Source organism: Ochotona curzoniae, unplaced genomic scaffold (genome assembly GCF_017591425.1).
Source record: "Ochotona curzoniae isolate NIBS_2020 unplaced genomic scaffold, NIBS_Ocur_1.0 contig_1014, whole genome shotgun sequence".
Taxonomy (NCBI): Eukaryota; Metazoa; Chordata; class Mammalia; order Lagomorpha; family Ochotonidae; genus Ochotona; species Ochotona curzoniae.
In genome coordinates, this window is record NW_024464920.1 from 3659831 (window position 1) to 3720778 (window position 60948).

Consider the following 60948-nt stretch of genomic DNA (forward strand, 5'->3'; position numbering starts at 1 on the left):
TGACTACTTGGAAATGAAATGGTTGCAGTAAAGGATAAATGTAGGTGTGTATTCCAAAGTAATTGCTACTTAGAGAGAGAAAGAGAAACAGTGTGTTTTAGAGTCATTTCAGGTGTGTGGTAGAACTGAGCACAAGGGGCAGAGTTCTCACACACCTCCTGCTCCCCTCTACTCATGATCTCCCTCACGGTCAACGTTCCCCATCAAGGGGGTGCAGTTGCTAACATCAGGGATGCTACATCCAAAGCCCATAATACTCATCAGGATTCACTTCCGGTGGAGTGTGTCCATCCCGTGTGCTGTCACAAGGATAATGGCATGGATTGAGATTACAGCCTCATCAGAATGGTGTCACTGCCCTCCTCAAGGTCCTTTGCGCCCCAGCTGCCAATCAGCTCCTCCTCCAGAACCTCTGAAGGCCACCCGTCTTCACAGTTTTGCATTTCACATAGCATCACATAGTTGGAATCACACAGCATGTGGCCTTTTCAGATTGGGTTCTTCCACCTAACCATTGGCATGAATGTTACCCAAGTCATTTTCATGGCTTGAGAGCTATTTTTTTTTTTATTATAAAGTAAGATATACAGAGAGAGGAGGAGAGACAGAGAGGAAGATCTCCTGTGTGATGATTCATTGTCCAAGGGACTGCAATAGTTGAAGCTGCACCAATTCGAAACCAGGAGCCAGGAACTTCCTTCCAGGTCTCCCATACGGGTGCAGGGTCCCAATGTTTTGGGCCATCCTCAACTGCTTTCCCAGACCACAAGCAGGGAGCTGGATGGGAATCAGGGCTGCCGGAATTAGAACTGGCACCCATATGGGATCCTGTCACATGCAAGGAGAGGACTTTAGCTGCTAGGCCACTGCGCTGGGCCGAGAGTTTATTTGTTTTTAGTGTCAACCAACAAAGAATGGGATTGCTGTCTCATGAAGCTGCCCGACTCACTTCAGAAGCGTCTGGACCATTAAGTGTTCCCGCCAGCAGCGGAGCAGTGCTCCTGCCATCCCACACTCTTGGCAGTCTGTAGTTACCGGTTTTCTGGACTGTGGCCATTCTGACGGGTAGAGTCATAGTTCAGGGTTTGCGTTTGCATTCTGCTGATGACTTGCGCTGGGATGTATCTTTTCCTTTGCCATTTGGACATCTTCAGGGAGATGCCTGCTATGGATGTTGGCTCCTTTTTATAATCCAGTTGTTCTTTTTTTTTTTCTGTGAGTTCTTTATATCATTTGGGTAGCAGCCCACGTTCTTTACCAAGTGTGTCCTTGTCAGTGTGTTCTCCCCATCTATAGCTTCACTCCTCGTTCTGGCTTCTTGTTCTCTTGACAAGGTGTTTCAACCAAGCAGAAGTGCTCATCTGCATTAAGTCCAGCTTATCTGTTTCTGACCACACCTTTGGTATTGTATCTAAAAAATTCATCAGGAAGTATCATGTTATCTTTTAGGATATGTGTAATTATGCTATCCTAAAAGCTAACATAGTTACACATTGTACACGTAGAGCTGTGATCATTCTTAGTTATTTTTTAAAGATTAATTTATTCAAAAGGCAAAATGATTTATATATGGAGAAAAATCTTTTATTTATTGATTCACTCTCCGGGTAACATAGCCAGGCTGAAGCCTGGAGTCTGGAACTCAGGCTGGGCCTCCCACATGGGTGCTAGGTAACCTAGTACTTGAGTAGTCATCTGTTGCCTTCTCAGACACATTAGCAGGTTGCTGCATTGGAAGCCACGTACCTGGAACTCAAACCAGCACGTCACTGTGGAAAGCAGGTGTCCCAGCTAGCAGCTTCACCTGCTGTGCCCAAACCCCAACTGCCCTGTCTAATGCTCTGCAGTGACTGTAAGATACAGGTTTAAATTAAAAATTATTTTTGCATCTGAATGTTCAGGTATTCTAGCACCATGGGTTGAAAAGACTGCCTTGGCTTTATTGCATTGCCTTTGTCCCTTTGTTGAGCTGTAGGTTCATGTGTCCGAGGGTCAGACTCTGGGTTCTGTATTGCATTTGTCTGAACTACCTGTCTATTCTTACATGAATACCACACTCTTCTGATCATTGTTAGTTGGAAAGTCAGCTCCTGACCTTCCTCTGCTTCTGTTCTTCTCCTTTACTATCCTAAAATTCCAAGGCCTTTTATTTAATTTTAAAAATCAGTTTATCAAAACATAACTTGCTGATCTTACGGTGAGTGTATCAGATCTGCAGATCATTAAGACAAATGGACATCTTGACAACAGCGATGCATCCGGACCATTTCTCATTTGTTTAGTTGTCCTTGAATTTTTTTCTTCAGAGTTTTGCAGTTTTTCTTATAAAACCTGCACCTGCTAAGTGTGCATAGAGGACTCATTTTGGAAGGTGCTAATGTAAGCGGCATCGTGTTTCAAGACTTATTTTTTCTTAATTGGAAAACAGATCAGGTATACAGAGAGAAGGAGATACAAAGAAAAAGGTCTTCCATCCACTGGTTCACTCTCCAAAAGGCCACAATGGCAGGACATGAGCTGATCCAAAGCCAGGATCCACGTGCCAAAAGTTTCTTCCAGGTCTCCCACGCGGGTTCAGGGTCCCTAGGCTTTGGGACATCCTCTACTGCTTTCTCAGGGCACAAGCAGGGAGCTGGATGGGAAGTTGAGTAGCAGGGACACAAACCAGTGCCCATATGGGATCTCGGTGCATGTAAGGTGAAGATTTGTCCACTAAGCCATCATGCCAGGCCCCTTTCTGCTACTTTTCCCAGGCTGTTACGATGGAGCTGGATTGGAAGTGAAATAGCCAGAATTGGAATTGGCAACCACAAAGGTGACTGCATTTTGAGTGACAGCTTTCCCTAGTGTGACACAGTGCTGGCCCCTCTTGATTTTTATTCTTGTTTATTTTCCTTTACTCTGGTTGACTGGATTTGGGCAAATGGCAGTTGGCCAGGCTTTGGTTAAACAGCTTTTCTGGGTTTCTTTTTTACTCCCCCTGCTGGAAGCATACTGACTTTTCTACAACAATCTGTAGACCTCTTACAGCCCCTAGAGGTAAAACTAAAGAAAGCTCTTAAAACTGGAGTTTCCAATTACCCATCAACCCTTATGGAGGCTGCAGCTGTTTCTCGGAGTTCAGGTTTTCCTGCCTAGCTACTGGTTGCTGCAGGGCATTCTGCGTGTTGGTTACTGTGCTCCTACTTGGCCATCTTTCTCAGTAAGTTTAGGAGCAGCAACTTACCCTATGACCTCCATGCTCCAAAGACTTAAAATGAGTTGTTTTTCATCTGTTTAGAATCATTCTTGTGGTTGGGATATAACAATGACCTTCAGCCTTCCTACACGCTGGACTCCAAGCCAAATGTGCCCTCTGACCTCTTGGGCTTGCTGATTGAGAGGAAGCTGGGTTCTCTCTGCCTGCGCTTGCTCTGCCTTTCCTCACCATCCATGTCAATAATCAGCCTACGCAGACGTGCAGGATTCCTCCTCTTGATGTTTCCATGGGGATACCAGATACATACATCTGCCCTCATCCCAGCCAGCCAATGCCACTTCCCTTCTGAGTTGGGAGTCTGCCTGGGTCCTGCTGCTGAGCCAGAAGCCCTTTCCAATGAGGCTGCCCTCAGCGGTGCCCAGTGGATGTGTGGAACCAGGGCAGCGTCCCTGGCTGCTGTCCGGCACCACACTCTGATACAGAGGCTGCATCCTGCGGAGTTTTCTCTCCTGTCATGGCTTCTATCTTTTCCAGGAAAGAAAACTTTCAATACAAAAATGTGGTGTTAGAGTGTCTTGCTGACCACGTGTGCCCCCACTAGCTGGTCCTCCTCTTGCCGACTTTCTCTCACTCCTACTAGCAATGCCCCAATCTTCCTACCCTGCTTTCAGTTGTGATAGAAACACCAGCCATCTGCCACACGGAGCCTCATCCTACAACTAAAAATATCAAAGGCATTGGTGGGGGCACAGGTGTGTTCTGAGAGGCTGCGATGTGGATGAAGATGGGTTCTGCTGAGGGTGTCTCAGCTCCTCACTCTGGGTTCCTGCTCACACAGATCCTGGGGGGCAGCAGTGATGCCTCGAGAAGTGGGGTGCCTGCTGTCCACAAGGGATGGAGTCCTCAGTTTCCAGCTTCAGCCCATCCTGTCCCAGCCAAAGGAAGTAGCTGTTGGGTAGATGAGAGCTCACTTGCTCTCTCTCTTTCTCTCTCTCTCTCTCTCTCACATACCCCTCAAATAAATACAAAACAAAATAGAAAATAATAACAAGCCTTAAAGGCATCAAGGAAGAGAAAGAAGTTGACCCTGAAATCTGGATCAGCTTAGCTGGATGACAGTTTGTTTGGTTTTTCTCTTTCAATACCATTGTCTGGGGGCTTGGCTTCACCCTGGCCTCTGAGATGCTCTCAGGAATCCCGATCCCCCATATAACCCCAGCATTCCCTCCACTTTCACCCAGGGAAGTGGCCCTAGACCCCAGTGCAGGGTGTGTAGCTACCTAAGCCTTCAGGAGTCAGGGAGCTCAGAGACTGCTGATTTCAACAGAGGTACCCCTCTGGGCATGGGCTGGTTCAATTTGGCAGCGCTGAGCTCCTTATCACAGAGAAAGTGGCCCTGGAAAACTCAATGCAATACAACCCATCAACCCTCCCAACCCAACTACTGGCCAAAGATCTTGTGTACCGAGTTATGCTGTTTCTTGGGGTTAGAGGGCAGCACCGCGCTGGGAGGGGCAGAGTTCCTCACCTGTATGCTTGTCCGGATCCTGATGGGAAGAAGCAGGGATGGAGTGGCGTTTAGACGCACCCAGGTGGCAGTATCAAGGTGATTGTTGCCATGTAGGGGCAGAAACACGCTCTCTGCCTCATGGGCCACATTGCGGGAGCTTGCTCTGGGTTCTACTCTTTGCTGGGGGTAGGGAGTTCCTAGGTCAAAAGTTACTCCCAGGCCTCCCTCACCCCCACGGCGTGCAGGCCACTGGGTCACACTGTTGTACAGCGGCCAGCTGGACACCCCTGGTTCAAACCTTAGAGCCAACTCAGCTTCCCCAGTCATCCCTGCAGAGGTACCCAGGTACCCATATGTGTAGTGAGACTGTGTCCTTCCCAGTCTCAAACATTTGCTGTCAAGAACAATAATCTCTTAGAATACTAGGTATTCTTAGATACCCGGTTAGATATTCTTAGATATTCTCAGTAAAAGGTTAGTTTGTTTCTGATTTCTGGTGACCATTTGATTCCTCCCCATTTATTCCATTGTTGATTTTGGTAGCAAATGGTCACTCCCACATTAGATACCTGACTGATAGCTTCGAAGCCCTGCACCTGCTCCTTTCTGTATCGTTCAGATCTGGGGGAGAATTGCTAAGAAAATTCAGGGGCTCCTTTCTTTGACACTGGTGGGAACCTCAAATCACAGGCAGAGCCCACCTCACTCCCAACCACTATGAAAACCTGATGCTTCTCCTCTTTGCCTGCTCTCTTGAGCCACTTGGACCTAACTCGGAGGCCTGGTGTGGTGTCCTCAGATGTGTGTGTGTACCTGTTACTAATTTCAATAATTGAACCACATTTTGGGTGGGGGGCCATGCTGCCTCCACAAGGTGATCAACACAATATAATGTCTGCATGATCCTCATTGCTGCTGGGGGGCTTTCTTTCCCTGCTTTGGCTCCCTCTCTGGCTCTGCAGGTGAGCTGGGACTTTGAGCTGCTGTGTGCTGGTTCATGGGCTCTTTGCACTGCTGGGTTTGCACCTGCAGCTGTGTTGCTTGGTGACATGTTTGCCGAGTTCCACTGAGCCCATGCTACAGATTTAGCTCCCCTAGTGAGGAACTTCTAAAAACGGATACTTAGGACAAGAATCACAGGGTTGGCATATTTCCTCAAAAGGTCCTGGATCCTGTATCTCAACCCAGATCAGTCGCTGTGTCTCATCTGAGTTGCGATTGTCAATTCCATCAAACACTGAGACCGGGCTTCGCTCTTACCCTGGGACTAGTGGTCCTACGGCTCAAACAGGTGCTCATGGAACAGCTCCACACCCGTGTGGCTTATGGGCCATCAGGTGGCCCCTGATGCAGAGGAAGGTCAGCTACTGTGCGGCAGGCTGAAGTCACACTCCTGAACACAGAAGGTTTACAACCTTGGCTGCTAGGAGCTGCCGATGCCTGGCTTGCCCAAGAGAATCCTCATCCTCAGGGCTGTAGGGAGAGACACCGATGCTCCCTTTGTGGCAGGGCCAATGGATTCAATCAATAACTTCCACGAGGGAGTCCCCTGTCCTTGGTGAACCTGATCTGATGCTGTCTAGAGAAAGGAACTTGGAAATGCGAGCAGGGAAGGAGTCTCCTCTTGCCCAAGCATACATAGAAGCCTACAGAAAAGAAGGCAAGGAGATACGAACAAGTTCATAATTGCAAGTGATTAGAAATTGGAAGCTTCCTGAGGAGTGGAGATGTCACAGAGGTGTGATGGGGAGCACATTGATCTTCCACTACAGTATCTGGAGTTTTCTTTCCTTTCCTCTTATTTTTCTATTCTTTTCTTTTCAGTGATTTGTTTATTCGGAAAACAGGGAGAGAATCTTTTATTGCAAGTTCATTCCCCACATGGCTTCAATGACTGGAGCTGGGTTGGTGTGAAGCCAGGAGCCAGGAGCCAGGAGCCAGGAGCCAGGAATTTCTTCCAGATCTCCTACATGGCTGCAGGGGCCTAAGGACTCAGGCCATCCTCTGTTGCATTCCCAGGAGCCTTAGCAGGGAGCTGGATGGGAAGTGAAGTAGTTGGGACTAGAACTGGTGCCCATATAGGATGCCAGTGCTGGAGGTTGTGACTTTACCCACTAATCCACAGTGACAGGCCCTGAAATGATTTCCAATCTGCTGAAACCCAACACCCAACAGGATTCATAGTCTCTATTCATGCTGAGTTCATGGAAACCTAGGATCTAATTGTATAAATAATATGCCCTTGTGTTTGAGGCAGTGAGAAGAGTTGTCAAACACAGAATAGAAAATCAACTGGTACATCTTACTTTAATCATTGAAATTATTGATTTGCTTAAATGTCTCCATGGTCACAAAAGCCTCTAGATATCTCAGAGTAAGCCTAGACACTCTGATTCAATGGGTAATAAATTGAAATTGAGTCTTTGGCATCTACAATTGCTTAACCAAAAGGGACTGTGTAGACTTGCCCGTCAGCCAAAATAGCTCCTGTGTCCCAATGGGAATTATAGTGCAAGACTCTCAGGAGTAAAATCTACCATCCAGGAACCATGAGTATTTAGAGGCAGGGCTAGCGTACTCATGGTTTCTTCAGTCAATAATTCTATTTGGTCTTGAAAAGAATGACAATTGGGATCAGCGAGATGGCTCAACTAGATAATCTTTCATTTCCAAGCATTGTAGCCCATCCCATATTGGCACCAGTTCATGTCCCAACCGCTCCACTTTCCATCCAACTCCCTGCTTGTGTCTTGGGAAAGCAGTAGAGGACAGCACAAAGCCTTGGGACCCTGCATCCATGTGGGAGATCCAGAAGTTCATGGCTCCTGACTTTAAATTGGCTCAGCTCCAGTGATTGCGACCATTTGAGGCTTGAACCAGGGATGCAAGACTTTACTTTCTGTCTTTCCTTCTCTCTGTAAAATTTGTGTTTCTAATAAAAATAAATAATTTTTTTAAGAAGAGAGAAAAGAATGACTGCTTTCTTATAATGGATGACACTAACCTCAAGGCTATGGACATGCTTCTTAAGGCCCCACATCCGCTATTATTGTCATTGCTGGCATATCTTAACAGCAGCTGGCAAATATTGTCCTCTGATCTTCTGTTCAGTCCCTATTTCCATGGAGACCAGACAGCCACAAAGGACCTCCACTGCCCTGCTGCTGAATGAGGTCTTTGCACCTGAAATGCACCTGTCTTCTTCCAGAAGCACATATCCAACCTACGTGGATGAATTCTCGTCCAAAGCCATTCACTTGACACACCCACTCAGGTCATGCCAACACTTCATGGGAAACTCCTCCTACCACCTGGATTCAATTCATGAAACTTGGTAAACCGAGGGCTATTCCATCCCCTGTGACCCTATCAGATCCCACAATATTAGAGGAGGCTCAGTGTCTTAGGTCTTTTGCAATCTGCAGGCGACTCACTCTTCATTTACAATTGTTGCTGAAGTTCTATCTGCAGATCTGCCTGCCTTCAAGGGACCCCTATTTCACAATTCCCCTCAAAATCCAACCACAGTGCAATCTGATGAACCCCACCCCATTAATGTCCCCCAAGACCACTCTTCAGAGGCACTGCCAACTCTTGAGGTCTCTGCACACCCATGGATGGCCCCTCTACATGGCCCTTGGATGGCCCTTTTTCAGGTCCTCCCCAGGCCCTCCACATGTCATACAAGGAGTCCTGTGGGGCTGGCTGAAGACCCAGATGAATCAATTGTGCACAGCAGCTTATATTAGAAAAGCACTTTATTGAACACATTCTGGAGGTGATGGGAGGAGCCAGGACTGGGGACTGGGCTGGAGACTTGGATGTGATGGCAGAAAAACAGGGCAACTTGGGATGCTTGTGGCCTTGAAGATCAGGCTGTAGGAACCTGAAGGCCAAAGTGAAGCAGAATGCAGACCCGTGACAGGGAAGAGAGCAGGGGATCCGGGAGCTGGCCCCTCCTGGATATCCCCAAATGCTGTTCTGAAGGAGGCTGGGCCTATCTAGACTATTCTCCAGGAAAAGAAAACATGACCTGGGTGATTGCCTACAAGAGGCAGCCTCTGGGAGCCAGCAACTGCCAGGGGAGGCTGAGACTGGCAGCTGGATCCCCTTAGCTCTTGAAGCTCCTTCGGGAGGAAGATGTGGTAGACACAAACTTGACACTGGAGCTACTGCCCCCACCGCTGCCGAAGCCCATGCCTCGGCCGCTGCTGGCACTGAAGCCTCCGCCGCCCACACTAAGCCCGCTGCTCAGACCACCCCCACTGCTGCTGGAGTAAAAGCTGCTGCCGCCTCCGCCGCCAAGACCACCACCCAGGCCGCCGCCAAAACCGCTGCCACCGCCAAAACCACTGCCACCGCCAAAACTACTGCCGCCATAGCCAGAGGAGACGCTGTTTGTGACGACAGCTGTAGGAAAGGGAGAGAGAACCGGGTGAGAAGTGTTGGGTACATTGGGTTCCCACACAGCCACCTGGTCAAATCTTGCTGTCGTAGGTCACTGAATGAAATCCAACCCCCACCAAGAGAAACCCAGTGGATACAAGGCGAAGCTTGGGGAGTGGGGCAGGGTCTGACATATGTGGACAACCTCCCCTGTAAGAGCTAAGACGTGAGCCCCTTTACTTTTTGTCTTAGCGGGGGCTATGGCCCCACTAAGTACATTGCCTTAGTGCTCCTGCCTTTAAGTGCATTGAAAACCCATGTTTTAGGATGGGACTTCCTGGTAACTTGAAACAGCCAGACTCCAGCCTGGTGCTAAACATCCCATGTTATCACTATTGTGAATGTGTATTCAAAGTGACTTACAGATGTTGACTGGTCCAACTCCTTCTCCACTCAGTCTGCAAGAAGAAAATGGAAATGAGTTTACAAAAAACTCCTCTCCACAAGCATTAGTCTCTACATGGATGCTGAGAGCCCACGTGGTCAGCTGGGAGTCCATGGGCCTGTCCACCTGCTAACATGAGAACAGAGAACAGAGAGGGACTTCCCAAAAAAGAACTAGACCTAGATCTAGATCCAGAGTGGAGGGTGGGAGGGTCAGAGGAAGGTTATAGTTCCCATTGTCTTCCACTTATTCTCTGGGAAGCATGAATAAGAAGTTGTGGGAAATAGAAATACATATAGGGCAATTTTGGCCTTGAACATAGCACTGGCAGAAAGGCAATGAGTTCTGTCAGAAGGTTGAGGAAGCTGGAATCATCATGAGAAGCTTCCTGGAGGCAAAAGCAATGATGAGTGGGGAGGCCAAGGGAGAGAATGGCATGGACATGGAGGTCAGGAAGAGGAAGTGCAGCACCTGTGTCCAGCTGTTCCACGGCTTGGAGAAGAGGCTGTGCCCAGCCACACTTGGAGGTATGGAACGGGCCAGCAAAAGCAGCTGAGGCCACATGAATGCTGTGCATCTGAATAACACTGGATGGGCACTGTGCCGTTAGCTACAGCCATTGTGTGCATGCTGAATTTAGACTGTAGAGTGGGCTCCTGGGGTCCACGCACCTGCACTCCTCCCCTTCCAGCAGCTTCCTGTAGGTGGCAATCTCCACATCCAGGGCCAACTTGGTGTTCATGAGCTCCTGGTACTCCCGCAGCAGCCTGGCCATGTCCTGCTTGGCCTTCTGCAGGGCCTCCTCCAGCTCAGTTAGCTTGTTCCGAGCATCCTTGAGGGCCAGCTCGCCGCGCTGCTCGGCGTCGGCGATGGCATTCTGCAGGTTGGCGCACTACAGCGGGAAAGGAAGGAAAAGCAAGACATGATGGAAGCTGGGTTCCAGGAGCGTGTGTCTCTTTCTGAGATTCTTCTGAGTTGGGCAAACTCCAGAGAAAATCGAGTCCTGCTAGCCCTGGGGCGGTGGAACACCAGGATGTGGGTATCAGCCCCACACTGCTCATATACACTGTGTGTGAATGAGAAAGTAAAGCCAAGCAGGAGGAGGTAGGTCTCTGGCCCAGCGCTCACCCCCGCTCTTCACCGTTTATTCAATATCACGCTACCTGCTTCTTGACGTTGTCGATCTCAGACCTCAGCCTCTGGATCATGCGGTTCATCTCAGAGATCTCATGCTTGGTGTTGCGCAGGTCGTCCCCGTGCCGGCCTGCCGTCTGCTGCAGCTCCTCGTACTGTGGCCCCCAGAAGAGAGAAGAGGTGTGGTTCCAGTGAAAGAGTGAAAGAAGCACTTTGCTCATATTCATAGGCAGGAGCCACCCAAAGGTGCACGGGAAGTTATTTGGGATTGAGTCTGGATGGCTCATGGTAGAGCTAGGCTGAAGCTATTTGTTCTTGTGCTCCTAGGCTCATTGGTATGAGGTTCAACATGCCAGCTGTCCCCAGGCCTTGATCTCAGAGGCAGTGAAGGCCCCTGCTGGTAGTGGGCACAGCCTGAATTCCCAGACATGCGTCCACGCCTGCTCTCCTTCCATTAGGGGACACCTGCTGGAGTACCCACCTTGGTCTGGTACCAGGACTCAGCTTCAGTCCTACTGCGGTTGGCGATCTCCTCGTACTGGGCCTTGACCTCAGAGATGATGCTATCCAAGTCCAGTGAGCGGTTGTTGTCCATGGAAAGCACCACAGATGTGTCAGAGACGTGGGTCTGCATCTGGGACAGCTCCTACATAGAGATTGTGATACCATGTTAGTAATAGTTTCAATCAATCAATGACGTGAAAGAAAGGGAGAAAAAGACATGATCACCACCAAGGTGAAAAATCTAGGTAAGTTTCTCACCGCATCGAAGAACATCTTCATGAAGTTGATCTCATCCATCAGCGCGTCGACTTTGGCCTCTAGCTCCACCTTGCTCATGTAGGCGGCGTCCACATCCTGGGGAGACATGGGGTGAGATGCCACTGCCTGGACTTCCACCCTGACCCCAAGGATGTTCGGGCCTCTGGCAAGCACAGTTGTGGGCCACAGGTTCTGTCTGACCCCCACTCACCTTCTTCAGCATCACAAACTCATTCTCAGCAGTGGTACGCTTATTGATTTCATCTTCATACCTGGGGGACAAAAGAATCACAATTGTTGATGGCAGAGGGACAGGAAAGGGGTCTTAATGTACAAAATCTCTTTGGAGCCCTACTTTGGCATGAGTAAGGAGGGGCTTTTATTTCCTAGGTAGAGTGGGAGGGGTCTCTGGGGATAAGAGCCCTAGGGCCAGTTCCTCACTCCTGAACCTCAACCCTGTAACTGTCTACCACCTGCCCCATGATAATCTTGCTCATATTATTCAACTGCTTCAAGACTCCTGCAGCAGGAAAGCAGGGTCCTGGCAGCTCCCAACTTCCTCTTGCATGTTTTTCCAGAGCTTTCTTCAACTTCCAGAACTTAAAAAAGAGCCAACAGAACAGTAACATAAAATAAAACAGCTACCCAGTTGCTGGTTCATGAGCCTAAAAAGAAAAATTCCTAGAGCCACTGTGCTAAGCTGTGTCACTAGTTAGTGACACAGCTTGGAAATAAATCTGTCAGGTACTCAGATGGGACTGGGAGGCAGGTGCCAAATGTAAGCACCAGAGGCAAGGATTATGGGAAGGCACGAGGCACCAGGCTAGTGCAAAGGGTGGGGCTTCTCCTGCTGGTGGCTAAGTGCCCTGCAGAGGGGCGGAGCCTGGGCCTAGAACTTCCTAAGCAAGGACCTGGGTTTTGATTTTTTTTTTTTTTAAGCACTGCAAGTGTGTCTGCAAGGGACTTCCCATCCTGGGGGAGACAAAAACAGAAGTCTGTTAGGAAGCCGTCTGGCGACACCACCGGTCGCCATGTCCGTCCCCTTACTCACTTGTTCTTGAAGTCCTCCACCAGGTCCTGCATGTTCCTGAGCTCCGAGTCCAGGCGGCCTCTCTCGCCCAGGATGCTGTCCAGCTGCCTGCGCAGGTTGTTGATGTACTGCTCAAACAGGGGCTCCAGGCTCTGTCTCACGGTCTTGGTGCCCTGCTCTTGCAGCAGCGTCCACTTGGTGTCCAGGACCTTGTTCTGTTGCTCCAGGAAGCGCACCTGCCAGGGGAGGGGATCCAGGATGGAAGCTGGAGACATTTGGATTTCCTGGGACCTGCATGGGTGCCTCCCATCCTCTGCCTCCTGCCCCTGCATCCTCCCTCGGGGCCCTGCTTGGCCTTGAGCATGGGAGGGGGAGCTCCAGGACAAAGGACTCAGCCTTACTCTGTCAGTGAGACTGGGCTGGACACTTATCCATTTATCAACTGGTGCCAGGAATGGCTGGCTTGAGTATGGGTAGTTGCAAAGGCCCTGGGACTGGGGCCCATGAACATGACCTCTTCCTAGGCCATCACCCACGTTACGTAAGATACAGAGTCTAGCTCTCTATTTGACAGTGACCGAGGGGCCCCATGGGGGACTCCTCGATGGGAAGAATAAGACTGTATGCCAAGCTGCCAATCCACAGCTCTAGGTCACGGGAACAACCGGAAATGCACACCTGCCAACTTCAAAGTGATTTGTATAGAGTTTAAAAGAAAAAGCACATGCACACACACAAAAACACTTCTCTCTTGACTGCTGTCTCCGGCAGTTACTAAGGGTGATCCTTAGTGGTTGCTCACCTTGTCGATGAAGGAGGCAAACTTGTTGTTGAGGGTCTTGATCTGCTCACGTTCCTCTGTCCTCACGCGCTGGATGGTGGGGTCGATTTGCAGGTTGAGGGGTGTCAGCAGACTCTGGTTGACGGTGACCTCTTGGATGCCTCCAGGGGGGCACACAGGAAAACCAGCGCCCCCAAAGCCGCCTCCAAAGCCGGCTCCGCCACCGAGCCCAAAGCCGCCACCAGCTCCACCGCCGAAACCAAATCCACTCCCAGCTCCACCTCCGAAGCCATAGCCGCCTCCAGAGCTAGCACCAAACTGGCTCCTGAAGCCACCACCACTGGTGCTGATAGAAATCCTCTTGGAGCCTCCCAAGTTGTAGAGGCTGCGGCTGCCAAAGCCGGCCGCTCCGGCTCCATAAGCCCCGCCGAGGCTGACCCTGCTCCCCCCACCGCCCCTGGACCGCGACACGGAGCTGAAGCTGGTGCGAGAAACAGAAGGGGTGACTGCAGAGGCTGCGCTGAAGGAGCGGCTGCCTCCGCTCCGGAAAGACACACTCGACTGGCGAGACATGACGGCTGGATTCCTGGGGGCGCAAGTGCCAGGTGCTAACGGGTCAGGAGGTGCCGGAGAGGACGGCGCGGGACAGGTTGCTGTGGGTGGCTCTGGTAGCCCAGGGAGCCTCGGCGCCCCCTTTTATCCCCTCTAAACAGGGCTGGGCGGGGAGCTGTCGAAGTGTGAGTGATGCCGTGGGCTGGGCATGCCCAGGGGGCAGCTGTGAGCTCACCCATCACACCTGCACAGGAGGGGGGCGGGGTGCAGACTCCATGCACTGGCAGGTTCTGCTCAAGTAACCTTGCCCGGCAGCACTGATCGCCTGGCAGCCACTCAGCGACAAGGCCCATGGGGGCTGGGGCTGGAATGGAGGTCAGGCCATGGCCAGCATCTCATTGGGACTCTCTGAGACCAAGGGTAGTGTCCACCTACCTAACACAGCACTTGCTGTCCCCCTCATTCCCTTACCCCTGTGTGGGAGCCAAAGCCAGGCCCTACCTGCTGCTGACACACTCCTGTAAGCCTTATTCTTAGATGAGAAGCAGTTGCTAGGATTTCACTGCCAGAGGGAAAAGTGGAGCTGCCTTCCTTTTTGTGTCTTTTGCTTTGGGCGGAGGCATCACCCCAGATCCCCCTTAGACACAGCCACCTGCAAGTTTGCAAGAGAAAGCTTCCCTTCTCCAGGGGCCCAGGTTCCAGGAACAGAATGCGAAAGAAACCCTTAATTTCACTCTGTACCATTCTGCTGCCTCCCATGCCAGGCCTGGCCCTCCTATTCAGCTTCTCCTAACGCTGCATTGTCTCGGTCTGAGTCCTTTTTCCGTGACCTGGGCAGGTCTTGGGGGCAGGGGGCAGGGGGCTGAGCAACTCCAGGGGCCCCATGCAGCCTCTGCCCCCTGTCCCTCTGCTCCTATGCTGCTCCCCTACCCCCACCGCTGTAGCTCCAACAAGCTCTCAGTTATTCCACTAGGCAGGAATGAGTCATCGGAGCTGTTGCTACAGGCTTGAGGCCGCCCCAAACACATACCTGCAGGAGCTTCTAATCTCATCAGGAACATGTCGGGAACCTGCAGGCCTGTCCTAACGGCAACCACGCCAGCACGAGCAGCGGGAACGGCTATGTGCCCTCTAAGCTCCAAGTCCAAGACCGCCTTCAGGCCAAGGAATTGGAAAACAAAATTCTGCGTTTGTGGAATATCCTGGTGGGGGAGAAGGGGGGCTGGACAGAGCAGTATTGTTGGGGTGGGTGTGGGGGAAAGCAGGCAGCTAACGCAACAACCTGCTCATTGCTTTATGGGGAGCCCCCTGGCATGCTCCCATAGAGCTGACAGGGTGGATTGAATATCAGGGAGTGGGAACGGTGTTCTGGTTAGGCCTCCAGAGATGTCTGTGCTTCACCACTCCCCGGCTTTTTGCCTGCACATCTGAGTACAGAGCCGTCACCCACCCCTGCCCCCCAAATAGAGGTTGTTATCTCAGGCAGGCAGGACAATGTTGAGGCCAGAGAAGAGCTGTGTGTCCTCCCCCTCTCACCCTGGCTGGAGCTGGTGGATGTAGGGGTGCACTGAGGATGACTCAAGCCTATGGGTTTAGGGCTGCATTCTCCAGCAAGAAGGATCAGACCAGGCTCAGAATCCTCCAGACAGGACCTGCCATTGACCGCAGGAAGCCAAGAGGGGTAGGAAGATGAGCTCTCAGAGCCATTGTTCACCCTAGGGCTGTGGTGGGAAAGTAGCTGGAAGAGACCGATGGTAAGAGTTGGCCAGCCATGCGGGGCTGGGGTATGGAGGATTTCCTTGCTTCCCCGCTTGCAGCATTTCTGGGACCCCTGAGATGATTTAGTGAGCTCGCATGTTGCTCACTGGGCTGCCTTTCAGAGAGCAGGTGTGAGTGAGGACTTAGAAACATGATGGCATCCCTGGCTCTTGATCCAACAGATCTCAGCTTGACACAAGTGTCTGGGGTGGTCCCTACCTCCACCAAAAGATCACAAACCTGCACCCCTCTTCCTAGACACACACATGACTCCAGGACAATGGGACATCTCTTCTCCTCATTCAGTTGTGTGTGGTGAAGAACGCCTAGGTAGGACAGGGATGCCCCTGACCAGTCAGAGAACAGTTACAACATGCCAAGGTCAGTGCCAGAAGCTGGGAGAGCACTGGGGTGTAATGGCGAGTGGTGTTCTAGTTGGTCTCAGGAGAAAGCAGTGGTCTCCTGCCCCGGCTTTGTGGGAAGCAGGCAGGCCTGGCTCTCATGAAGACACAAGCCTCGGGATGGGTGGATGTCCATCATGGAAACATGCCCCGTGGGGAGCCAGGTACCCAGGCCTGGGTGTGGGAGAGTCCCACCCTGGCCTGAGAATTTCCCTGCGGCAGGAAGAAGGGCAGGACGCTGAGCTGCCTGAGTTTTCTGCCAGGCACCGCCCTGCGGACAGTGACCACAGACTGGTGGGTTGTACCACTCAACTTCCCTGAGTATGGCTTCCCTTCCAGCCCAAGATGAGTGCAGGGCTAAATCATGTCTTGACGGCTGGTTCTGCTGGCTTCTGCAGGGACAAAGACTGCTCTGAGCTCGTTGTTGGATACACACAAGGAGCATAGACCCTGGGAGGTGTTTCTCACCCAGGAAAGCCCCACACGGACACCAGGTAGGGACAAACTCGGGCTCACAGGCAGAGATGAGGCAAACCAAGCCATACAATGCAAGCTTAGCCCTGGGACTCCCCATTCTGAGTTCCCACGCCCCAGTCTGCATGTCTTTTGCAGGAGATACTGTATTTAGTAGAACATAGTTTTGCTTGCGTGATTGGGCCCCCATTGCCCCTAACAATGTTGTCCTATAGCCCAGCCTTGTAAACTGGACATGTCCAACAAACATTCTTGGACTTGAATGGACAGAGGGACGTCTCCCTCTCAGTCCTCCCATCCCCCATCCCGCTGCCAGGTCTTGCCTTGTGGCTGAGTCCCAGGGCCCTGCCCACATGCTCTGTCTCAGATCTGTGACTATAACGCAAGTCTTTGTCTCCTTCTGGCTGGGCACCCTCTGAGGACAGAGGTCCCGACCTGTCATCTCTCAGACTTCCCTCTGTTCCTTTGTCTCTCCCCATGAGTGACCCTGTGCCCTGCCCCATCCCCCATGTTCCCCTGCTGCAGGAGAGAAAGAGAGCTGTGGTATCCATCCCATGTGTGCCCAGCACCCACTTCAGGGAGCCATAGTTGAGGCATGAGTCACTCTGTTCACTGGGCTAGGGGCTGGCAGCTCCATCTGGGAGCTGAGAGCCAGATCTGCAGGAAGGGGAAGGGCAGATGGAGCGATGGGCCCATCCCAGACAGCTCCCCACAAAGCCCTAGCCTCGGGCTGGAAGGGAAGGAGGGACGCTCTGCCTCCACCCAAAGTTAGCAGGAATCTTGCCCCCACCCCAGCTCTGGGTGCCTGCTTTGATCTCAGGAGGGCACAAAAAGGATTTGGGGCACTGACTGCATCCCTCCTCTCTTCAGCTGCCTTGTAATGCTGGGTAACCCCTGGTGTCAAGTAGGGCAACATACCCCTTACTTCTGCAAATAGGCAAGTGTTCAAAAGTCCAGTGCCCTCCCAGCCTTGGCTAAGGGCACCTGCTGCTGTTCTTGTGGCCATGGTAATGGAGCAGACTTGACCGTGGGGACAGAATTGTTCCTTACCCAGAACACCATTCACCATGGTGATGTACCATTGTGGATCACCAGACAGACCTAAAAGCTTAAGCTGCTTGACCATGTGTAGGTCCTAATCCAGTCCGTGAGTCATTCTGCAGTCTCTGCAGCCTCTATCTGTACTCCCTTCCCTCTGAGGCCACAGACTCACAAGAAAAGCGACTGGGCTGGCAGAGGGCTGGTTGGCATACTAGCTGCAACTTTAGTTTGGGGTTTACTCAGGTGAAGTGGGACCAGTGGGGCAAAGGAGCAGGGGCTGTAGGGAGCAGTCGTGCCCCCCTCATTTCCTCCACCCAGTCTTCCAGTTGAGTGCTTATAGAGCTGGAGCTGCACAGCAAAGCAAGCAGCTTCCTTCCAACAGGCCCCTGCAGGTCTCCGGAATGTTCTACCCTCACTTCAAGGTGTTTTGCCAATAGCATACCAAAGCCACTGAAAATCCCACCCCTACTCACCCCCACCCCCTTCTGCCCTGGGGTGGTTGAAACCATGGGGCTGGAAATCAACAAATACTTTAATTAGTCAGAGGGGCTGGAAGGCCAGAGCCTTGTGCAGCCAAAACTCCTGCAATTTCTTCTCTTGCAGACTAGAGAGAGGGTGGTTTTTGGTCTTAGGCAAAACCCCGTGCAAACTAACACTGCAGACTCTACACCTGTGGACCTTGAAGTATGGCCATGCCAAGGTGCCCCCTGGCTGTGTTCTCATCCTTGGCTATGGCTGCAAGCTGCAGACATGTGGAAGTGTGGGCAAGTGTTTTGTGTCCTTGTGGGGAAGAGGCATGGAAGCGAGAGAGACTGCCCCTTGCCTTTGCTCCTGCCACAATAAACTCAAAAAGGCACAAGAAGATGGGGGTGCTGAGTGGAGCTGCCCTTTCTCTGGGAATGTGGGAGGCTCCCAGCTTCCTTGTCCTAGGAGGCTGGGGCAAGACTAGGCACAGGGCAGTTTTCTTTTCATCTGGCTTTCCTTTTGGCATTGGGTGTGGAGGTGAGCCAGTACAAAGCCAGCATAGGGATCATCGGATGGGGACAAAAGGAACTGGACCAGAGCATTGTGGTTCTCAATGGTGCCTCTTGCAGGGTCATTCCCAGGAAGCACTTGGAGTGCACACCATCCCTGGGACACACAGATGCTTGGCTGGCCCCAGCCCCACCACCGCTCTTGTGTCTGCATTCCAGCTGTCTGCTCTTCCACCTTTGACCCTCATCTCTGTCTGTTTGGACAGAGGTTCACTGTCAAGTGTTACCTAAAGAGGCTAATGCTTCTTCCAAGAGAGACGCCATGTTCTGAGCAATGGAGACCAGAGAGATCTAAGTGCTATGGTCGAATCCTGCCTTCACTCATTGTGTGGGCTTTGAGCAGTTGTAGTGGTGTGCCTCGGGAACCAATCACATTCTGGGTGTCCTTCCCAATCTCCTAGGAAAGGCAGAGTGGTCCACACCTGCTGGACCAGAGACAGGGCCGCCATGCCAAGTCTGGGTCTGGGCATCCTAACAGACTTGGTTGCAGAAAACTGCAGTCTCCCCAGTGACACCTCCCATTCATATGATCCCAGAGTCCCCTGCAAGGTGTGGGCAATGGGGAGAGCCAGGATTAGGCCCTGATCTTCCCCCAACACCACCCACTACCCTGAGCTGCCTCTCCTGGGCCTCAGCCAAAGTTCCACTTGTCTCTGCCCCAATGCTGCAGTTTCCATTCCCTTCAGAGTATCACCTGGGTGGATGGAGTTAGACAAGGGCTGTCGTCTATGACGGCATCATTCACTCTGCTATCCACCACTCTCCTGCCCAGAGTCTTGCGAGTCTTGGACGCTGACCCAGATCTTCCCAAAGGAGACTGGCCTCTGACCCAGAGTCAGCACAAAACGGCCTTGACCCCATGCCAGGTCTCCAGATCTTTGCAATCTATGAATATGGACAACAGGTAGGAAGAGATGCAAGTGATGGATGTCATTGGCCACCCAACATTTCTATCTACCACCAACTGATGGTTGGACACAGTGGGGATTCACACCTGCCCCCACTGCCTGCATTCAGAACCCACGGTAGTGAGCACTCTCTCTCTCTCTCTCTCTCTCTCTCTCTTCCCCCAAGGCCCAGTCCCACTAGATAGCCTCTTCAACCTCTCTCAAGTGACGAGGTGTGTGTGGAACCTGCTGCACGGGCTGCCACCCTGACATTCTGCACTTTCCATCATCCCCAAGCAGCTGAAAACACGTGCAGGGCCAGTGCTTTGTAGTCTGATAGAGAGAGCAGCAGCTCATGCAGATAGCATGCATGCCACTCCTACGTGTCAGTCCATGCCAGCCCCATGGCTGCCTGCACTGGGTCTATTCATGCTGCTGCATTAGAGAGCAGGTGCACGAGATGTGGCAAGGATGCCACATCTGCCACCAACCACAAGGGAGACAGTCTGTGTCCTTGAGATGAGATGGAGGAGTGGGAGACCCTGGGAGTCCCCCTTTCTCTCTTCCTAGAATTCAGGCTGCAGTGAATGGGACCCCAGAGCAGGCCTGAAGAGACCTGGAATTGGCCTGTCTCTTGGCCCTGGCTTTGGAGATATCCTTTTGCTGCTCATGTCCCTACAGCGCTGGCACCTCACTGGGAGCAGAGGTCTAGGTGTGTCCTGGGGTAACTCCTTCCCAACAGCCCCAGAGGGTCACCTGAGATCTGGCAGTGGCTTCCTTTCCAGTGCCTGGCTCCACCTTCAGCTGTTGCTTGTACTTCTTTTTGCTTCCAATCCACAACAGCACTCCAGCTGGTCCCACAGGCTGGAGAGGTCATGAACAAGAGGTCAAGAATGGGATGGCCCAGCTTGTGGGTTCTGTGACATTTTTGAGCCACTCATGGGCTAAGTCACCTGGGCCTCTCAGAGAGATTGGCCAGCTCCTTGCATAAGACTAGCCCACTGAGAAAGGAGGATGACCCTGTGTGATGCAGAATCAGCAGCCTCACTGCTTTGGGCAACCCTGGGTCCCCTCCATTTCCTGCAGCCTTTCTATGACACTGGTGCCTATTTTTTAATATAAAGATTTATTTCTTTATTTGAAAGGCAGAGTTAAAGAGAGGGAGAGAAGAAGAGAGAGAGAGAAAGAACTCACATCTGCTGGTTCACTCTCCAAATGTTCCATAGCAACTGGTACTGGGCCAGGGCAAAGCCAGGAGCCAGGCGTTCCAGCTGGATTTTCTACATGGGTGCAAGGGCCCAAGCGTTTGGGTCATCTTCTGCTGCTTTCCCAGGCGCATTAGCAGGGAGCTGAATAGGAAGTGGAGCAGCCAGGACTTGAAGCATCACTCATATGGGATGCTGATATCACAGGCCTCAACTTAACCTGCTGCACCCCAACTCCAGTCCCAGTGGGTGCCTACTGAGTGCCTACCACATACCTGGCACTTCACTCAGACCCCTGCACTGCCGTGGTTCCTGTTCACATGACCTCCAGGCCAGTAGCCCAGTGATTGTCCCTTCTTCCTGGCCTCTGAAGGGAGCATGTCTTACCCCCAACCAGGGAATGTCAAGGTTAGAATTCAAGTCCAGGTCTGGACCCTCCCAGAGTCTGTCCTCACATCCCACATCATGGTGGTATCAAGGGAGGTTTGGGGTACCCAGCACCACCATGACCTTATTGGCAGCACACAGACCCAAAGCCCCTTAGCCCCTTTGGGGAGATGCCTGCCCAATAAAAACTGTGTGCTTTTGCAGTTCATCCTTGGGACAAACCAGCTGTGCCACTCCAAGCCAGGAAGAGACACCAAGGGTGCCCCTTAAACCAAACCCCAGGCCCCCAGGGTCCTGTCTCCTTTGGCAAACACATTCACTGCTTTGAGAAGGTTGTATGGTTGGGCCCGGCAAGGTTCAAATAGCCAGACTCAGAGTCATTTGCTGCTCCAAACACAGAAAACCCTGTTGACTAGTATTGTCTGGAAGGATTGGGCGGAGGTGGGGGGATTGCGGGAGGGCCGAATTCCAGGTCTGGGGCAGGAGGTAGCTACCACCTACATGCCAGACCAGCTGGCCATCATAAAAATTCCCCAAAGAACACGACATCACCAACCAATCCAAGAAAAGCCATGCCCACGGACCAACCAGGGGCTTTGGACATGAGCTCAACATGCACCTCTCAGCCCCAATTTCAATCTATACTAACCCTCACCCCTAACTCCCCTGGGGAATCTGAGGCTTAAGCAATGGCTGCCTGGCTCCTTGCTCTGTGCTTTGCACTCAATGTCTATGTTCCACCCCCAATGTCAGATCGGCTTTCTGTGCATCCGGGGACCAGACCGAGGGTTTGGAGGGATTGTTCTGTAGTGCCCGCCATGAGATAGAGCTGCCCCGCCCCAGGGATCTGTGAGGCCCCACAGTGCTCAGCATTCATCAGGCAGCTTTCCCAGGCAGGGGACACCTTGCCAAAGAGAAACAAAGGCCTCATTCATGATGACCGCCTCCACCCCTGCCTCACCGCCCTGCTTCCCCTATAGGTTGTCTGCCTGCCTTGTGTAGGGAAAAAGCCACCATTGGCTCTCAGGTTGCCCTGAGGGCTCATCCGTCGGTTTCCTCCCCTGCTGGGCCATCCTAGACTGGGCAGCCTGGGTGTCCAGGCAAGGGTGGCACTCTGGAGCTCTTGTCACCTGGAAGTCATGACCCTTGCCGCCTTGGGAGGCAGTCTCCAGCTGTGGACTGAACCAGGCATCCCTGAGGGTTGGGCCCCCTTGCTGGGGCGTCAGCCACGGCCTCCTGCAGGTTGGCACCTTGCCCTCCTCCTCCATGGAGAACAATGATACATTATGAGTTACAATGGACAAGAGCTCAGACCTAACCTGGTTCCATTGTTCAGAGCTGGAAAATGAACTCAGCCTGAGAACCGAGGTTAGCTGCAGTCCCCCAGCACAGCAGGACTCTCTTGCTCACGGTAGGAGCCTGTACTGTGGCACAGTGGGGAAAGCCACTGCCTGAGTCACAGCATCCTTTATACGCACTGGTTCGAGTTCTGGTTGCTCCAGGAAGAGAGCTCCCTATTAGTGTACCTGGGAAAGGCTCAAGTCTTTGGACCCCTACACCCACGTGGGAGACCCTGGTGAAGCTCCTGGCTCTAGGCTTCAGCCAGTCCCAACCCAGGGTGTTGTGGGCATTTGCAGAGTTAATCATGGGTTGGAGGATCTCTCTCTCTTTCTATGTTTTTCCTCTACCTTTCAAATAGATTGTTAAAAAAAAATTAATATGCGGCAGCTCCTAATTGACCTTATTCTCAACTCCTCATTTCCCAGGGCCCCTCCCTCACCATCTCTCCTTGTGCCTGTTGCGAAGGAAATGCTGCATTCAGATTCCTGAAAACTGTGCATATTGCTGTTACAATGCAGGGGGAACTTAAGGCAGCAGACAGAATTAAGGTCACTAGTCAGCTGATTTGTTGCTGTTTAAGATTATTTATTTATTTGAAAGAGTTATGGAGAGAGAAGAGACACACTGCAGATGAATGCAATGGCCAAGGCTGGGCCACAGGCTTGGAAACCAAGAGCCAGGAGCTTCATCTGAGTCTCCCACATGGGATGCAGGGGCCCAAGGACTTGGGCAATCTTCTACTGATGCCCCTGGACAAATTAGCAGGGAAGCTGGACTGGAAGCGGAGCAGCCTGGGACTTGAACCCGAGCCTGCCTGGGATGCTGGTGGTGGGTTTAATGACTCCTCAACGCGGTTCCCTCAGCTGATTTTAAAGTAGGAAGATTATGCTGGATTAACTGAGCAGGCCTGGCCCAGTCTCTTCCATCTGGAAAGCAGCAGCAGCAGAGGAGGTCAGCATGTTGCTGTACAGCGAGAACTTGACCTGCACCTGCCGTTGTCATCCTTGAAGAAGAGCCAAAGGTGTGAATGACTCTCAGAGCTGGGGAGAGTAAGGCGGCAGATTATCCTTGGAGCCCCATGGAAGGAACACAGCCCTGCAACACCCAATTCCAGCTCCAGGGAGACCCATTTCAGTTTCTGATCTCCAAATCCATGACATAAGCAGCTGGTGCCGAGGTCACTCAGGGTGCGATCATTTGTTAGAGCAGCAACAGGACCAGATCCGCTGTCTTTACCCAGGCTGCACACTTAGGTGATGCTTTACCAACTTCAAGGTTTATTGGAGAGGCAGACAGACAGAACTCCTGTGTACCAGCTCACTCCTCCACTGCTCACAGCACTTGCTAGGTACACAATCCGCACCTCCTAAGATCTGCGCTGGTGGGAAGCTGGAGTCAGGAATCACCTGCACATGACTCCAGGCACTCCATGATGAACATCTTAGCAGGTTACCTTCAATGGGAGCTTGGGTCTGTTCCACCCGGAGTCCTGCCTCTTAAGCAGGCCCAGGTTTCTTTGTGAAAAGCACCCCGCATCCCAGAGCCCTATTTTGCTGTTCAAATGATTGACTTCTGTTGCTGTTCTGGTCCACTCTGGATTCCACCCCCAGCAGCTGCTGCTGGGGAAGCCGGAAGCAGGAGGAGCAGAATTCAGTTAGGAGTGCATATGTCTTGGTGTTTGTTGGCTTGGGAGACCAGGGCACACTTTCCCAAGTGGCTCATTCCTTGAGGGGGAAGGTGGTGGACACAACCCACCCTTTCTTCCCACCCACCCCCAGAGCTCTCAGCCCCAAAGGAATGGGCCCCACACCTCTTTGCAAGGCATCTCTGTAGCATTCCTGACTGGTGGAAAACAGAAAGCACCCTTAAACTTAGATGTGACAGATTCCCTCCCCTTTTGGATTCATTCATCTTGTGATGACCTCAGCTGGAGCATAGGTTGCAGACAGTCCCTGACCTGGAAATAAATAGCTTTGGGCGTCTTGAGAACTCTGCCCTCTACCTCACCCTACTCCCCCAGGAGGGTTCCCATGGCCTGTTCCCTTTCCACACTCCAACAGGAAGGGTTGTAGGGTAAGAATCTGCTGGGGTTTGCTCACAACTGAAGGACAACCTCACACAAAGGCAGAAGGTCCTAGGTCCAGGTGGCGAGACGTTGGGCTTTCTACAAGGGGTCCCTGTCACCAAACTGGAGTCCTCTTGTTCATGAACTGGGCAGGCTGCCCAAGGTTTCAACTTCGTCCATTGCCTGCCTAAGTCCCAATCAAGACTTGACCTTGACCCGAGGCCGGCAGCAGGCTGCTGGTATGCTCACCCATCAAGTTCAGCCAGTGGAAAATCCTTGAGGCTCTACAGCACCCACAAATGTCTGGGGCCACAGGAACAAGTACCTGCTGTCTGGCTTCAGAGAGCCTCCCTTCCCTGGGTGAGTGGCTCCCTGCAGGAAATGGACACAAAGCCCTCTTGTGCCCATACCCTAGCCTGCACAGCCAGGTTGTGTCTCTGTCCCAGCTCCCCTGCCTAAGAGTTCCACCACGCCAGGTATCAAGGAGGGCACGTTCCCCTGCCTGCATGGGTGCAGCCTGGATGCCTCATTGTGAGCTGGATTGCCTCCCTCTTACCTGCTCATCCTCAGCTGTGTGGAAGAGGATGCTCATCTCCTTCCCTGTGACAAGTGTTTCTGTATTGAGAGCTATTTCTCAAGTCTCCCTTGTGCAGCTCCAAGTGTCATGAGCAGAAACTTATTTGAGTGTTGTTTTCCTCCCCTTATATTGGGTCCACGTGTTTCTCTAGAACATTCTTTAGAATTTTCCAGAAGTATTCTCTAGAACAGTCTAGGAATTTCTCAAGAATACGCAAAAATGTATTGAAGTGTGGTTTTCCTATCACTCATGAAAATCACATCACGATCACGAAACGAGCCTGAACACAGGGTCTTCATGAGCTGTGTGCCCACAGTGGAAGTCCGCTCTGCCCTCCGCTTTCCTCTGCACTCCCTCAACCTCCTTTCCAGCATACCAAGAAGAATGTTGGGGGACTGGAGTGGCCCCTCCCTGTGTCTCCTGGCCTCTGGCTTCATTCTCCAGATTTTAAGGCACCATCCTTTCTCTGGGCGAACCTCAGGCTATCCTCCCAGCAAACAAGAAGACCACATTGGACAGCAATTAGAGGAGAGCTGGAGTAAGGGTCCATCCTGGGTTTAGCTGCACCCCTGGATGGTCAGGTGCATCTGACACCCCACACCAGGGAGGTGCTGGATGAATCTCTGGAATTATAACACTGAGTGTCTGGAAAGCACAAATGAGCACAACAGGAAGCAAAATGACAGTGCTTGGAAGGTGAGAAGTGAATGGATACAACAAACAGTAGCTTCTGACCAGGTGGCCAGGGAAGTTGTGTGCTGGGGAAGAAGGCGTAGGGGGGGTGGATGCCAAGAGCCTATCTGCCTGAGCTCTGGCAGCACCAAGGGGTGTGTATATGGGGGCAAGAGGAGTTCTCTCCAGGCATTCATCATTCGTCTCCCAAACCCCACCTATCCGTGGTGGATTCTGGCAGTTCCTGCCCAGCGTACCTGCTGGCTCCAGGCTCACCTGTCCCCTCACACCACACGGGGCCCCGACTTCTCTGCAAACCCAGATTTTGTGTGTGTATCTGCAGGTGCAAGATGTGAAACGTCATGCTGGGAAGCAAAAGTTAGGCTTCCTTCTACCCTCTCTCACCGGCTTTGCCCCATGGTGGGACAAAAGTATGGCCGCCACTTCCGGCTGCTGACCCTGGTGGGTATCACAGACTCTGGGTTCCATTCCCTATGTGTACCCAGTGGATGTGCCAATAGGTTTCAGATGAACACCTGATTAGGAAATTTGTTCTTGGACCCAGCGCAGAAGTCTATTCACTGGATCTTCGCTTTGCATGTGCTGGAATCCCATGTGGGCACCAATCTATGTCACAGCTGCTCCACTTCCCATCCTGCTCTCTGCTTGTGGCCTGGAAAGACAGTAAAGAACGCTTTGCGACCCTGCACCTATGTGAGAGACCTGGAAAAGGCTCAAGGCTCCAGGCTCCTGGTTTCAGATCAGCTCAGTTCCAGCCATTGCAGCCACTCAGAGGGTAGACCAGCTGACAGAGGAGCTTTCTGTCTCTCCTAAATCTGCCTTTCCAATAAAGATGGATAAATCTTGAAAAAGAAAAGAGAAAGAAGAAGTAAGTTTGTTCTCAGTGTCTGGCTGGTGATCTGCCTCCACTTCTCCAGTCTGTCTCTGCCTTTGTTTCCATTCCCATCCCCCTGGCAGGTTCCACAATTCTTGCTCCTTCTGCATTGTTTTACCAATGACACCCAGAGGTCAGCTGATATAAACATTTATTTATTTTTGTTATAAAGGTAGATTGATAGGGAGATGGAAAGACAGACACAAAAATCCCCCATCTGCTGGTTCACTTTCCAAATGGCTACAATGGCTGAAGCCAAGCCTATCCAAAGGCAAGATCCAGGAGCTTCTTCTGGGTCTCTCACGTGGGTACAGGGACCCAAAGACTTGGATCATCATCTGTTGCTTTTCCAAGCCATAAGTGGAGAGCTGGATGGGAAGTGGAACAGTTGCGACACAAACTGACGCTTTATGGGATGCTGATGCCGAGCCACCACTCCAGCTCCCTGATCCAGCTCTCTGATGCTTCTTCAGCTTGTATCTGATGTGTGAGTCCTGCATCCATAGCACACTCAGATCTTGTAAAGAGGGATCCTGGGCTCGGCTCTCTTTCAGTCTCACCTTCTCTCTCTCTTTTACACTTTTGCCTGTCAAATAAATAAATAAATAAATAAACCTTTAATTTAAAAAATACCAAAGTCCTGCCCTGGACCCTCTTAGCTATCCTTTCCCACACAACAAGGAGTGTGTAGGACCTCAGGAATATGCTCTTTGTTACCACATATGCCCTCCCTTCTAAACTAGCTCCAGTAATGATGAGAATTCCCTCCATGTCAGTCTCCCACTCTTGTCCAGGTCTGTGTAGACTCCTGGCCCAGGCCCTACCTCCAGACAGCAGGTGGCCTTACTAGCAGGCTTGCCTGTGGGCAGCCTGTGTGTGCTGGAGTTGGAGCTTTGATGAATAGGCTGGGCCAAAGCCAAGGGCGTGAAGACAGAAGGGGCAGGTGAGAGGTGGGCTGCAGGCTGACAGCTGGGAGCTCCTTTCATGCACATACAGTCAGAGCTGGACCCTAGAACAACTCTGCAAATGACTGCCCTGGAACTCAACCTCCCAGATCATGTGCAGGGTTCCAGTACCATCTCATGCATGGTTTTTCTTTGATGTGAATTTTCCACAAACTTTTTGAGGACCTCATTACCACTGCCTGCTGCAGCATGGCCAGGGTTGGAGAAGGGGCGATGTGCAACTGATAAAAATAAGAAATGAGATAGACACAAGATAAAGACTATGAAGCAGATGGACAGTGGGAAGCCCGTTTTTCTGAGAAACGAAGTTTACCTAGAAGACTCGCTGTCTCAGTCTTTTATTGAACTGCTTGGGGAGTCAAATGACAGGATTTGGTGTGGCACAAACATTGATAGCCACATCCCATATTGATGTTAATGAGCCAATATTTGATTATCAGAAAGCAACAGTGTGACCCACGTGCAGAAGTCGGTATGTGACTGTCTCAAGGATATCCTAAAGCACATAGTCCTGTGGCCTAGGACCATTGCCCAACTGCAAACTGTTGCCCACAGGCCTCGACCTTGGTCTTAGACTTTTGCCCACTCCCAGACTATTTCCTGAGGAGTTTGACCTTGATCTCCAGCACCAGCAGTCTGTGAATCCAAGATTCCAGACATGGTCCATCCTGCTCTTCTTGATCAAGTCTTGCTGTAATTATTATTATTAATTACAAACTACAGACAGCACTGATGTATGCATGGATTTCAGAAAATGCTTGCACTAAAGTGAACTTAACTGTTCATTTCATTTTTCAAAAACATTTTTGACTCAGATGTAGTCCCATGGGCTTGATTCCTCTACCCGTGACCTTGGACCCTTGGACAGGTTATTTAGCCTCTGGAAGCCTCAAGTTCCCCCTCTGTAAATGGACATCCTGGCCTGTAGATGGCCAGATGAACTCCAAGGTCATTTCCATTCCCTAAAAATGCCCTTTTACTCCTCTCTCTTCACACTGCAGTCACACTGAGCTTCTCCTCTCCTTCCTCTACTCCCCAGAACATCCTTCATATTCCTTCCCTTGGTCTTCATTGTTCCTTGTCTGCCCCTTCACCCCTGGAGAAGCCACTTTCCAAATCCCAGCTCAAATGCTGCTTGGTCCAGAATGCCAGTCCTGTCACTCATGGCACAGGGAGGGCTCTTGGGCTGGAAGGGACACCGACAATGCCCAGCCCAGTCCATGCTGATTGTGCAATGGAATGGGAAGCTGGGGGCTAATGGAAGCCATGACTTAGGGCTGCAGCCCTGCACATAAACACAGTTTAACCTTGCACACATTGCTTCTGCAGACATCTGGGACTTTCCCAGGGCCCCAGGCCTCTGAGGGTTAGAATTACACTGTATTCAACCTATCTGTCCCTGCCCAGCCCAACACCTCCACCAAAGGGGCCCAGTTCAGTCTCCCACGTCCAGCTGCAAACAGACCTTCATTTTCACTCCAGGCCCCAAACCATGTGTGCCATCTGAAGACCTCCCTGTGTGCTCCTCCCTGACATCTGATGAGGTGGAAAGCTCAGTGGCCTGCCAGACCCAATTGATCCCTTGCCAAGCGTTCTGTGAGTCGGTTAGTAAATACAGTTACAAAGGAAGCTATAGATCATTACAGTCCAATACAAAGGGAACAAACTCCTGAAACACCTCGCTGTGTGATTTTACCATTTGCCAAGTTCCCGAGGCCACATCCATCTCCACATCCGTGGCGTGGAAACGGTCTGTGAGGTGTGCCGTGCCACATCACTTTCCCATGCTGTCATCAGGAGCACCTGCTGCTGGTTTGAAATTGCCACCGTGGGAGTGTCCGCAGCAAGGGAATCAGCAGAGGTTTCAAAGCGGAGCTTGTGTCCTTCTCACGGTCAGCTAGAGCTTAAACTCACACACAGTCGCCTCTAGCCAGTATGGCTAACTCAGCACTTACAACATAGCCAGTCTCAATGTAGGTGTTGGACATGTGAAGACTCACAGTGGATTTTGAAGATTCAGTACGGAAAAAAGAAGGTAAAGCACATCATTAAAAGTAATGAGATATTGAAATGACAACACTTTTCGATGTTGGCTCAGGTTGAGTGCATTATTAATAAATTGATGTCACCTATTCTTTTTAATGTGACTCTTGGAAATTTTACAATAATATACTTGTGGCTTGCATTGGGTTTCAATTCGAGAGCTCTGGTCTAAATTAAATTAACTGCAGTGGAGAAATTGTCAATAATGTAGAGTAAGCCTGAAAAAAAAATTGTTGGATCTATTCCTGGGTCATTGTGTACAGACAAAAAAAATACCCTTCAAAAATCCACAGCCTCTCAGTACCCCCAAACTGCACATTCAGCAAAAGAGTCACTCACATGGTAGAAGAGGCAATGAAGTTTTTCTGAATTGATCTTCATCACTTCGTTTTCGTCTCAATTGCTGAGATGAAAATACAAGCCAGCATGTTCATGGAAGTTGCATGCTTCTGTGGTTGCAACCAAAGGCCATCTGCAGATCTAAGTTTGGCAAGGGGCAATGTTGTGGCACAACAGGCTAAGCCCATATATCCGAGTAAAGGTTTGAGTCCGAGTTGATCCGCTTCTAATCCAGCTCCCTGCTCATGTCACTGAGGAGGCAGTGGAAAATGGCCCAAATGCTTGGGCCCTGCCATCCACATCAGAGTCCCAGTATTCCTGGCTCCTAGCTCCAATCTGACTTGTTATCCTATTGTGGCCACTCAAGGGCATGAACCAATCTCTCTCTCTCTCTTTTTCTCTCTCCTTTTCAAATATATATATATATTTTTAAGTGGGGAAGTATGGCAAGAAATACTTTGTGAGAATTATTTTATCGTGTCTTAATAATAGAATATTTTAGATTTGTTATTTGTTAACTCATGGGCTCCCTATCCCATGTAGTCATAAAACCTAAATTAAGTAAGGCACATGAATCAGGATACCTGTCTATGAATATAGACACACTCCTCTACCTCAGGGCCATGGATCCATGTATCAGAACCCAGACAGACCATGTGTTGAAATGCACTGAGCTCACCTGACCCACCCAGCACCCTGGCCCCACAGCACACCAGGGACCTGTTGGCTGCCAGGTTTACTGGGAATTCCTGCCACCCAGCATCCCAGCACATCATAGCACAGCCTCCTGAGAAAGGACAAAACTCAAAGGTCAAAGCCCAGTTTTACCCAAACACTCGTTATTTTCCCACTGTCCTGAGGTGGCAGCTTAGCTGTGGCTCACCCTCCTGCCACCTCTCTGCTTTTGTGGCACCAGGGGACAGTGCTCCCCATTCCCCACCTTCCAGTTCTGCAGGAACTCAGAGGTGGGGACCAGCTTCCATCCCTACCACCATTGTTTTCCTGGTCTACTTCCCTCTTGCCTGCCCTGTGCTCCCAGCCAAGTTTCCAGGCACCCACCCTACCCTGAACAGCCAATTACGGAGCCACAGAGCTCTAGTTCCTTGAGCTTGCACTTGGCCCCAACCTTGCCTGCCTGCTCCTGTTTTTGGGTAACAGCTGCTGGCACAGCTGGCCCTTGGAGATACTTGGTGGCCACTCAGCTGCTGACCTGCCTGCCAGCCCTTCTCAGCCCCCAGGGAGATAGAGGGCAACTGGTTGAACCAAGAGCAGGACAGTCTGTGCCAAAGAACAGTGTCCAGTGCACTGGGGCCCAGCTTTGTGGGGGTGCCTTGGAGTTACCACCATTATGAACAGCTTGCTCTAGGCCTGCCCTGGACACTGAATAGGAAATTAAAAACAAACAAACAAAAATACACCACTCAGGCCACATCCCCCAAGGATCCACTGAACAATACCGCTGAGAGGTGGTGGGGGGACATGGTGTTATGGCACTTGCAGTTAAAATTAGCAGTTCTGGGATAGGTATATAGTGTGCTAATCCTCTACCCTGTGGTGCTGGCATACCATAAAGGCAACTGTTCATGTCCCGGCTGCTCTACTTGCCATCCAGTTTCCTGCTTATGGCCTGGGAAAGCAGCAGAGGATGGCCAAAGTGCTAGGGACCCTGCACCCACATGGGAGACCCAGAAGAAACTCCTGGTTCTTATCTTTGGATTGGCCCAGCTCTGGCTATTGTGGTCATTTGGGGAGTGAGCCAGCAAATAGAAGATTCTCTCTGTCTCTCTTCTCACTGTAAAAATCTACCTTTCCAGGCCTGGTGCGGTAACCTAGTGGCTAAAGTCCTCGCCTTGCATGCCCTAGGATCCCATTTGGCCACCAGTACTATTCTAGGCAGCCCTGCTTCCCATTCAGCTCTCTGCTTGTGGCTTGGGAAAACAGTCGAGGATGGCCCAAAGCCTTGGGATCCTGTATCCCCATGGAAGACCGGGAGGAGGCTCCTGGCTTCAGATCAGCACAGCTCCAGCCATTGCAGTCACATGGGGAGTGAATCAGCAGACAGAAGATCTTCCTCTCTGTCTCTCTCCTCCATTCTGTATATCTAAATTTCCAATAAAAATAAAAATAAATCTTTTTTAAAAAATATGCCTTACCAGTAAATAAGTAAATGCATCTAAAAAAAGAATTAACAGTGCCAGTGGAGAGGAAATTGCTGACTCAGCAGGGTCCACACAGGGCATGTGCCGAAGTGCAGAAATAAGCCCTGGGCTCTGAGTCTTAGAGCCACAGACTGAAATACAGCCGTGTTACCAGGAAAGGAGACGAACACCCTGTCTGCAGGGCCTGGCCAACTGTTTGAAATTACTCACCATTCCTGGAGAACTCCCGGTGCACAGCGTGGCCGTGATATATGATTATCCCATTTGACATTTACTGGGCTCTTCTCAGGGCCTGACGGTTTATATATCCCAACCACAACAGTGTGTGGAGGGAACCCTCATCACCCCTGTCATTGTTCTTTACACTGTTAGTGTGTATCATCCTGGTTTTCACAGAAGAGGGAGCAGGTTCAGGAAGCTGAGTGAACCTGTTGGAGCTCATAGCCCCCTGCCGAGCCCAGCCCTCTTCTCACCCTCACTGCTGTGGCTCACGTGGTTTTCTCATGCCTTCTCTCGCTGAACCCTGTGGGTGGTTTTCTAAATGTCCTGCAGTTGACAGTAGCGGACCCTGAGCATCAAAAGGTGTGGGATAACTGTCCAGCAGGATCTGTGCCTGGGGCTTCCTTGGCTGGTCTGGAGCGATTGACAAAATCAAGGGCAAAGTGGTAAGTTTTTCATCCTGGTAACTTTATTTCATCTAAAGAACCAAACTTCTTTTGATTTTTAAAATTTTGTTTGAAAGGCAGAGAGCCCAGAAGGAGAAAGAGAGACAGAGACCTTCTGCCCACTGGTCCAGTCCTCAGATGCCAGTGACAGCAGAGACTGGGCAGGCTGATAGCAACAGTGGGGCTCCCACATGGGCGGCAGGGACCCCCTGACTTTGAGTCATCACCTGGTACCTCCCAGGGTGCACATGAACGAAGAAGCTGAGACCAGGAGCAGAACTCGGGCCTTGAACTCAGGCACACCAAGATGGGGTGTTCCCCTGTGCCGAATGCCTGCACCAGTACGGTCTGGTCTTATTCTGGGAGTGTTTGTTTCCTCCTGCTATGAAGTTGTCCTTTTCTGCTAGAGAATGATGAAGGCTGGAGGTGGCAAGAATCCCTTTCGTGTGACATGAAGGACTACCCTTGTTGGTGTTAGAATCCATGGCTAACACGCCGCTGGGTCCCCGGTTAAGGGGTGTGCTCCTGTCCTGGCATGCCTTCTTCCCTGCTCCCTGACTGGACATTAGCTTGTGTGCTCCTATGCCACTCAGAGATCCTGAAAGACATTCCAAAGAATGGTGGTCCTGCTGCCTTCCACGGAGAGCTACGAAAACACTCTCCATAAGCTCTGCCCATCTAGGGAGCCCGGGCCAGGCTGGACTTGCCTACCCAGGCCATGCTGTCTATCCGGCTACAGAAGCTACAGTATCCTGCCCCTCCCTAACCCCCACACACTAACCTTCTTTTTCAGACCTGCCTCATCCTGCAATGGGGCTGCTTGCCATGCCACTCCCTTTGCCAGCTCGAAAGAGAAAAATTGAGCCAGAATCTCTCTGCCACCACCCTGTTCCACCCACCCCAGCGCTGTCTGGTAGTATGAGCTATCCACTGTCTGCTCATTGCACGGTTTCCGTGGCATCCAGGAGCCCCCCACCTTCCTTTTGTTTGGCTGGTTTCCATAAAAGTCCATAATTATGCTGGTTTCCTGCTGCTTATAGGTGGGGATGCTCCAGATCCCCCTGCAACCCTGAAACGCCCATCCTACGGCCTCTCCTTCACTTCCTATCATTGTCTCTCTCCTTGTTCTCTCCCTCCTAGTTGCACCAGCAAGGGACCATGCTGGCCTTCCCAACTAGAATGGAGAAGGACAAGCAACAGCAAATACAGAAACTTGCACTTGAGTAGAGCATTGCTCCTCAGACTGGTGTCTTGAGAAGTCCGTGGCTGCATGCAGGCCCCTTTGTGAATTGCACCCCACCCTGCCTGACTCCAGGGTCAGGTTACAGGGGCCCTTGAGAACACCCTGAACTGGAAAGACCCAAGCCAAGGGAACTGGTTGAGAGGTAATGCTCATGGATGGGCAGTGGGGTGGAATGCAATGGGGTCTAGGTTCCTGTGTGGCTGGGGTGGAGGATGGGTGGGTACTGGGGGATGCTTACCAAGTCATTGGCCCCACACTGAGTCTGCAGAAAAGGTAGTGCCTGGTTGGGGGAGCCTACCTGCCAGTAGGGCCAGTTCCTTCCAACTCTCCCAGTCCTTCCTGCTCCACCCCCCTGAAGTTCAAGATGAACTACGTGAACCAATCTGCACCAGCGCCTCCCTCCACAAGTGAAGTAAGCCACACTGTGGTTTGTGGTCACTAACATACAGAGAACGACAACAGAAAAGTATAATGTGTATGAGAAAATTTGAAAAAATAATTAGCTAATAATGTTTTATATCAGTATGCAGCATTTGTCTAACTACAGGGAGCCTAATAAAGTACAGGGCATGCTTTGACTCCTTACGTGTCTGTTGGCCCAGAATGAGCCAACATCAGTAAGAAATGTGTCCTTTGCGATGGAAAACACATTAGTGTTGCTGGAAATATATGAAAAAATACAGATTTTTTTATTTTTAATTTTTTATTTAATGTGAAAGAGTTTCAGACAGAAGGAGTCAGAGACAGAGAAACAGCTCTGGTTTAGCCCCCAGATGGTTGCAACAGCCAAAACTGACACCAGACTCCGGCTCACAGAATGTACCAGACGTTCTGAAAGTAATGGGAAGAGTTGCAGGGTGGCAGCAGCGATGGGTGGGTAGTGACACCTGTTCCCCAGCCACCATGGCATGATCACACATGAACGCAGGCTGGGCAGAGACAGACCTCACCGAATCCCGGCTCTGCTGTTGGAGTCATGGCCTCCAGCCCCAGGTGTTGGCTCAGGTGCCGTGCCTGGCCTCCAGCACCTGGGCCGTGAGAGCTGCTCCATGAGCCTCCTGTTCCATGCCCAGTCTGCTATACCCGTCCACATTACCCACAGGTTGGGAGGAGCAGATGGGGTCAGACAGCACTGCCAAGGCCAGCCTCCTGTCCAGACCTGTGAGCTGCAGCCAGAGCCCTGCACCCACTCTCCAGGGCATAAAGTTCCTCCTACTGTCCCACTTCAGTGCTTACTGCTGCACAGAGGAGCAGAGACCACAGGCCTGTGTGGGACCTTCACTGGGGAAATGGCAATGTCTGTGCTGAGTGCTAGAAGTACACACTTACACAGCTGCACACGCTCACGTGATCACATACACCTGTGCTCACACATGTAGACACACACGCACACATACACATGTGAATGTGCAGACTTATGCATCTGCATAAACGTGCAGCATGTGTGTGCTAGTACAAACGTGTGCACACATATATAGACATGTGTACATAAATGCACACACGTGTGTGGGTCTCTGTGTGCATGCACTCAGCACATATATGCATGTGCACATGGATGATGCGTATACGCGTGTATATATCAGAAGTTCTGTACTGCACACACACAAGTCTCACTTGTCAGCAAGGAAGCAAACTTTCTGTCGCCTTTATCTGCTCACCTGCACCTGCTGGACGGTGACCCAGCTGGCCAGCTGAGGACCAGCAGGAAGCTCTGGTTCTGGTCCACTCCCAGGTGCTGGTGGTATTTAACCTCTCTGTGTGGGCCTGCCCTGAGCCCCAGATGCTACTTCAAATGCTCAAGTTGTCTCTCTGCCCATGCAGCCCTTCTGGCCAGCCCTCTATCTCCGTTTCATTTCCTCTTCCCATACCGATTCCCTGGAACCCCACTCCTCTTTATAGTCCTGCCTTTCCCCCAAACATTACCATCAGGGTGGCTGCCCTTCATGGGCGTGGGCTCCCAGTGGCTGCAGCGACTGACCACATCCCCTATAAATGCCCTGACCCTCCTCTGTCACTGCCTCCCACAGCCTCAAGCCCAAAGCTGGCCTGGTTGTCTCTCCCCGTGCAGCAGGGACATTGAGACAATGGTTCTATGGGTCTGGGGACAGTGCCAACTTCAGAGCCAATGAAATGTAAAGGCTGCCCAACCCACCAGTGGGACCCAATCACTCTGCAGCAGTCTCAGACTGCCTCTCATTTTTAACAGCAGAGGAGCCCACAGTGAGACTCCCACGTTCAGCGAAACTCCCACTCTAGAGACCAGGAGAGGGTGGGAGAAGGGCAGATGCCCAGGTCCCACCAGAAAAGACCCAGGCTTCTTGTCAGGAAAAGGTCACTGTCATCACTGAACACCATTCACACATCGGTTGAGAACACCGAGTAGACTGCCCATGCAGCCCCACAGGGCCTCTACACCTGTGCTGTCTGCACTCTGGGAGTTCGTTCTCTGTCTGCTGTACAAAAAGGTCTGCATGAGGCTCAGTGTGCTGAGTACAAAGGTGTACTTGTGTGCAGGTGTATCTGTGTGTGACCTGTGCATGCAAGTTGGTGTGTGCACAGGTCTGTGTTAGTGTATGTGACATATACATGCATGTCAGTCATGCGCAGGTGTGTATGTGTTTGTGTGTGACCTATGCATACATGTTGGTGTGTATCATGTGTGTGTGCATGTAACCACACATGCATGTTGATATGTGCTCAAGTGTGTTATGTGTGACCTGTGCATATATGTTGGTGTGTGACCTGTGCATGTATGTTGCTATATGCACAGATGTGTATATGTTGGTGTATGCACAGGTGTGTATGTGTTGGTGTGTGTGACCTGTGTCTGCAGGGTTGCTGTGTGTACATGTGTGTGCATGTTTGTGTGTGACTTATGCATGCATGTTGGTGTGTGTGCAGATCTCTGTGTTAGTGTGTGCAATTTACAGACGTGTGTTGCTTGTGTGCACAAGTGTGTGTTGGTGTGACCTGTGCATGTATGTTGCGGTGTGCACAGGTGTGTGTGCTGCTGGTGTGACCTGTGCATGTGTGTATCGTGTGTGGCTTATACATGCATGCTGCTTCTGTGCAAACATCGTTCACGCTCACAAGACCCACCCTGTGTCCACATGTGCACTTTGATCACTCCAAGAGCCAGCCATCAGATCATGCTGTTTATTGAGGATGCAACAGGGATAGCACAAGACATGAGAGGAGCAGTGGTGCCTCCTCTGCTCCGCTCTCAGATGCAGGAGCTCGAGGACAGAGGCAGAATTATGGCTTGGTCCCATTCGGAACAAGCCACCAGACCAAGCCAGGGGCCCTCTGGGTGGTTCATCCTTCAGTCCTCCTTCTCTTGAACTCAGAACTAGTTCTTCGTGCAGGCAGGAGCTGAGACCACGGCCCCAGAGTGTGAAGGGGCCTCAGGCTGAGACCCAGGGAGCCAGAGTGTTAGGGCTAAACCAGAGGCTGGGCAGAGGAGGGAAGACTGAGTGCTAGGGACTGAGCTGGCACTGCAGGCAGGCAGAAGACTGAGGTGTGCAGGGAGTAGTGGCAATAGGCATGCCTGTCTACTCTCATCCAGGCAGTAGAAGCAGATTGGTCAAGGCCAGTGTCTGGTGGCTGGAAGCAGGACCAGTCGCAGGGCGGTGGCGGGGGGCGGGGGCGCGGCTTACAGTAGGACACAGCATGGGAACCAGAGCTGGGGTCCTGGGGAAAATGGGGTTCAGGGCAGCCCTCTACCGACTGGCTTTCTTGGAGGAGGTGCTCAGACTGGAGCCCTTGCCCAGGGTATCCTTGTAATCGCTGCCACTGGTCCGGCTTCTGGTCTCACCGCCACGGACGCTACACACTCCTGAGATGCAGCTGCCACTGTTGGCCACGTAGCCAGCACTGACTGTGTTGGGCCGGAAGCCATAGCCGCTGCTGCCGCTGGTACTGCTGATGATGGCTGTCCAGGGAAAAACGAGGCTCAGTATCCACCAGGCTGGACAGGCTAAATGAGGGGCCACTCTCCCTAGAACATTCTCTCTCTCTCTCTCTCTCTCTCTCTCTCTCTCTCTCTCTCTCTTTCTCTCTATCAGGAGAATCCCCTCACCCTGACAGTCACAGCACTCCCTCCTGCTGGTGGAACATTTCAGAAAGCTTCCCCCATATCTTGCTCTTGGCTTGCTTGGCTTGTGCCCAAGGCAGGAAAGGATCTTTTTGCTCATTTCCTTGTAGCAGGCACCCACACACTCACATCCTTCTGGGTGCCCAGCTATTGCCCCTCTACAAAGGGTCTTCAAAAAGATTTTAGAAAATGTGTATTGGGAAGAAAGCTACTCACGAGTTTCAGAAATGGTTTGCATTTATGTTAATAGACAATTGCCTTTTTCCATGAAGTCTCTGAAGCTGCCTCATGTCAGCCTTTTTGCTAAACTCCCAGCTTGCTGGTTCTCCCTCTCCCACCAAGGGCAGCTCCTCGGGGCTTAGATTTACCTTTTGACCTCTCAGAGAGGAAGCCTGGAGACCCAGTCCTGTAAACTTGACCTTGGCCTGGATGTGCCAGTGTCTAATCCTCCAGGTCTGACTGCAACCTGGATGCCCAGCTGCCCAAGCACCTACCCCGTCATTGCCCTGTTCCACTGCAGCTGCCTCTGCCAGCTGTACCTGCCTGGCTAGGGCAGCCAAGAGTCCTGTTTCTGGCCATCGCACTGCCACCCAGCTTTGGGAACTGAATTAGAGTTTCCCCCTCTAGTTTTGGATTCCCCAGTTAAGGTGTGTCAATGTGCTTGGCAGCCTGCAAAGTCTTGTAGGGGACAGCACACAGATACTCACAGATGCTGACCGCAGAGGGATATTCTCCTGACATCCTGTGAAGGAGAGAACCAGAGCAGGGGACAGCGGTCAATATAACAAGTATTCCAAATTGGCCCTCCCTGCCTGCCCAAACCCCAGGGGCCCAATAGATGGGAATTCCAAGGCTAGTGGAGCCTCTGCAGCCTTAAGGGGCACCTCTGAATCTTTGGGGGTAGCCAGGATATGCAAATCAAACAATGATTTTTCAGGAGCCTGCAGTAGGAAGATAGCGTATGCACTTCCCACCTACACAACACCTCCCCATCTCCTAGTATAAAGTGGTCATTGTACCTTGCCTTGTGACAAGTTCATGTTGCACCTGCACAGGCAAGGAAGATGGCACCTGGGGGAGGGGCCCCTAGGGTATTTCCAAGAGTACCCAGAGAAACCATGGTAATTGAAAAACTAATGGGTGCAGTGTACAATATAGTACCACAGCTAATACAAAGGAAGCACTTGGCATGTTTACACGTGGCTGTTCCTTCCCTCTTATGGATAGATCTGTTACTATTGTCACCACTCTGTCACTCGGGATCCCCTCCTCTGGGTATGAGGATGTGCCAAGATTTCTCCTTTAGCTCCTTCCCAACATCCCCTGAGTCCAGAGCACCCCACCCCACAACCTCCCGCACCTGCACTCCTCGCCCTCCAGCAGCTTGCGGTAGGTGGCGATCTCCATGTCCAGGGCCAGCTTCACGCTCATGAGCTCCTGGTAGTCACGCATCATCCGGGCCAGCTCTTCCTTGGCCTGGTGCAGGGCAGACTCCAGCTCGTCCAGCTTGGCCCGGGCATCCTTGAGGGCGCTGTCTCCTCGCTGCTCAGCATCAGCGATGGCTGTCTCAAGGTTAGAAGCCTAGACAAAGAATCAGAGAAGTCAGGAACCTAGGAGGAACCCTTGGAGTCAGCGCCAGACAAGAAGGCAGGTTAAGCTGAATCTTCACGGCAGAGGCATCCACCTGTCGTGCAAGATTCTTCTGCTCTTGTTGAGACCCTGCTGGGGCTGACGGGACATCACATATCCCTGCCCTCCTGAGATCAAGGGCAGCTGAGCTAGGCTTCAGTTCATGGCAAAGATGCCACCATAGTCTCACTGTGCCCAGGACACAGAAAGAATGAACACAAGACTGGCTTTCTTCTCTGGAGTCTTTTGAGATCTGGGAGACGAGGTCCCTGGAGGATATGTGGCAGGTGCGACCGCAGTGACTGCTCCCGGCACCAAAGCTCAGGGCTTCTCAGGAGATCTCCAGAAGCAACTAATATTTGCCCAGCTCAGCACCTCTACAAGATGACCAAATGATAGGCGCTGCCACTGTTTTATCATGTATGTGCATCTTGCTCTGTACCTACTAAAACCTTATTTCACAAACCAACACGTACTTGGTGCTAAGCAGGCTTCAACCACCTTCCTGCCTTCTCTTCAGTCTGTGGCAGGTGTGGGAAGTTACAACAAGCCTTCTTGGCTGACTCAGCTCCAGTCTGCCTGTACTCATCCGCCCTCGGCCCCACAAGACCCCCCACCCGCCTCTCACCTGCTTCTTGGCATTCTCAATGTCGGAGCGGAGTCTCTGGATGACCCGGGTCAGCTCTGAAATCTCGTTCTTGGTGTGTTTGAGGTCATCCCCATGCCGACCGGCGGCCAGCTGCAGCTCCTGGAACTGGGCACCCCCAAGACATAGAACCCAGAGTGAGTGTGAGGAGCATGGCCAGGGAGTATATGATATTTCAGGGGGCTGCTAATGTCATGGGGCGGGACAGGGGACACCTAACTTGACCCTGCCCTGTCCTTGGCATGCCAACTGCCCTCTCTGTCCCCAGCAAGGCTTCAGCTTCAGCATACCTTGGTCTGGTACAGCGCCTCGGCCTCGGCCTTGCTCTTCAGAGCAATGTCCTCGTACTGTGAGCGGATCTCATCGATGATGCTGTCCAGATCCAAGTTGCGGTTGTTGTCCATGGAGAGGATGACGGACATGTCGCTGATGTGAGACTGGATCTGAGCAATCTCCTGCAGGGTTTGAGAGTGGAGGGACAGAGAGTGTCTCCTGGCTCAGCCACCACTACAGACTCTCACGTGCTCCCCCTGCATGGTGAGCTTGAATGAAGCATGGGCATTACCCATACCCTTCTAGCTCAGAAGGTCAGCAGCCTCTGAGGGCTGAAATGGGAGACCAGTACCACCCAGAGGGCCTCCCTAAGCCCCGGCCTGCATGGTGGCATCGCAGCCACCAGCTGCCCTTGGAAGGTCAGCCAGGAAGAACAGACTTACGCCTTCATAGAGACACCTGAAGAATTTGATGTCTTGATCCATGGAGTCCACCTTGGCCTGCAGTTCCACCTTGTTGGCGTAGGCGGCATCCACATCCTGAAAGGTGACCCCAGGCAACCCTGGTCACTTGCTGGCAGCAGCCGACATCTTGGCAATGGCCACCCCCTGCCTCCACAGCCTGGGATCCCAGAGCATGGCAGAGGCTCCCCAAGAAAGAGAGGAAGCAGCAAGAGGCCCACCTGTCCCTCCCCAGCAGGCTCCTCTGAGCCACTGGCAGGTGCACCCCTGAGGTTTCAGAGCCTGGTCCTATGGCTGCCAAGGGGGAGTCCCCTGGGTGTCATCTTCTGTCTGTCCTCTCACCCTCATCCTTCTGGCCCTTCCTCCCTTATTACTTATTAGCTTCAGTGTTTGATAAAAACAAATGCTGCCTGCCTATTCGACCCTTGTATCTCTCTGTGGGCCTTGACACCATCTGTTCCCGTGTTTAGGTCAGCTCTCTTCAGAACTGAAAACCAATCTGTCCCACTGTCTGCTCTCCCAGGGCTGCCCCCCATCTGCCCTCACCTTCTTCAACAGCACAAACTCGTTCTCTGCGGCCGTCCGTCTGTTGATCTCCTCCTCGTACCTGTAGAAACACCAGGCTCGTGGGACCAGTGTCTCACCCAGGGTCCAGTCTGCCCAGGGAAGGCCTTTAGCATACGCAAAGAGGCACAGGTGCTGGGGGGCTGCTGAGAACGGGGCCCATCAGGAAAGGCCTCCTAGAGGAGGAGACTTGGTGACCAGGTACAAGCTGTTCCTTTCACATCTGCACAGGGCAAAGCTCTCCCACATGTATCTCTCCCACCAGGTATAAGAGGAAAGAGTCCTTCCTTCCCCTCCGTGACCCAGGAGCACACAGAAGCTTGGGAACAATAGGAGCAACCAGACATATTGAGCTGAGGCAGGAGCTAGGGGTTGTCAAGTGAATAACCCCACTCACCTCTTCTTGTAGTCCTCCACCACGTCACGCACGCTCCGCAGCTCCGAGTCCAGCCTCACCCGGTCCCCGGACAGTGTCTCCAGCTGTTTCCGCAGGTTGCTGATGTAGCCCTCGAAGATGGGCTCCAGGTTGTTCCTGCAGTTGTTGAGGTCCAGCTGCTGCAGCAGCTCCCATTTGGTTTCCAGCACCTGGTTCTGCTGCTCCAGGAAGCGCACCTGAAATGCCAAGGCCCAGACGTGGCTGAGTTCCCATGGAGTGTCACCTGTCACATTCACACCAGGGCAGTGTGCTGAGGGCTCTCACTGTACAAGGTGGGAAATTGTTGTCCCATCCAGCAGAGGAAGAAAGAGAGAAAGAGAGTGCTTCATTCCCCAAAAGTCCAAAACCACCAGGGTTGGTACAGGCTGGAACTCAGGAACCCAAAACTCAATCCCCAACTCTCCCAAGTGAGTGGCAGAACCCCAAAGTACTTGAGCTGTTACTGCTGCCTCCCAGGGTGTGCATTAGAATGAAGACAGAATTAGAATGAGAGCCAGGGCATGGTGGAGGGGCCAACCCAAGCTATGGTTTAATTTCTACACTAAACACCTGCCTCTCAGATATGTCAAATCCCACATCAGGCCACAGCTCCATCTTAGCCTGTAGCCTTAGTCCTGCTTCTCCATACCATGTTTCCTAGGGCAAGACCCACATGCGGAGTGAGGTGGACAGGCAGAGCTTGCCAGCCCCATGCCAGTCCCTCCCTGGGCTAGGAAACTAATCACTGGAATTGGACTTGCATGCACTCCTCTTCTTGGATTGGGGAAGGTGTTCAAAAGGTGACTTCCTTTTCATCCACAGGAGTGCAGCTGCTATATAAATAAGGCTGTGTTTGGGAGACACCCAGGACTCAGCACTGAGGCAGGGCTGTCCACCCAACAGTCTGTCTTGAGTGGATTGGTTGCAGGAGATGGGGCACAGCAAATCTGAGGTTTCCTTCATCATCCAGGAGGCTGAGGCAGGTGAAGCCCCAGCACACAGAGCAGCAGTCCTGGAGCCCATGGGACTGCCCACAGGATGGGTCCATCTCAGACTGCTTGAGGTAATGGCACTGTATTCCTCCAGAGGCTGAGATTATTCTGGAACCTTCCAAAACATGCAGCTGCCTCCCCCACCAGGAGGTGGCTTGGTCCTAGAGCTCAGAGTGTCCTCTGATTCTCCCCTCCATCAGCTTCCTTGATGGCTCAAGCTCACCTTCGCCTTCCCATGTTGGCTTTAGACATGGCATTGGTATGGATGACTGACTCATGACTCAGAGATGACTATAGTTCCCTGGGGTCTCTTCTAGAATGCATGCTTCCTCCTTGGTCCCCTCCCCAGGCTTGTACAGGTTAAGCAAAAGGTGCTAAAAGGAGCTGTCCTGAATCCCCATTCATCCATCAAGCACCAAGGCAGCATGGCCTGAGAGGGGCCAGTCTCTCTGGTGACTTGGGCCCTTACTGTAAGCAGCCCATCATGCCCCACAGCTTAGTGATGGCACCCATCTTTTCTCTCTGGGTGTCTCCAACCAGACTTCTCTCAGTCATCTCCTGTCCCTCTAAGACACAACCCAGAGGCTGTTACCCAAGTTGACCTGATGTTAAAAGGGTCCCTGCCCTGTCCACTGGAAGTCCTTTCTCATGCCTACCCACAATCCCTCCTGCCACAGCGAGAGCTCAGGTTCCAAGCAGAGTACAAAGTAGCCACTCGCAGGTTTCCCAAATTCCACAGACCCACCTTGTCGATGAAGGAGGCGAATTTGTTGTTCAGGGCCTTGATCTGCTCCCGCTCCTGGCTACGCACTTTCTGGATCTCAGGGTCCAGCTCCACGTTGAGGGGGGCCAGGAGGCTCTCATTCACGGTGACCTGGTGAATACCTCCAGGTGGGCACACTGTTGGGCATATGGGTGCCAGGGCCACACTGCCAAACATGCTGCCTGCAAAGCCACTGGGCCGGTTCCGGGAATATCCATAAGTTGAGTTCTTTCCACCAGCCACGTTGAGTGAGATGCTCCGGGCACCCCCAAGGCTGTAGAGGCTTCGGCTACCAAAGCCCCCGCTGAGCCCTTTGCCCCCTGCCCGGTAGGAAGACGAGCTGCCCCCGGAGAGCACGGCTGAGCAGCCGCTGAAGCCCCCCTTGGTGGCAGATCCGGGCTTGCAGGTGAACTGGCGGCTCATGATGCTACTGGAGACGGAGCTCGGGTGTAGGAAAGGGAAGCAGGCAAAAGTCCACGAAGGTTGTGTCGGTTGTGGTGGATGCCGACAGGTGCCTTTTTATATGCCTGGTGCCAGGGCTGCTGGATGGGCGGTCGGGAGCTGAGTGCGTGGGTTTGGCTTTGCCTGCAAGCAAGAAGTCATTTTCTCTGTGCTGAGCCAGAGATCGTGAGTTCCCCACCTCTGAAACAACACGAAACCTTCAAATTGCTGGGCTTGCATGCCTGGCTCATGTAATTTGGGGCTTATCTAATTAACCTGCTGTTACAGGGCCATTTGCCAGGGGGCCTCTGGGATGGGGTTGAGGGGAGGGTTCGGCAGGTGTCCCTGGCCCTGCTGACTTCTGCCCTAGGGGTCACAAGGAGTATGGATGAGGTAGACATTCCTAGGACAGGATGGGCCACAGGAGAGAGAATCTGGGATCCCTTGCTCCATTCAGGAGGTCACGACCCCTGCATGGGCTCTTTTGGGTATGTCCTTCTCTGCAGGGCGGATTGTGGGGCTGTAGGAATGGACTGACCCCAACGTTGGAGAGGACATGGGCAACCTAGGCCTGAGCCGAGCACAGGCCCATGGGAGTCTAATGCTTCCCTTTGAGTTGACCAGGGAATAGGATCAGCGCGCTTCTCCCATCTCTAAGACTCCCTCCTACAATGCCAACTGAAGCTGGGGCTGGGTTGGGGAAGGGCAAAGACCAGCCATGCCAGCCCTGGAGGGAAGGAGGAAAGCTAAGGAAGAATGGCATGGGGGCCGATGGCTGATACATTTGGGAACCCAGCTGGCAGAAAACAAAGAAGACGGCAGGAGGGGCTCATCTGTGACCTACAGCTTCCTGGGCAGCCGTTTCACCATGCCTGTCCCTCTGCCTAGACTAGGAGCGATTTGATGTCAGGAGTCACCTGTTGAGAGTGCAAAGACAGACTGGCTGAGTTAGCTGAGACCAAAGGCCACTTGGGATCCTCACCCAGGGCACAGGCCATGCTCAGGCCAGGAGGATCCCAGCAGGGGTGAGTCCAGGGCCCTGGGCCATCCTTGCTCCGAGTTGTAGGATGGCCACTCCAGGGCCTCTGCTGCTGTCCCTCCATTCTGAAGCCACTAGCCATAGGCTGCCACACACCTGTGACCCTGCCCAGCCTCATGGCTGGCTCTGACTCTGCATGTTGTCTTTGCCCAAAGAGCCCTAGAGGACTTGGGGTAGGGGAACCAGGGAGGCAGGGAGGGTCATATGGAGGCAAGGATCTCTGGGGCTCTCCCCTGGTGTTTAAGAGCCCAGCCTGGATTCTGTTCCCTCACGACCACTCCAGTCCTCCCACACATGTTCTTCCTTACATTTTATCTTCACCATGCTTTTTGATTTCTATTTATTTGAGAGGCAGAGAATGAACTGGCAGAGCCCACAATAGCCAGAGATGGGCCAGACTGAAGCTAACTGGTTTCCCATGTGGGAGGTAGGCACATAAGTTACTCCACCTGTGCTGCCTCCCTGTGTGCACATTAGCAGAGAGTCAGAACTGGGAACAGAGCAGGGACGTGTACCCAGGCTCACTGATATGGGGTACTAGCATCTTAACCACTAGCCCCAGTGCCTCCCCATCTTCACTCTTATCATAGCTTCCAGTGTCCCACTGCCCACTGCTATCTCTCCATACCCCTACCCAGTCCCTCCTCTCCATCTTCCACTTGTCCCCCCCGCTCTAGCTCCCTTTGGCTACCTCTTGGTCTGTCGTTCCCCAACTGTGCCCTGCCCTTCCGGGAAGTCAACCTGGATTAGCACAGGCCTGAACCAAACTCTTCTCCTGTCACTCAGTCCCCAGCACGTTGCTAGCTCGTGCTGTGAGGTCAGTGACTCTGTGGATAACCGCATGAGGCTCCTGGGAAAAGCATGTCCTGTGACTGCCATGTTAGCTCCCCTTTGTGAGGATGTAGATTCTCCTTTGGGTTAGAGATGACTTGCTGTGCTCCCCCACCCTGCAGAGTGCCTATTGCATGCCTGGCATGGATCTCCATCCTCTGTCCACAGCTTGGCGAGCTGTGTGCTTCCCTGACATGCCCAGTGGGTGCCATAACTCTCACCAACCTTCAACCTCCATCTTGGTTTCTCTCTGCTCTGGCTGAGAACAACCATAGTTTTGCGGCACCATCTTCCACTCTCTCCAGAATACTGCCAAGTCTGGCACCCAACTCTTGTGATTTAAATCCCTGTGCTCACCTGAAATCTTGCTGCCCAACCTGGCTTACCACCCTCCTACTCTATGTGCTTCTCCTCTGTGCACTGACCCTTGCCTGCATGGGGACTTCTGTGCTTCCTAGAACCCAAGGTCTATTTGAGGGTCTCATGTACCTGGCCCATGTGCCCCTGGCTCTAGGACTTAACCTATCAGCTTCTTGCACTCCATGTGCTGCACATGCATGATTGGGGCAATTGTACCAGTTCATCTGTGGACCGTGCACCTGGCATGTACCTAAAGCTCATGAAGTTCTGCCAATGACCAAGGTAGGACCAAAGTAGAAAGAAGGAATTGGCCTAACCTCTGCTCGTTCCTGGCTCCCCCATTCTGGAGTGGGGGAAGGGAACTCCAGGAGCAACCCATGCCTGCACAGCATCAGACACTAGCAGTCAGGAAAGCAGGGCTGGGAGGGGGGTGAAAGTCTTAACAACTCAAATGCTTAGCCTCTGCATTTAGACCACCTTTGATACCTGACACTTCACCACCAGAAACTACAGGACTAGCCAGCATCTTGGGAGGGCTGGCAGTGTGCAAATCTCAGTAAGAAACCCGTGGCACACACCCTCTCAAGCCATGAACATGGCTCTTGAATACCCACCAAGGCTTAATGGGCAGGGCTCTCCTCAAAGACCCTGGTCTATGAGCATATGGGCGTTGTCCCCACCCTCCTCAGCCAAGTGCAGATGTCCCTGGGAGAAGCAGCTCATCCAGCTAATAGCAAGTCATTACCACCTTGGCGTGAGTTAGCTCATCAGATACCAGCCATTAGGAATGAAACAGCCCATGTTGTTGATGAGACTCAGTGATAGGGGCTGAGAGAGCAAGCACCGCTGTGCCTCCCACCGGAAGGGCGGACCTCATGGAGCTTCGGGGTACCTGCAGCTCTCCAAGGGCCAAAAGGGAGGGACACAGGTAAACCGGGGTTCACCAAGGTCACAAAGGCCAGGACTGCAACCCCCAGAGAGGTTCGAGGGGCAGGGAGGGATAGAGCAATCTGACTTGGCTGGGGAGACCCGACCCGGTAGGGGGAGGAATGCAGGGGACCAAGCTGATTCTCAGCTTTCTCGTTCCCTAACACCTGCCACTGAAGGCCTGGCTCTCTACGTGAGAATTAAATCCTGAGCAAAGCAATGTGTAGCCAGGCCTAGCCTGATCTTGGTGCGTCCAATCAGACAGAGCCCATGATATCATGAGGAAGGAACATCTTGCTTGGACAAATTAAAGGCCAGTGAACTAAACCACGTCTGTGCGCCACTTTTAGTTGTTTTACAACGAAGGTTTCTCAGGTGCTTTGGGAAGACACTCTCACTTGCATACCAATCAAAAGTCACCCAAATCAGCTCTTCCTTCAATTCCTTCTTGCATAAACTTTGGAAGTTGTGGATGAGAAAGGTGTGGCTGTCCATATACTTTCTGCACTGAAATTATGGCCAGGTTGAGACATTCATCTGTGAATGGAGGCATGGCACATTTGCTCATCCATATCAGCGCTTTTGGGTCAGATGAGCCAGCTGCAGAGAGAGCAGAGAACAAACCAGTCCCTGTCCAGGGAAGGGGACTTGGATGTGTCTCTAAGGGGAGAAGGTTTGGGTAGGCCGGCAGTGAGGAGTGGAACACATGAGCCCACACTGGCAGGAAACAGGTCCTCCCTGCTGGAGCAATCCCAAGTGAAGGGCAACTTTGCACAAAGAGATTCCACATCCTAGGTTGTGCATAGGGGAGCGGGAATGGTAAGGGGCCACTGAGGACTAGAGATGAGGGAGAACCTAAGCAATGCATGTTTGAGGAAGTGGAATCTGGCTATTGGGTGGGTAGGATTAATGGGAGTGGGAAGGAGTTAGACATACTACCAGGGGGCAGGTGGTTCTCTGAGCAACTAATTAACTCCAGAATTAGAGAAAGAATGAGCCACACTATTTGGATGAGATCAGCTCAAGTCCTGGCAGCCCTGAAGGAAATGAGCTTGTTGATCAGGACGCTTGCAGGGGTCCCCACCTTGCACTCCTCGACCTCTTGTCATTTCAGGGTGGGGGGTGGATTGGTGACCGGGCTCTCAGTCCAAGCCAGTGGCTGCATCACAGCCCCCTGGGGGATTGGTCATAATCAGAGCCACTTATCAGGGGCAGGACAGCTGCTCAGCAGTTTTGCTGCTGGCAAGGCCGCCGGTGAGCTCACGCCAGAGGAGCCAGGGGTATATATGGGATGTGGGAGGGCTGTGCTGGTGGAACTTAGCTCTGCACCCATCCTGCTGGTTTGTGAACCGACAGGAGCCTTTCCTTCTGGGACAGGTCCGTCTCATCCACTGCCCTAGTCCTCCTGCCCTAGTCCTCCTGACTGAGTACGACTGGAGCCACTTGCTTCCATCAGCCCCACTCCAAGCCACAGGTGGAGTAGACATGGGATCCAAGGACGCAGGTCCCAGCCCTGCTCTGGCCACTTACAAGCCAGGTGACTGTGAGAAGGTCTCCACCCTTCCTGAGTCTCTGAGAAGAGGGTGCCTACTCCACCTACTCCCAAGGTGGCTAGGAGGCACCTTGTAAGTAATGATGATGATGATGGTGATGATGATGATAGTGGCTAACCCTTGGGCAGTGTCAGCTCCGCCCCAGTGCTGCTCCAAACACCTCCTATTAACTCATTCAGCACTCACAACAGCCCTGTGCAGTGGGTGCTATCATTATCCCCATTTGTTAGATGAAGACACTGAGGCTTAAGGAATTGGAGCAGCTGTTCAACATCACACAGCTTGTGAGCCCGTGTTCCCCAGCTCGAGCCCAGGCATCCACACTGCCCTGGTGTTCTCACCTGGAAATCTTTTACGCAGGCTTGATGGCAAGCGGAACCGGGGGATGGACAAGATGGATCCTCGGACTCCTGCCCAAGACATCTGCCGAGGCTCCCCACCCCCGTAGGTGGAGGGAAGGCTGGGATCCACGTGGGCACATGGCATTGACTCAGCAAACTCCCTCCACTGGCTCTCACAGACACATAGGGTGTGAATCGGTCTCTTTGACCAAAGCCCAAGATGTGGGCGGTTACTTACACAAGCGCATAGTTAGTGGACACAACCTGTGGTTCCCTGACACTAGGGGCTGGCTGCTGGCCACCGGAAGTCTAGCATGTCTGGAGGAACAACCTTGGCCAGTCAAATAGTGGACATGAACTGGCTTCTTTCACCCAGGATTGTGTTTTCCAAGTTAATCCGCAAGTAGAGGCATCCATCCATATGTGGTTTCGTTTTCATGGCTGAATACAATTGTGTTGTGAGTTTTTAAAAGATTATTTAAGAGGCAGAGTGAGATGGAGAGAGACAGAGACAGAGAAAGAGAGAGAGAGAGAGCACCCACATCTACTATTTCATTCCCCAAATAGCCACAACAGCCAGGGGTAGGTCAGGCCCAAAGCCAGGAGCCTGAAACTCCATCTGGGTCACACACATGGGTAGCAGGGGACCGATCACCTGAGCCATCCTCTGCTGCCTTCCCAGGTGCATTAGCAGGGAACTGGATCAGAAGCAAAGTAGCTAGACTCAAACTGACACTCCAATATGGGATGCCAGTGTTGCAAGGGGCAGTTTAACCCACTGTGCCATAACACTAGCCCTGTGTATCAATTTCATCTTCTTCCCATTCGTCCCTGCTGGGCCTTTGGCAGCTGTGAGGTGTGTGTGCTTGGGTCCAACAGAGCCCTTGTTTTCAAGTCTTTGGGATGCATATCTAGCAGTGGAATTGCTGGGTCCTATGGCCATCCTCTCTAATTTTTTGAAGAATTGCCAGAGTTTTCCCAGGATCCAATTGGACAGTTTTTGTGCTTACCACCCAAGCAGGAAGGCTACAATTCCCCTACATCCTGATCAACTTCTGGTGTCATCCTAGCAGGTGTAAATGGGTCCCTCTTTAGGAGTCTAATTCCTATTTCCCTAATGGTGAGTCACTGGCAGCATCTTTGCATGTGCTCATCAGTGATGTGTGTACCTTGACTTGAGAAAAGTCCATGAAAAGCTTTTGCCCTTTATTTTTGAACTTGGCTGTCCTTCTACTGCTGAGATTGAGTTCTTTATATATATTTTTAAAGTTTATTTTTAATTACAAAGCAAAGGAGGGATAGAGAAGGTCTTCCATCCACTGGTTCACTCTCCAAATGGCTGCAACTGCCAGAGCTGAGCCAATCCAAAGCCAGGAGTTTCTTCTAGGTCTCTCACAAGAGTGTAGGGGCCAAGGACCCAGGCCGTTCTCCACTGCTCTCTCTTCCAGCCCATAAGTAAAGAACTGAATTGGAAGTAGACCAACCGGGACACAAACTAGAGCTCATATGGGATGCTAGCACCACTTGATGGAGGATGAAACTGTTGAGCCGTGATGTTGGCCCCTCTTTATATAGCCTAAGCACAAGGCCTTTGTCAACTTTACAACTTATAAATATTTTCTTTCACTCTGTAACCTGTATTTTCATTTCATAGGAAGTATGTACAGAATCTTTAATTTTAGTAAAGTCCATTGATAAATTCATACTTTGGGCATCACATTCAAGAATTTATTGCCAGATTCAAGATCATGTAGATTTTTTTTTGTTTAAAAAATCATTTTATTTATCTGAAAGGCAAGGTTACAGAGAGGAAAAGAGAGAGACAGAGATCTTCCATCTGCTGGTTCACTCCCACAAATGGCCACAATGGCTGGGACTGGGTCAGTCTGAAGCCAGGAGCCAGGACCTCCTATACCCATGTAGGACCCAAGTGCTTGGGCCATCCTCCACTGCTTTTCCCAGATGTGTTAGAAGGGAGCTGGATGGGAACTGGAACTGCCGGGACTCAAACCAACACCCATATGGGATGCTGGCCAGCTATGCCACTGTGCTGGCCCCTTGATGGTTTTCTAAGAGTTCTATGATTTTTAGGGTTTTTTTTTTTTGCATTTAGGTTGTTGACCCAACTGCATTAATTCCACATATGATGAGTCAGGGGTTCTACTTCATATGTGGGCATGTAGCTGTCTAGTTGTGCCAGCCTATTGGCTCAAGAGACTGTTCTACCTGCTCTCACCTCACCTTGAATGACCTAGGCACCCTGTACAATAGTCAGAGACATGAGGAAGTGAACATTCATCTCTGCTTCCATCCCTGTCACTTCTCCTATTGGGCCACAAAGGAGTCTCTGAATGAGCCCTAAAGCAAGAGCACGGCCACTCCTGTGTATTTCCCAGGATCCAAATTAGGCCCAGGTGGCAAGGACTCTATTTCTCAGGCAGACACGCTATAACCAGGAGGCTGCCCTGCACCTTCCCCAATGCCCCCCCCACCCGCAAGAGCACCTACCACATCCCAAGAACCTCTGGCCTTTTACCCAAGCACCCAGGGCTAGATGTGTTGGCCTTCCAGCAGCATCAGGGCAGGTGTGCCTCCTGCTTGCCCTGTACCCTGGAACAGGTGACTTCTGGGCCATTTTGTGCATTCCCCACAAGCTGTTTCAGATGGTGGGTTGTATTCATCTCCTCACTGCAGTCTTTCTACTGGGTCACCCACTGGCTGTGTTGTATTTGAGGAAAAGCAGAGCTCCAGTGCCATGAAGAGCCCTGGGGGTATCTGATCCCAGAGCGACTAACCTGGGGCACATGACCCCAGTCAGAGGCATCCTGGGTCTGTGAGCCATGAGTCTGCCCATGCCAGGAGAGAGGTCTGCAGCTCTCATTGCATCCCAGAAGAGCTCATGGTCCCACCCAGGAAAGAATCCACTGAGTGTGACAGATTATTGCTAGGTGGTTGGGCTGGGACTCCCTGAGCCCCAAGGTTATAGTCCAGTACCCGGGGCAGGAGAAGTCTGTGGACAGGAAGTTCACCACACTTCCTAAGGTTTGCTGTCACCTAGATGAGGATCTTACTCATCCACAAAAGGCACGGGGAGGGAGAGGTCACCTCCGAGGGCCAGAGGTCCCACCCCCACACCCCCACACCCACATACCCACACACCCACACACCGCACACACCACACACCGCCCCCCCACACACACACCCCCACACACCTACACATTTGTTCCCTGTTGTTCTGTGAGGTTAAGCATCGCTGCACCTGTTACCAGAAATCTGAGTCCTGCCAGTCCAAGGTGATGGTCATTATTGCTTTCAGGAACTCTGAACCATGCGCGCCCTCCCAATCCTGCCAAATAGGCACACGGAGCCTGCCTGCCGGACTACTACCAGGGCATGGCTGAAATTATCCCTCCAGGAGTTGAGGTGCCCTTCTTTCTCTCTCTTTGCCTAATCTCTCTTCTTCCAGGAAGCCTTCCTGTGTTAGCCACTCCATTCTGGTCATAGCTTCAGCAGGCCACACAGCCGTGTGTGTGTGTGTGTGTGTGTGTGTGTGTGTGTGTGTGTGTGTGTGTGTGTTTCTCCCAGCAGCCCGCGGTCACCTGCATTGTCTCTGCTGGTTTGGCCTCTGGCTGCCCAGTATAGCCACATACAGGTGCAAGTGGGAGCAGATGATAACAGGGTTCATTGGAAAGAGGAGCGGGGAAGGGGGAATAGCCAGCCAGATGTGCACCTCTGCCACCATGCAGGGACCTTTTATTAAACACACAGCAGCAAACTTCAGAGCCCTCAGCTGAAGCAAAGGAAGCATCAGACACCACCGTTCATAGAAACGTCTTTATAGTACTGACCCACACAGTCACTGGCTGGGTGCTACCACCCAGTGCAGTGGAACTAGCTGTGCTCCCTGGACTCAGCCCCAGTCAGAGGTGCCTCATCTTGCAAAGATCCGTGAGACACAGAAGCCATGCAGCCAGGGGCCTGGCTCACACAGGTGCCTGGCCGAGGGCGGCCACTGTGCTGATAAGCGAGAGGGTGGAGAGTGAATGACAGGAGATGGCAGAAATCTCTACTTCTCTTTCACCCTGCTTTGCAAAGAGGGGCACGGTGAACGAGGGTCCCAAAAAGCCCCCTTGGAGCATCCTGCCAAAGACCATGGTGATGGCACAGGGTCTACCTGTAGGTCACACGGTTCCAGATTCACCACCTTGGAGGCCGAGAGGAGGAGGAGTCCAGCCTACAGACACCTGCTAACTTGAGCCATCCCTTCTCTCCCCATTTCTCGCTCTCCCTGGAGGTGGGCAGAGTTTGCTTAGAGTGGAGGAGGTCATTACTGACTGTGCCTGCAAAGCCTTGTGCCAGCAGAGGGCACAAGAAGTCACAAAGCCCCCATGGTACCTAAGAGGAAAGGCAGGTGCCCATCAGAGAAAGTCCCAGTGCAGAGAGCCCAGCAGACACTGTGCAGGGCTGGTGCCGAGGGTGCACCGGGCAAGCCCTGGGCAGTGTGGCAAGCATCATCTCTCCTTCCAGACCCCAAGTGAGGCCAGTTGGGGTGGGGACTGCAGGCTTATCGGGTGGCCTTCCTGCCTGATGGTGTGCTGCCAAGGGCATTCTTGCCCTGGAGGTCCTTGGCGTCTCTCACTCTTGCGCCTGTAGCCTTGACCGGCCTGCTTTGGGTGCTGCCAGAGCTGCCTGCCACACTGCTGGTCCCGAGTTCAGACCCCAGGGAGCTGGGGTGGTAGCCATAGCTGTAGTTGCTGCTGCTGATGACGGCTAGAGCGAGTGAGGGGAACAATAAGTGTCCATTAGCAAGCGATAATAGTCCTATGACTGCAGACCTGGGGAGGAGTGTGTGTGTGTGTGTGTGTGATGGTGAGGGGCTTCTCCCACCTACCACACCCAGTTTCATACACAAGGCCTGTGGTCTGGGACCCTGCCACATGCCAGACTGTGTATGCAAGATGATGAGCAGGTGGTATAGACACCAGTCCTTGCCCTCCTGGAGAGTCGAGAAAAGTATATGTTCCCGATCCTTTGTCCAGAGGGCAGCATGATCTCAGCCACTGTGGCCATTTGGACCAAAAGGGAGCCACTTCCCCTGAGGAGGTGGAAGTTTGCAAAGAATTGCTCCATCTCAGTAGTAGCTGGCTGAGCCTGGAAGGGACACTCTCAGTCCGTGCCCTAATGCCATGGGGCTGGGGATGCCCTGCCCAACCCTGTCCACTTCTCTAGGATACTCACAGATGCTCACGGGAGATGGGTTCTCACCAGACATCCTGCAGGATAGAAAATTCAAGCATCAGTCCTTGGGAACATTGGCATCTCAGGCACTTAGCCCTTCTGGGCTCCGGCTCTCAGCCACATGTCCTGGGATCTCATCCTTTTCATCTCCTAGAGTGGGAGTGATAAACTCCATTTCACAGAAGGGACATTCTGGGAGTTATCAAGACCGGGTGACCAGAATGGGCCAAGCTGATCAGCAAACCAGTGGCTACCGACACGGTGGGCTTTGCTTGTGACACGCAGCCTTATGTGGTTGCTATCTTTTTGCCTGTGTGTCTGCCGCCAGTCCCACAAGGCACTGCTCTTTCTCACCTTCTGCCTCCTGTGAGGACCTCTGGCCTCTCCACTGGACACCAATCCCTACCGCTCAATGGTTCCCTTTCCTTCAACTCTACAAGCTCCCCAACTCCATCTCCCGCACCTGCACTCCTCGCCCTCCAGCAGCTTGCGGTAGGTGGCGATCTCCATGTCCAGGGCCAGCTTCACGCTCATGAGCTCCTGGTAGTCGCGCATCATCCGGGCCAGCTCTTCCTTGGCCTGGTGCAGGGCAGACTCCAGCTCGTCCAGCTTGGCCCGGGCATCCTTTAGGGCACTGTCCCCTCGTTGCTCAGCGTCAGCCACAGCTGTCTCCAGGTTGCCACACTGAAAAGAGGGCACATGGATCAGGAAGATAATCAGGATGTTCAAATAATTCTCAGATTACATGGATATACAGCCACGTGACCCCCTCATTTGGTGGATCAGGCCCAAGCAAGCACCCAGGAAGAGCTGTAGGGCCCATGAGTTTCCTGCTGTGGGCAACTTTTTAAGGGGGTTTCTGTGGCACTCTGCAATAGCAGGTGCAGCTGAGTGTGTGGGGAAATGCCTGTCTGTCTGTCAAGTTACTGAGAGCCTGGGTCTAGCTACAGGTTCAAGTACATCAGGTGCGGGAGAATCTGGTCTGAGACTCCAGCCAGGACAGCCCTCAGGGTCAGACGGCTGAGGCCGCCACTGTGAGCAGCTTCCTGCTGCAGGACCTCTGGCCAGCGAGAACCTTCTCAACCAGGAGCAGCATGGCTGAGCCTTTCTAGACTCTTCCAGCATTCTGCAGGGAGGGACTGTCGCAGGGCTTCCATATCTCTATGGGCCACAAAGCTCCCTTCCCTTGGAGTAGCAAGCAGGTGCAGGCCCTAAACTGCAGCCTTAGAAGTGGCTTGCAAGGAGCATGGGGATGTGCAATCAGATGTACTCCCAGAAAGGAAAGGCTCCCAGTGTCTGTGGCTTTGCTGGCTGTGCACCCAGTGTTGCTGGAGAGACTGTTGAGTGTGACAGGAGATGAACGGGCTCGAGTGTTCTGTCTGATCTGGGGATTCCATTACTATGTGCGGCTCTGCTTTGAGTGGTCCACAGGAAGGACACCCTTCCATGCCTGTGAAACCCTCTCCCAGCTGACACCATGTTTAAGATTCACTGCCGGGGCTGTCACGGTGGTACAGTATGCAAGCCACCTCTTGTGGTGCCCAGCATTCCACATCAGAGCACTAATTCAGTCCTGAACATTCTACTTCCAGACCCAGTTCCTAATGCACCTAGGAAGGCAGTGGAGGGTAGCCCACATCCTTAGCCCTTACCACCAGCTAGGAGACCCGGATGCACCTCTTGCCTCCTTGCCTTCAGCCTGGACCAGCCCCAGCTGATGCAGCCATTCAGGCAGTGAAGCAGTAGATGGAAGCATATTCTCTCTCTCTCTCTCTCTCTCTCTCTCTGTTTCGCTCTCTCCCTCTTTGTGTATGTATGTATGTATCTCCCTCTCTCTTGTGTCCTGCCCCTCAAATATGCAAGTGCATTGAGAGCCAAATAAACCTTTAAAGAAAAGATTTGTTGCTTGCAGGCAAGACAAGGTTCCCAGGGGAGATGGAAGCAGCACTATGGCTTTGGGCAAGGATGCCTGAAGGGCCCCTCTAAGGTCATGTCCCTCCCTCTGTCTCCGGGACAGGAACTCAACATGACCACAGGGTCCCTGACCCACACCCTGTGCACCCAACACTGTCCTGTGGCCAGTGGGAGGAGGCAGGGGGCAGCACAGGACCTGCCCTGAGAGGGACACACCAGAAGCGACCCTGGATGGATTTATTGGGCCCTAAAAAGTCAATAAACTGGGTTGTAGCCCTGACCTCATCAGTAATCAGTGAGGGACCTGGCTCCACTTTCATCTCAGAGAATTGTACTCAAGGACCACGCCCATGCTCGGGGATGGAGGGGAACATGTGGACAAGGGTGCTAAAGCAGGGTGGGAGGAAGGGATGAGGGTGACTGGGGGATCCTACTTCAAGGAATCCCAGCCTTGCGGCTTCTTTGCCTCCCCACAGTGGCCCCATACTGCTCACCTGCTTCTTCACGCTGGCGATCTCACAGTGCAACCTCTGGATGAGCCGGGTCACCTCTGAGATCTCACTCCTGGTGTGTTGGAGGTCGTCACCGTGCCGGCCAGCTGCCAGCTGCAGCTCCTGGATCTACAATTCCAGAGGCAGAATGGTGGTGATGAGAATGGAAGGAGACAGGTCCTGGGAAAATGTTCCCACCTCGAAGGCAATCCAGGAGGTGGCCAGAGTGGGTGACGCGGCTGGCACCTGTTTGTCTCTGCACCCTTTGGCTGGTGGCGCTAACCCAACAGCCCACTAACTCCTTGTGACAGCTTCTTCCCTCCCTAACTGACATACAGCCTGCTGTGGGCTGGAAAAGGCAAGGGTGCCATTCACACTTCCTGTGCCCTCCCTTGCATCCTTGTATCATGCATTTGCAGAGGTATCTACTCAGGGCAGTGCTGGGAGTAGAGGTGAGGTTTCTGCAGCCCCTGTTCCAGTTACAGGGTTCAGAGGCCAGGGGAATCAGAGACCCCGGGTACCCTTGGGGTGGTGTGGTATGAACCAGATGAATAGGACTTCCAGCTGAGGAGGCCTCTAACTCACCCTGCCTCCCTCCCTGCCCGTTGCTGGGCCTCTGGGGAGGAGGAAATGACATGGTTATGGACAGGGGAGGAGGAAAAGGAAGAGACTGAGAGTGAGCTGTACCTGCTGTTCTGACTGATGGTGGCCTGAACAAGCATGGAAAGGAGCACTGAACTGGGACCCTGGAGTAACTCAGCTGCTGAGGATGCCCCAGGACACCCCTTCATCTCAGAAGTCCTCCTATGCTGGTCAGGAGAGTGTTCAGGCTCCCTCCGCCTCAGCCCCACCCCGTGCACCTGTAGCCACACTCTTCCCCTTGTGTGTTTGTATGACAGGAGTGCCTCGAGGCCTCCCTTTGTCCCCCTCTCTGACCAGACCTTGGCTTCTGTTTGCAAATCACCTCTGCTGGGACCTCATTTGCCACAGAGTCATTGGCTGTGACCATGCCTTCGTCCAGAATTGTTCTAGAAGATGTCACAGGTGCAGAGGCCCCTCCTGGGAAGCCAGGACCACTACATGATGCCCACCTTGGTCTGGTACAGCGCCTCGGCTTCGGCTTTGCTCTTCAGGGCAATGTCCTCATAGTGGGTGCGGACTTCGGCGATAATGCTGTCCAGGTCCAGCGAGCGGTTGTTATCCATGGACAGGATGACAGAGGTCTCGCTGGCATGGGTCTGGATCTGGGCAGTTTCCTGAAGTGAAGAGACAAGGTCAGAATCAACCTCCCCCCTTGGCTTCCTGCCTCTACCACAGCAGTCTCCAGGACCCTTGGCTCAGACTGGGTCAGAAGGAAGCATACTACCACCTCCCTCAACTTCAAGGACTCCAGGAAGCAGTGCTTTCTGGGGCTGGCATTAGGGCACATTTCAGAGCACAGGTTCGAGTCCTGGCAGCTCTGCTTCCAGATGCCCAAGTGTGTGAGACCCTACAGCCAACATGGGAGAACTGGATGGACTTCCTGGCTCCTGCCGTTGACCTTGACCCAGCCTGGCCACTTCTTGGCTAGCAGCCAAGAAACCGTACTTCAAGAGGGACTTCGTGAGGTTGTTCTGTCCATGGGCAAGGCCACTCTCAGCCCAGCCTCAGTATCCTGCTCTGTCATGATGAGCCAGTGCAGGTTTTACAGCTATCTGTCAAAACCCCTCCCTATTTGGGGGCTCTCAGCCCCTCCCTCAGGCCTCCCCCTGGCAGTGTGTGCCAGAAACAAGTTGGAGCAGAGTGAATAGAGAGCAACAGGGGCCTTACCGCCTCATAGAGACACTTAAGGAACTTGATGTCTTTGTCCAGGGAGTCCACTTTGGCCTCAAGCTCCACCTTGACCTTGTACGCTGCGTCTGCATCCTGCCAAGGGGTCCCCAGAGCCAGTTGGGAATGTGACCCAGTCCTCAGCTGCCTGGTTCTGCCCCCTGCCCCTGGCCCCACAGCCATCTGAGTTCTGCTCTTGGCTCACACAAAGGGGCAAATGAGTGGGCACAACCACTCTGTGTCCCCATGTCTGCCTCCGTCCACCACCTAGACATGCCTTCCTCTGCTAGGACGCCAAGCCACGACCCACGGTGGCTCCTGCAACCCACTCCCTCCCCTCCACTCCCCAGCAGCCTGGACTGAGGCTCCCCCAGTCCCATGCAGGTGTTTGGGGCAGGGAATGCAGAGGCCAGTGAGATGGGCTTCTGTCTTCATTACCTTCTTGAGCGTCACAAACTCACTCTCTGCTGCTGTGCGCAGGTTAATCTCAGCCTCATACCTGTGGGCAGTGAGATGCAAAGGGCAGGTGGCCTCAGGCCCTACGGCCAAGTCTAGTTACCACCTACATCCAGGATTCCAGGGTGGGCAGTCAGTGGCCACTAAGAGGAGTGTGCCCAGCCCTGTGCCCACAGGGCCATGGAGCAGCCACAGAGCCATCAGGGGTCCTTGGAAGGCATCCCTTGACCCCTTGGCAGGGGAGGGGCGGGGGCTCACTCACCTCTTCTTGTAGTCCTCCACCACATCACGCATGCTCCGCAGCTCCGAGTCCAGCCTCACACGGTCCCCGGACAGTGTCTCCAGCTGCCTTCGCAGGCTGCTGATGTAGCCCTCAAAGATGGGCTCCAGGTTGTTTCTGCAGTTTTTGAGGTCCAGCTGCTGCAGCAGCTCCCACTTGGTCTCCAGCACCTGGTTCTGCTGCTCCAGGAAGCGCACCTGCAGCCCCAAGCAGCAGACCCCTGAGCCCACCATGGATACGCTCACATCCCGTAGGCTCCCCAGGAGACACAGATCTGGGTCCAGGCCTTTGGTACACCTGACGACTCCTGCAAGCCACACCCTTTACACACGCTCGTGCCTCAGCCTCCTGCAGCTGCCCTGGCTTGCTTCCACTGCCTGACCTGGTCCTGGGAGATGTCCTGCCCTATGTCTCATCCAAGTGTATCTTCCTGTGCTGTGAGCACTGAAATCCACCAGCCTTGCGTCTTTCAAGAGCTGGACAGCTCAGCTCTGGCCTTTGTAGCTGTTTGGGGAGTGAAACAGCAAATGAAAGATCTCTCTCTCTCCCTCTCCCTACCTTTCAAACAAAACCAGCAAATCTTTTGAAAAGAGAGGGAAAGAACTGGAGCTGACCCTCCCTCCCCCTCCTCATCCCATTTCCTACCTTCAGCTGCCAAACACCTCCCCCCCCCCCAAAAAAAAAGGCGACCATTCACATCCTCCACCAAGCACACGGACCTGTCCTCCCACTTCTGACCAGGGAGTCCTTCCCGGGGCTCCGAAATCACCACCATCCCACTTTGTCCTCCTACGAGTCTCACCTTGTCGATGAAGGAGGCGAACTTGTTGTTCAGAGCCTTGATCTGCTCCCGCTCCTGGCTACGCACTTTCTGGATTTCAGGGTCCAGTTCCACATGCAGAGGGGCCAGGAGGCTCCTGTTGATGGTGACCTGATGGATGCCCCCTGGTGGGCACACCGGCAGACATGTGGACCCCAGGGCCACGCTGCCAAACATGCTGCCTGCAAAGCCACTGGGCCGGTTCCCTCCATGTCCAGAGCCAGACCCAAAGTTGTAGCCACCTGCCCTCCCACTGCCACCAGCCCTATAGAAGGATGCCTGTCGATTCCCCCTGGGGCTGTAGAGGCTCCAACTGCCAAAACCAGCCCCTGCCCCTTTGCCAGGGTTGCAGTAGGAGGTCACGCCTGCAGCCCTCCTCGGCGCTATGGCCGAGTGCATGCTGAAGCTGCTCCTGTCGCCGCAAGACCTGAAGTTCAGCTGCCGACTCATGGCGGAACAGAAGGCGAAGTGGGTAGAAAGAAGAGGTCTCCAGGGCCCAAGGCATCCACAGCTGTGGTGCCCAGCCTGCTGCCTCCTTTTATCCTCTGCTGAGCCCACGACACCGGAAAAGGGCGTCTCACCACCACCACCACCACTTCACCTGCTGCGGAGGCCCCGGAGGCCAAGGGCAATGGGCAGAGATCGCCAGCCCTTTGGAGCAG

General features: G+C 52.6%; 3 protein-coding genes across 3 annotated transcripts; all 3 read right to left on the reverse strand.

Annotated features, from left to right (window-relative positions):
• Positions 1-8463: 8463 nt before the first annotated feature.
• Positions 8464-14143, reverse strand: KRT5 (keratin 5). Its single transcript, XM_040979389.1, has 9 exons — positions 13269-14143; positions 12488-12702; positions 11648-11708; positions 11437-11532; positions 11156-11320; positions 10704-10829; positions 10212-10432; positions 9519-9553; positions 8464-9119 (listed from the first exon to the last, which is right to left on the reverse strand). The coding sequence occupies exons 1-9, from the start codon at positions 13818-13820 to the stop codon at positions 8821-8823; spliced, it is 1770 nt and encodes a 589-aa protein (XP_040835323.1). The 5' UTR covers positions 13821-14143; the 3' UTR covers positions 8464-8820.
• Positions 14144-37614: 23471 nt separating this feature from the next.
• LOC121162116 (keratin, type II cytoskeletal 71) lies at positions 37615-44280 on the reverse strand. The gene is made up of 9 exons (XM_040988950.1): positions 43769-44280; positions 42014-42228; positions 41599-41659; positions 41035-41130; positions 40609-40773; positions 40301-40426; positions 39404-39624; positions 38751-38785; positions 37615-37881 (listed from the first exon to the last, which is right to left on the reverse strand). The coding sequence occupies exons 1-9, from the start codon at positions 44207-44209 to the stop codon at positions 37670-37672; spliced, it is 1572 nt and encodes a 523-aa protein (XP_040844884.1). The 5' UTR covers positions 44210-44280; the 3' UTR covers positions 37615-37669.
• Positions 44281-53842: 9562 nt separating this feature from the next.
• KRT74 (keratin 74) lies at positions 53843-60736 on the reverse strand. Its single transcript, XM_040988960.1, has 9 exons — positions 60269-60736; positions 59449-59663; positions 59169-59229; positions 58731-58826; positions 58013-58177; positions 56925-57050; positions 54980-55200; positions 54517-54551; positions 53843-54048 (listed from the first exon to the last, which is right to left on the reverse strand). Exons 1-9 carry the CDS (start codon positions 60734-60736, stop codon positions 53843-53845), a joined length of 1593 nt encoding a protein of 530 aa, XP_040844894.1.
• Between the last annotated feature and the right edge of the window lie 212 nt (positions 60737-60948).

What these genes read in the sequence shown, in the direction of transcription:
- KRT5 (XM_040979389.1), bottom strand. Translation starts at nt 13,820, where the DNA reads ATGTCTCGCCAGTCGAGTGTGTCTTTCCGGAGCGGAGGCAGCCGCTCC. An exon ending in GTGGAGGACTTCAAGAACAA is followed by an intron (nt 11,709 to 12,487) that starts GTGAGTAAGGGG and finishes TTTGTCCCCCAG; the next exon opens with GTATGAAGATGAAATCAATA. An exon ending in CTGGAAGGGGAGGAGTGCAG is followed by an intron (nt 9,554 to 10,211) that starts GTGCGTGGACCC and finishes TTCTTCTTGCAG; the next exon opens with ACTGAGTGGAGAAGGAGTTG.
- LOC121162116 (XM_040988950.1), bottom strand. Translation starts at nt 44,209, where the DNA reads ATGAGCCGCCAGTTCACCTGCAAGCCCGGATCTGCCACCAAGGGGGGC. An exon ending in GTGGAGGACTACAAGAAGAG is followed by an intron (nt 41,660 to 42,013) that starts GTGAGTGGGGTT and finishes GTGTTTCTACAG; the next exon opens with GTACGAGGAGGAGATCAACA. An exon ending in TTGAGAATGCCAAGAAGCAG is followed by an intron (nt 39,625 to 40,300) that starts GTGAGAGGCGGG and finishes TTCTTTGTCTAG; the next exon opens with GCTTCTAACCTTGAGACAGC.
- KRT74 (XM_040988960.1), bottom strand. Translation starts at nt 60,736, where the DNA reads ATGAGTCGGCAGCTGAACTTCAGGTCTTGCGGCGACAGGAGCAGCTTC. An exon ending in AGTTTGTGACGCTCAAGAAG is followed by an intron (nt 58,827 to 59,168) that starts GTAATGAAGACA and finishes ACCCCTTGGCAG; the next exon opens with GATGCAGACGCAGCGTACAA. An exon ending in CTGGAGGGCGAGGAGTGCAG is followed by an intron (nt 54,552 to 54,979) that starts GTGCGGGAGATG and finishes TCTATCCTGCAG; the next exon opens with GATGTCTGGTGAGAACCCAT.